This window comes from Populus alba, chromosome 6 (assembly GCF_005239225.2).
Source record: "Populus alba chromosome 6, ASM523922v2, whole genome shotgun sequence".
Taxonomy (NCBI): Eukaryota; Viridiplantae; Streptophyta; class Magnoliopsida; order Malpighiales; family Salicaceae; genus Populus; species Populus alba.
The window spans coordinates 13597172-13669260 of NC_133289.1; the positions used below are offsets into that span (position 1 = coordinate 13597172).

Sequence of the window (72089 nt, forward strand, 5' to 3'; positions counted from 1 at the left end):
CTCATTAGTAATATAATTCAAACTTTGTAGTTTTCTTTCTATTGATTTCAGTGAATAAAACCCATGCTAGATTAAAGGAGATCTTGAGACAAATCACCATGGATCTAGTAATTTGCATTTATATATAATTACCTTGTTTAATTTCTATTTCTAACCTTAACCACCACAAATGTGTTTTTAGGCTAACCGTTCACACATTCTCGGAGTTTCGAGCATAGAACTCATTCAATTAAGAACGCAGGACGTACTGTTATTTGATTTTTCACTTTTATTTTTTCAATATTGTTGCAAAATTATATTTCTTCCTTGGTTTTTGGGGACTTTTCCCCATCTTGTATCAAGAGAACTTGCTGTTTAATTTCAAGTTATAACTCTAAATTAACTTTTGTTTCATATAGAACACCTACCCACTTTTGTAACAACATTATCATATCTAATTCAAAATTTAATTTTAACCAAATATGATTTTTGTAAAACGATTCAAATTGAGCAAAAGGATTTAAAAAACAAATACAAAATAAATGGAGTAATTGAAACAAGTTCATAGCATGTCATTATAAGATGCGAGTATCCAGCTACATCTAGAATGGATGAAAAGACAAATATGCTGGAAGAAAATGACATTAACTGCTCCTTCGACAAATAGGCTCTTAAAATGGTTGAGCAGCCGATGAAACAAGAACAAAATGGTTTAGCCGTCAGGACCCCTTCACAAAATTACTCCTGATAGACTTGCATCTAACATTTCGCTCCCTCTGTTAGTGGTGTGTTCTGAACAACAGGAAAATGGAATGTACCAGGAACAGGTGACAGAACCACAACTAATCATTTAGACGATAAGATCTCCCTCTGAAAGCAGCACTGGTATTGCCGTCAGCCGCTTGAGTAGTTCTGTCAGGCTGTGCACTACTGTACATTGGGGTTGGGGCTCCTATTCTCCACCTTGCAACCAGCTTATTTCTGTTAACAGTTCAGGAAATTGCAGAGGCAGGAAACTATCATGAAAGCAAACTCAGTTAACAATCAATTGCAGATTAATGAAGGAGCTAAACAGTTGGCCGACAATGTATGTCCCAGCTTATGCAATAATGTGATACAAGAGAAGATTGAAAAATGCTGAGCAAGTTAGAAGTCCATGCAAAGAAAAAGCTACGCAATGAATCAGAATTCCAATGTGTAACTGTATGCCTGCAGTGATCTCCTAACAAAACATTAAAAAAAATAATTAGGAAAGTTTATGACATTTGTGTAAAGAGGGTGAGAAATGTATAAGAGAGATGGTCCCGCATTGAGCACATGCTAATTAATAATGCAAACAACTAAATAAACTTCTCTCTTCGAGGAACTAAGCAACATAAGGATACACCCATCTGGGGGTTCTCAATATGATGTTTCCAGTTGCAAGAGGATGCAACACAGTCAAGAAGTAATATAAATGCCCTGCTATAATTCCCAGGAGATCTGGCATAAGAGGTGCACCGAAAATAACATCCAAAGCAAGCATCGCCCATGGCAGATAGAAGGCCTGAAGAAAAAATGAACATTCACATCAGATATGAAAGCACTTGACCACAATTCTCCACACAGCAGATGCAAGAAACCATTTCACCATGAAAATTTGCAACTGAATACCACTTGACGTACCTTAAGAGTTACAAGCCCATATATGTTGATTTGGGCATTTGGAAATTCTCTACTCCAAACATAGAGAAGCATGAACACAAGTGATATCCCCAAGAAAGGGCTCCAAAAAATGGGGATCGCAGAAAGTACCTAGAATCCAAGAGAAAGATCATGCCAAAGTTAGCGGAAGGATTGATCGCATTCTACACATTCAATCAACAGGAGGATGTTTGCAAGAACAAATTCATATAAACAAGTATCATCATCGAAGCAATAGCTCACTATGAGCTTCACATGTTCTCAAAGATGGGCCTGCAACAGAAACTGGAAGTCAAATAAGAACGGGGGAGTACATAGTAAATCTAGATGAAGGTCACTTTTCAAATTTCTCAAGCTCGGATGAGCTTGGCCATGCCATGAATAATCTGACTAGGAATTTCATGTGGAAAATCAGAGACCTAATACAAGGAAAATGAATTAAAAGGTTCTCTAGCTCGGACGAGCTTGGCCATGCCATCAGGGACCTAATCCAAGGAAAATGAATTAAAAGGGAAGATAACCACACACCAATAATGATAGAGCTCCAAAGATCATCATCCACAAGAAATCCGCTGTACGCCTTTCAAACGGCCCTTTCTCCAACTGAACTCCATATCTTGCTCTGTGCAGTTGCAAGAGTTAACAGGGAAGCATTAGTGCTGGGAAGAAAAGTATTCATACGCTTCTCAAACCGAAATTAAAACTTTTAAGAACAAGCAATAAATTAAAAAGTAAATCAACAAGTCTGAAAACTTTATCTTACATCATTAAGAGGCGAATTCCAAAATTGATAGAGAAATTCCCAAGGAAAAAGAAGGTTGTGATCAGCCTCCATACCTACAAACAAACGTTCGAGTTAGAACCATTTCAACAGAAGGAAGAAAAAAGAAGAAAGGACACCCATGAAACAGAATCGGTTAAATTAATACCTGAAAGCTCGAGAACACAGGTTTATACATCAATTCAATATCCGGCAAATAAAAAAGTCCAAATTGAACAGCTGTGGTGAGAAACAGGCACAAGGTTCCATAAGCCTTGCTTATAGGTGGAAGAGACTTGTAGTACCTGATTTAATTAAAATCAAGAAATAAGAAACAAGTGGGATAAGAAGGCTAGATTGACAAACCCTATCTCCACCATTGTTGAAAACAAAAGGGAAAGGAAGCGATACTTAACTCAGCAGGAGAAGACATTGGCAGAAGTCCAGAACTTAGCAGATGCAATTTCAGTCTAGAAGAAGATAGATATATAAAGTAAATAAATAAGTGATGGTGTTTTTGATTTCTACACAAGAAAGAAAAATAAAACAAGTAGAACAAAACAACCCAGAAGGTTCCTCGGACTTCAATGTTAGGTTTTGTTTCCGCCCTCCCACGTGCGAAACGAATGGACTTGGGCTGGGCCAAACACATTTTGAGACCCGGCCTGACCCGGTTCGGGCCAATTAAATGGCCCATTAAACAAGAAATTGAAATCATTCATTCTATGGGATTTTTTGTTCCTCTCTAGGTATCTGCCACCACAAGTTTCTCTTTTCTGGCGCCAGAAGCACAACTTTCAATCCAGCATCTTTTCTTTCTTTCTTTCTCAATTCTCTCCTCCTTTTCAATCTAGCCTTGCTCATTGTAATTTCCTTTGTCTGTTATGTGACAACAATTTCAATAGAAGTTTTCTCCAGTTTTTTTTTAATATATAATTCATCTTCATTTCAATTTACTTTTGTAGAGTTTATTGTTTTAACTTCATGTTTTACCTTATCTTATTTCCATGTCTTTTTAAAGCTTTTGATTTATCTAATAATATCTTATCTATCATAAAATTTAACATTTTGTTTTTAGTTTTGCTAGCTCCCTTTATCGTAACACCCCGTTATATTTAATGCAACTTTATATTTTTCATTAATTATATACATGTAAAAAATGGTATAATATATATATATATATATATATATATTGACAGGGCATCCTATATATAGGAGCCCTATCTAAAATTTTACTCCACATTAATATTTGTAAACACAATAATAATAACTCAAATAACATTCAACTATCACAACTAATATCCAGATAACCTCTGGCATATCATTCAAATAATTTCATCACTTACAATTATTCATTATATTACACATTTTTTTCTACAAAAATTAGCACTTTTAACCAAAATAAAAATACCCTCAAACTCATACTAAGAATCTCAAATAACTTAGCCAAGTTTTAGCTAATAAGCTCAATAAGAAATCAACATTTTTGATAGAGTTGTTCTTCTTCAACATATGTAAGCAATGACACTATTGTGAATGATATTTCTAATAATATATATATATATATATATATATATATATATATATATATAGATGCATTGTGTTGTGTTCGAATTATTTTAAAAATTTGAGTTTATTTTAAATCGTGATTATATTCAGTTTAGGATAACTAGACACTTGACCTAACTTATTGGATTCGAATTTACAAGTGAAAAATGTTAATTTTAAATGTTATTAATTAACATTTGCACACATATGAATCATTCATGAGCATCTTATATAACTATGATAATTAATTAACGCAACATTATATTAGCAATGTGTTAAAAGTAAAGTCAAAATTTAATGGAATAACTTATTTTCTAATATTTTTTTAAAATCACTTCTTGATTTCAAGAAAATAACAACTTCATTATCAGCTAAACAATGTAAACTAACCTTTTAAAGATACCAACTTTTCTTGTACGGAGCAAACATTTGTATATATTTTGTCATCTATATATAAAATTATCTCATAATAAGAGTTAAATGAGAGTTTGACACATAACTTTTCTCATTTTATATAATCTGAAATAATATTGTCAAGGCATAAAGTAGTAATACCATCCTTTTTCTTTGTTAGAGTAAAACCACCTATTTTTAGACAAAATCACCTAAACATACCGAGCAGAAAAAACTAGATCGATTGCTCGCGCTTTATGGAGAATTGGAAAAAAAATTTACAACGCAAAAAAATTACTTGTGTTGTTATTATATTTTAAAGAAAAAAACTCATGACTCGATATCATAAAAAAAAAAACTAATAATAATAATAATTGTTATTCCTCAGGAATTAAAACATAAAATGTTGAAATCATGAAAAAAAATAAATTAAAAAAATATTAAAAAATAAAACACCAGCAAAACCAAGTGAGATTGTCAAAACCAATGAGAAGGATCATGCTAACATGATAACAAAATAGAAGGCAAAACAGAAAATAATAAGTTTAATTAAAAAAAAAAATTAAAGGACAAAATAAAAACATATATAAAAAAAAAGCAACTTCAAAAGAAACCTAGGCTATCTGGATAAACAAAGATCATTTTTTTTAAAACAAATATTTTCAAAAGATATAATCAAGAAAGAAAATGATATTAACTCGTGTAAACTTTTTAAACTCATGACCCCAAACATTGACTAAACTGGAAGCATCCATCTAGAAAAGCAGTTATTTTTAAACTTGGCTTGACCAAACACTTTGACCCATGATCTGGCTAAGCTTCAAAAAAAATTGAGGGAGAATTGATCAAGTGTAAAACTATCAAAAACCTCGATTGGGCTATGATTTGGTTAGCCCGAGGAAAATTGGGTCAAAACCCATTGACTATTTTTCTTTTCAAAATAGTATCATTTTGAATTTTTTTATAAAACAAAAGGATTAGGTTGGATTAGGTTAACTCGAGTCAACCCGCTTGACCCATGACTCGATTATTGTCCGAGATTGACTCTTGGATAGGGCTTATAAAAAATGAAAAAAACTTAGAAGACAAATTTCAATAATTAAAATGTTGAATGATGCAATTAAAAATAAAATAAAAGATAAAGAAATAGCAATTAAAAAAATAAATGACCTCATTAGCAAATTAAAATAAAATTGAGGAGACAAACAAAAATCTTGAATTGAAGTCTAAACATGAAAAACAAAAATTCAAAGTAACAAATGAATCTAGATTTTTTTTAAAAAAATAAAAAATACCAATTTCCAATGCACTCAATGATGATAGATGAATTTTTAAAAAACAATAAAAAATAACTAAAACCAACTTGATCCAACCTTTAAATTTTTTTAATATGGATCATGAGACTGAATTACAATATAAAAGTCAAATTTGAAAAAATAACAATGTAAAACTCATAACCAACCAAAATAATTAGGGATGAACTTGAAAAAACAAGTAAAAAAAAAAGAAGAGATTTAAAAAATATAGATTTGAAAAGAACAATTTAAAAAATGTAGAATTAGAAAGAAAGAGTACTAAATTTGACACAAAAATAAAATAAAATAAAATAAATTTATAAAGAGTGAAATTGAAAAAAAAATCAATTTAGAAAAGGATAAAAACAACTAAAAATAACAATAAAAAAATAATGATCATATTTTATATAAAAATAAAATATTAATGGATAAAATTAAAAAAAAAATCAATTAAATAAAAAATTTAAAATTAATTACATCACAATTAAAAAAAAATTAATAACCAAATTTAATATAAAAATTAAATATGAAAAGGTAAAATTAAAAAAAAATTGATAAAAGATGCAACATCAGATACACTTCAGATCGTTTAGCTTTGGTTGGAGTTGCGTGTATTATTTAGATCAGAGAATATTATAGGAATACTTTAATTTATAGTTTATCTCTCTCTCTCTCTCTCTCTCTCGCCTCTTTCGGGTTCGGGAAAATTGTAAAAGCAAAACGATCTCAGAAGAAGACCTAATGGTGAAATTAAATTAGAATAGATTTAAAATAAAAAAGAAAAGAAAAAGGAAAGCATGGGAAACAAAATCGCGCGGACGACGCAGGCATCGGCATCAGAGTACTACCTGCACGACTTGCCGTCATCGTATAATTTGGTACTGAAGGAGGTGCTAGGTCGAGGCAGGTTCTTCAAGTCTATACTGTGCAAGCACGATGAGGGATTAGTTCTGGTCAAGGTTTATTTCAAGCGTGGTGATAACATTGATCTCACCGACTACCACCGCCGTCTCATCAACATCAAGGATACCTTCCGTGCTCTTGACCATCATCACGTCTGGCCATTCCAGGTCTGCAATTTTGACTACTAAATCGATACGATGATTTGGGTTTTGATGCTGATGTTGTTGATGTTGCAGTTTTTTCAAGAAACAGATAAAGCAGCCTATCTTTTGAGGCAATACTTCTTCAATAATCTTCATGATCGATTGAGTACTCGTCCTTTCCTCAGTCTCGTTGAAAAGAAGTGGTTGGCATTTCAGGTCTTCCTTTGTTTCCTTCACTTTCTTAACAATAAAATAATTAATTAAAATACAGCTGTTCTGGGCTCTTATTTTTATACATATTCCATTGCAGTTGCTTCTTGCGGTGAAACAGTGTCATGACAAGGGCATTTGTCATGGTGAGTGCAGTTAGCTTTTAGTTTCTACCGAGGTTCGCATCTTCTGATACTCTTTGTCAATGGCAGGTGATATCAAATGCGAGAATGTGCTGGTTACTTCCTGGAACTGGCTTTATCTTGCTGACTTCGCCTCATTTAAACCAACTTACATCCCTTATGATGATCCTTCGGATTTCTCGTTCTTCTTTGACACGGGAGGAAGAAGGCTCTGTTATCTTGCACCCGAGGTTTTGTTTTGTCCCAACAGATCTTTGATCCTAATGCTCATCATCTGCATTGGTCTCACTTCTGTTTTCCCCTCTATTCTGTATACTAGCTGCTTGTTTATTGATCATCAAGGCACTCAAGAATCATATGGTTCTAAACTGTTTCCAGTTTTCCTTTATTGTTCAGTGCTGTTATCATGCAATATATTATACTTACTCATCCTCAAATTTCAGAGATTTTATGAGCATGGAGGCGAGGTGCAAGTTGCTCAAGATGCACCCCTGTTGCCGTCCATGGACATATTTGCTGTAGGGTGAGCTTGCTAAGTATATTAGTATCTCTGTCTTCCATGATGCTAGCTTGCGAAGTATATTACTATCTCTATCTTCCATGATGCTTTCACTTCACAATTCTTGCCAAACTTCATTTTCATATCCCCACCATGTGCAAACTTTTTTCTGTAATAGTTAATGCACAATGAAATTGTTAGTTATGCAGGGTAATCTACATGATTTTGTGCTGCGGTTTCTTTTCATTGTTTAGCATAATCCAAATGCAAAATCGCCCTCCCTCCTTTTCTTGACAGTACCAACTGCGTCATTGTTTTGAGGTTGGGGGAAGAGGGTTGCGACTGCCCTATCGCTAACAGCCTCTGGATATAAGAGAAAAAAAGAAAAGAAACAAGGTTTCTTTTTCTCTTATGTTTTGTTTTTGGGATTGGTATACAGGTCAAATTTCTTGTGACCTGATATTTTTAACAATGCAGAATCAAGTAAAGTGACTTCTGGTTGGGGTATCACTTTTGGGTTGCATGGATCTGATATAAAACTGATCAAATTTTGTAGTTGAAGTCCTGGTTTTATATGCTTTATTTCGTGTTGCAACAATTATCTGATTCATCATGTTTCTGTTTAGGTGTGTAATTGCGGAACTTTTTCTTGAGGGTCAGCAACTGTTTGAACTCTCCCAGCTCCTTGCTTATCGTAGAGGACAATATGATCCTAGCCAATATCTTGAAAAGGTCCTTCTCTCTCTGTTTCTTTTCATCTCCCCCTCAGTTTGTCTAGTTCATTACAGTAGTCTCAATATATTTGTGCATAAATCAGTTTTTACCCACCAAGAGAAGAATAAGAGAGGTGGGTTTATCATTTGTGAAGCATTCATTTTTATTTGGGGTTTTTACGCTATTTTGAATACTTAGTCTTCCCATGATATTTCACTCTTTGTCTCTCATATCCTTAAAACTTCATTTTTAACCTCCCATTTCACTCTGCTTTTCTTAAGCCAAAGCCTGTAGTGTTTTAGAACTTTATTAAATCACTATGGTGAAACTTGGATAAAGCTCGACCATCCTTAACTATCGCTCTTATGGTGGATAAATCTATGCTCTGGATGTGCAGATCCCAGATTCTGGAATCCGCAAGATGATACTTCATATGATCCAGTTGGAGCCTGAGGCACGTCTTTCTGCTGAAAGCTACCTACAAGATTATGCAGCTGTTGTGTTTCCAAGCTACTTCTCACCCTTTCTGCATAATTTTTACTGCTGCTGGAATCCACTTCATTCTGACATGAGGGTAGGATATTTTGATATAGCACATAAAACTTGTCCTTGTTGCAGCTCATATATACACACATTGAGGCTCTTTTATCTGTACTGTAGGTTGCAATATGCCAGAGTGTTTTCCATGAGATACTTAAGCAAATGATGGGAAACAGGACAAGTGAGGTGGCTGGCACCAGACGAGACATGTTTGCAAATAGCTTGAATGGAAAACTATCAGAAGAGATGGTTGAAAAACAAAACTTGGACTCGACAAGTCATTGGAGAAACAGAGAGAGAATAGAAAATGGTTTAACTTGTCAACAGTACAATCTTCTTGGAGATATCAATAGCCTGCTTGGGGACGTAAAACAAAGCAGTGGGTATTATAGTGCGAAATTGATGCCTGATAGTGCACCTGGTTCTGAATTTTGCCAGGATCTCAAGCAATGCAGCACCAAATCTCCTGATGAGCTTCTTCAAACTATCTCAAATGCATTTAGGAGAAATGATCATCCATTTCTGAAAAAAATTACAATGGATGATTTGAGTTCATTGATGTCTGAGTATGACAGTCAATCAGATACCTTTGGTGTGCCTTTTTTACCGTTACCTGAAGATAGCATGAAATGTGAAGGCATGGTTCTGATTGCCTCTCTGCTATGCTCTTGCATACGTAATGTCAAGTTGCCACATTTGAGGAGAGGAGCTATACTTTTATTGAAGTCTTGTTCATTATATATTGATGATGAAGATCGCCTACAGCGTGTGCTGCCATATGTTATTGCAATGCTTTCGGATCCAGCAGCAATAGTGCGTTCTGCTGCCTTGGAAACCTTGTGTGACATTCTGCCTTTAGTTCGTGATTTTCCTCCTAGTGATGCAAAGATTTTCCCTGAGTATATTCTTCCAATGCTTTCCATGCTTCCTGATGATCCAGAGGAAAGTGTGAGAATATGTTATGCCAGCAATATAGCGAAGCTGGCTTTAACTGCTTATGGGTTCTTGATTCATTCAATAAGCTTGAGCAAGGCAGGTGTTCTTGATGAAATGAGTTCACCACAGAATTCGATGGCATCATTTATTGAAAGACCTGGGCAGCTGCAGAGAGTAAATAATGATGCGCAGTTGTCACAGCTGAGGAAATCAATTGCTGAGGTTGTTCAGGAACTTGTCATGGGTCCAAAACAAACTCCAAATATCAGGAGAGCACTCCTTCAGGACATTGGCAATCTGTGCTGCTTCTTTGGCCACAGACAAAGCAATGACTTTCTGTTACCAATCCTTCCTGCATTTCTCAATGATCGAGATGAGCAACTAAGGGCATTATTCTATAGCAAGATTGTATATGTCTGCTTCTTTGTGGGCCAAAGAAGTGTGGAAGAATATCTTTTACCTTACATTGATCAAGCTTTAAGTGATCAAACTGAGGTTGTCATTGTAAATGCATTAGACTGCTTGGCAATTTTGTGTAAACGCGGCTTCCTACGGAAGCGGGTACTGCTTGAAATGATAGAGCGCGCCTTTCGATTGTTATGCTATCCTAGTCAATGGGTTAGAAGGTCAGCTGTCTCTTTCATTGCTGCCAGCAGTGAGAGTTTAGGAGCAGTAGATTCATATGTTTTCCTAGCACCAGTTATACGCCCGTTCCTTTGCAGACATCCAGCTTCTCTAGCTTCAGAGAAGTCTCTACTTTTATGTTTGGTTCCTCCGGTTTCAAGACAGGTGTTTTACCACGACTTAGAAAATGCCCGGAGTTCAGACATGTTAGAGAGACAGAGGAAAATATGGTACAATTCATCAGCCCAGTCAAAACAATGGGAACCTGAGGATTTGCTCAAGGGAGATGATAAGGAACCGAATTCAATGAAGAGTTGGCCTGAAAAGGAACGAAGTCCTGAGGATCAAAATCATGATGCTGATAGATTGGAACAGCCAGAGGATGGTGATGCAAAGTTAATAGCTATGGGCTTTATAGCCAATGCTTCCAGCAAAGTTGACATTCGTGATGCCCTGTGCTCAGAGAAGCTGCAATTCTCAGGTTGTATGTCCCCTCAGTTTAGTGGTGTGAATAGCTTTTTACATGATAAATCCTCAGAAGGCATACCCTTATACTCCTTTAGCATGGACAGGCGAGCAGTAAAATTTCCTCCAGCAACGTCTGATTCTTCATTGCAAATGAATTCCCTTGCAATCAGTTCATCATACATGCCCTGGGTGGATCCAGGAATTAAATCATTTAGTCTGGCTAGTTCTGTTCCTGCACCTAAGCTGGTTTCAGGTTCATTTAGCATTACTAATGGTTCTAAACCGTTTTATAGAGTGGTACATGAACCAGAAAGTAGAGAAAATGAGCAAACATCATTCTTTAATGGTAAATATCAAGATATGGGATTATATGGAACTTCAAAAGGAAGTTCTTTTACAGTGGAAGATGCCCCTCCAACAGATCTAACTGGATTGCCGTTATTTGCACGGACTGCTTCAATTCCTGATTCAGGTTGGAAACCTCGTGGGGTGTTGGTTGCGCACTTGCAGGAGCACCGGTCTGCCATCAATGACATTGCAGTTTCAAGTGATCATAGCGTTTTTGTGAGTGCATCTGATGATTCAACTATCAAGGTGTGGGATTCAAGAAAATTGGAGAAGGACATCTCATTTAGATCAAGGTTAACTTATCACCTGGAGGGGAGTCGAGCGCTATGCACTGTTATGCTTCACAACATAGCTCAAGTTGTTGTTGGAGCATGTGATGGCACAATTCATATGTTTTCTGTTGAACACATGTCCAGAGGCCTTGGTAATGTTGTTGAGAAGTATTCAGGGATTGCTGATATAAAAAAGAAGGATATCAAGGAAGGTGCCATTCTTAGTCTTTTGAACTACACCAGTGATAACAGTGATGGCCAGAGTGTTATGTACAGCACCCAAAATTGTGGGATCCATCTCTGGGATATCAGGGCCAATTCAAACGCCTGGACATTAAAAGCAGTTCCTGAGGAAGGCTACATATCGTCTCTGGTTACAGGTCCTTGTGGAAACTGGTTCGTCTCAGGCTCTTCCAGGGGTGTGCTAACACTTTGGGATCTGAGGTTCCTTATCCCTGTAAACTCATGGAAGTATTCTCATGTATGCCCTGTAGAGAAGATGTGCCTCTTTGTTCCTCCTCCAAATGTCACTGTAACCAGCACTGCAAGACCACTCATATATGTTGCTGCAGGGTGTAATGAAGTTTCTCTTTGGAATGCTGAGACTGGGAGCTGCCACCAGGTATGTGCCAATTGTCTTTATTTGTTGCCTTTGATAATCAGATTGGGTGGCATAGAATAGGATAATGCACAATAGCCTTGGCTCTTGTCTAGGTGTTACATTATGAGCTTTAGTTACACAGACTACATGAGCAAAAAAGGGCTTTACAAAAAGCAACATTTCATATATTAACATCTTGTGTTTTGATAGATGAAAAATTTGGTACGGACTGTGTGTTAGTAGAAAACTGAGTTTTGAAGGGTTTGCATATCACTGATATCGTGTACATGCTAATTTGTTAAGGATTTGCTCTGGTCTCACACTTCAATATTTAAATGTCCATTATTTCTGCTCTAATTTGAACACTGGAATGGAATTATTGCCGTGTAATCTAAAACTTGACAATGCATGATGCCTCTTGCTGTGACACTTGCTACAAATTGAAGTTTTTGTGCAGTGGGTGACCCATGGATAATTGAAAAGGCAATCTAATACCATACTCTCGCACACACACAATATGTTAGGCCTATTTTTTGTTTTATATTGGTAATTATTGTAAGAACTTAAATTACATGGGGTATGGCCTGTTGCAGATACACAGCTACATTAAATAATCTTTTTAGTAATAACCACCCAAAGGTTGTACTTAAGATTTTATATTATGAAAGAGATGCAATTGATTATGAATTTCGAGGATGAATATTGTGTTATATCTCCAAATGCTATGTGCTACATTTTGCTCGAAATGATGTTTTCCAAGTGTTAGATGATATAAGAATGTCTTGTACTACTTGTAGCTGCATAAAAATTCTTTTTCGATCGAGTTTCTTTTAATTTTTACTGTTACCCTATCCTTTTCTACATTGTTAATTTTACACGGCATTGTTAAACTTCTCTTCCAGGTCATGAGGGTTGCAAATTATGACAATGAAGAAATGTCTGATATACCATGGGCCTTGGCCAGGCCATCCAGTAAGACAAATCTAAAACTAGATATGAGGCGGAATGTCAAACCAAAGTACAGAGTTGAGGAGCTTAATGAACCACCTCCGCGTTTTCCTGGTATTCGTGCGATGCTTCCCTTACCAGGTGGTGATTTGTTGACTGGGGGAACTGATTTGAAGATACGTAGATGGGACCATTTCAGGTTGTCTTCTGTATTTTTTCTTTGTAGTCTGTCTTCTCCTTTTAAAATCACTTCACATCTCACGACAACAATGGATTTAACTGTCTGATTTTTTGTTATTGTAGCCCTGACCGAAGCTATTGTATTTCTGGGCCAAATTTAAATGGAGCTGGGAATGATAATCCGTATGAAACAAGGTCGAGTTTTGGAGTGCAAATTGTACAGGTATGCATCTTACCTGATTCCTTGAGTTCATAAATGTTAATTTTTATTTTTACTTGAAAGGTATATTCTATGGACTTAAAAGGGTATTTTCCTCAATTCATAATAATTCTATCACGTGTTGCGTGTGCGGCCTTTAATTTTAATAGAAATAATTGCCAGAGAGGTATATTAGAGACTAGGAACCAGCTAAATTTTTATAGAAAAGTATGATTGATAAATGGTGTGCTATATTAGAGTATCTTGATAGGTTTCCCTGTTTTTAATCCTTCTCTGATATTCTGCTGCATTGCTTTCTTTTCTCCTCTTCTGTTGATTTAGTATGATCTTGCCTTTGGACTTGCTGAAATTGGTGGTTATAAAATATTTCTTTCGGAAATAGTTGAAGAATGTTGTCTATAATTAATAGCTGGGAAAATCATACCAGAGCTCTGTTGCTATGTGCTGACAAGAAGTCCATTATTTTGGTAGATACAATTGTGCTGAATTGGAAACTCTTGTTGCTTGCTTTAGTTGTTATCTTTTGTTGCTCAATGCTAATCAAATTTTTATGTGGTCTTCTATACCTTTCTAGTTTCATAGTTTTAATATTCTTTTGACCTTGTATAACTTGCATTGATGGCTTCCTGATTAGGTAATAGCTATAACAGAACTATGATTACTGCAGTCTGTATTGCATGCACGAACACCATGAAACTCACATGAAAGATTGCGAAATCACTGATCATACTAATAAAAATTCAGACTTCCTTTCATGTTTTACTCTTTTCTCCCCCCCCCTCAATTTGTTGCATTTTGAAAGTGGTTTTGTCCAATCCTGAACATAGCATGCAGTACCATTCTATATGAAGTAGCAATTCATAATGTCATATCTCTTTAATGCATAACTCCTCGACTTAGTATTTTAGATTGATACCTCTTATTGTGTTTTATCATTTCTTCTTGATCCATAGATTATATTGCGCATTATTTTTATCTAGATATGCTAATCTCAAATTCATTCTCTCAATCTCGTACAACTTCAATAGAGGTGGTTAAAAACACTATTCTTCTCCATCCATGGATTCTAGTGGACACTATTACTATCAAGATATGATAATCCCAAAATCATTTTGTCAATCACAAACAACATTAATAGTGGTGGTTATAAACACCATTCGATATGGAATGGGTGGAGGGTCCAAAAACTTGAATGATAAGATCATCTTGTATGCCAAGATCCAGCGAGTTTTCATAATCAGTACAATGAACATAACAAAACCAACCTGCATAAAAAATGATTGATTATTGAAAATAAGTACAAGATTCTTTGACGTCCCAATTGGAATACTAATTGCTCCAAAGAGATTATATTAGCTACAAGAGTGAAGACTGAAGAGTGAAAAGATAAATGCCATTTAATTTCTTCAATTCACTTGTTCTGATCATATTATCTAAAAGACTTTGGTTTTACTGTAAATTCATGAAACAACCAGATAACATTTCTTAATGAGTATTAAAGATTCTAAGTATCCTAAATGGGCTTGCTTAAAACAACATAGTTTTGAAGGTTTAATGGGCCTTCTTGTCAATAACACATCCTATTTGTTGATTAAATAACCCAGAAGAGATAATGTGCATATATTGGCTGACACGTGTGTTTAATGAGTCTGAGTTGACGCATCATTTTTTTTGTGTGATTCTAAATAGGTGTAATTTTGGCCCCTGCCAACATGTTTGGTGAATTTTGAGATGTAATGAATGAATTGTTAAGTTTACCTGCGATTTTAAGTTTTAACAGCATGGTCATCAACCAATTGAATTTCTATTTTAATTTACCAGTAAAGGCTGCCCCTTTTGTTCTTAAAACACCATATAGGATTTTATTTGAAAATTATGTACGCAGCAATCTTGGAAGCACTTAAAACAATGATCAAACAAATTGTACAATGAATTTATAAGAATAGCTAAACATTTTTCTTCTGATCACTGCTTTATGTTTTGCAATTTAATAAGCAAGTTTCAGATATTTTGTTCCCATGCTGGCTTTTATTGCATTTTCAATGAATGTAGTAATGCATTCTCTTCCTTTCCTCCACTTGTTTATCCTTTGCAATTTAATATGCCAGTTCTGATGATTTTGGATTTTGTTTCAGTGATATGTGTGTGTGTGTGAGAGAGAGAGGGAGAGAGCCTAGCTATGTATCATTGTTATGTGCGCCAAAGTCTCTGTTTATATAAATATGGAGTGTTGGATTTTTCATCAATAGCAAGTTATTTAACTTGAAGAAAAAAGAATGTAGTTTTGTATTTCATTATGAACCAGAAAATTAGGGTGTCACCCAGTTAATTTGATTGGATCACGGATGATATTTCAAATAATGTTTCCTTCTGGATATCATCTTGGTTAAATGACAGCAATTTGAGGCAAATGATAGTTTTTTCTGTTCACTTTCTTTTGATCTTTTCATTATGCAATCACATAATTTTCAAATTTTCAATGTACAGAATATTGGGTTCTTAATGCTAAAATTGCTTGACTTTCCTTGCAAACAGGAGACAAAAAGACGACATTTAACACCCAAGTTGACAGCGAAGCAAGTTCTTGCAGCTGCAGCTACTGATTCTGCTGGTTGCCACCGAGATTCCATCCTCTCATTGGCTTCTGTCAAGTTGAACCAGAGACTTCTGATTTCAAGTAGCAGAGATGGGGCTATCAAGGTTTGGAAGTAAATAAAGTACGCATACAAGGTTATTTTCGTACATATAATGCTAGTTCAAATTGTACATAGAATATTAAGATAGGAAAAAGAGGTTAAATTATAATCTGGTGTTGAATTTAATGTCCAACCATGGGCATATATTCTCTCTTCTTGCTTGCTCTTTCATTTTTCAAATTGTGCTCTTCTAAGCTTGTAGGAATTCTAGATGATATGTATTGTTAACCTGTTTACTACTCTCGGGTAGTTTAACTCTATACCCATATGTAAGGGGACATAAAATACCCCTATCTATCATCATCCACTTCAAATCAAATTCAATAAACTAGTCTATCAAATGAAAATCTTACTCCTCCAAAGTCCTCTTCCTCTCATCTTACTCTCTGAACGAGATCTTCATCTCCATATTTTCTCTTCATTTCTTTTCTATCTCTTGGTTTTATATAATGCTATTGAAAATTAAGAATTTATGGAACTCATATTTTTTATTTACACCATTCTCGTTCTTTCTTTCTCTGTCTCTCTATTTTGTGTTTGTAAATTTCTCTCTATCAAAATTCAATCTAAAGATTTTCCTTATCCAAATTTCCCTGCATATTCTCCCTTTTGCTTATTTAAATCTTCTAACATACAGTCTATATCTAACCTTTTCACATCTCTGTAACTTGGGCCAAGAATCAAAGTATATCATAAATCCCAATTACATGGGTAGTGAGAATAGTTTTTGTTTCCATGGACAACATGCATAGAAATATCAATGCTAGACATAAAATCAAGGAATTTCTATCTTAATTACATGAGCAATGGAAATGGTGGGATGGGGGCCGGCAACTCATGGTTGCATCAGTTTTCTTGTTCTTATATTGCGAAGACACACACTAAAAATTTGCATAGTAGGCGAGAATTTAGTTCAAACTTGAAAGCCCAATGGTGTTTGTGGAGAAAGTTGGTTGCATCTTATGATTGAGGAAGAAAAATGAAAGAACTCTTGTAATTACTGATTTGCTTCTTTTAAAGGACACAGTGGAACTAAAAGACAAATGTATTTCTATGTCCATTAAAAATGGGCAGAATGTACAGTGTTTTTGCATAATGTCCTGTTCTCTGTAAACCTATGCATGCCCCACGGTGTCTACTGGATATTCCAACCATCAAAATAATCTTCTGCCCTCCCTGTCTCCATGTTGCTCTGAAGGTGTGCTGATAATGACTTTACTATATAATTGAAAAGGCATGCTTCAATCTCGTCATTTACTGGCAGCGTCACCCGTACTATAGAATTAAAATTATGCATTCTGTACTAGCATTTGATTTTACAAGAAATATTTGAGAAGGTAATTTGGTTCCTTTCCATATATCCATTTTTGGGGATACCTGGCATCTTATAAACTACTATTTTTTGAATATCGCATAATATTTCTTATATAATGTGTTTTAGGATGTAAATCTTAAAGTTGGCATTGCGTGTCCTCTTATGTGCTAAAGAGTTTTCCATACTTGGAAGAGTGCTTGGATGGAGAAATTAAACTTGAATGAATCTTGACGATTGTGCAATGAGGTTGGTATTTTCTTTGAGTTTCTTATGTGAGTGGTTCTGTGATGCAAACTTGATAAATCTGAATTCTCAGCAGAGTCTTGCACCACCATTTTTAAAATATTGCATCTTGATGTTTCTTAGTAGTGGTGTTTTAGGTCCCGTTTTACATTGATGTTCAACCTGCTTTTTTTTTAAATTTGATTTTTTTCTGCTTCAAATTAATTTGTTTTAGTGTTTTTGAATTATTTTGATTAAACATAATTTTTAAAAAATATTATTTTAATGTATTTTCAAGCAAAAAAACACTTTGAAAAACAATCTTTACCGCACTTTGAAATACCCTTTTAGTATTTCATTTTATAAGTTGGCACTGCATGTTGAATTACCACAATTTTAGAGTTATTCATACATCGGGATGCTGAATGGCGAAGGTATGGGTGTATAGATAAATGTAGTCAATTTCATTGCACTGCTGTTGGCTGAGTTGCTTGCTCACGGTTCTATGATGCTAAGTTAACAAGGCTTGATGCGAACCCGGCACAAAGAATTTGAATACTCATTCAGTAAAAGCTAAAATCAAATTAAAAAACCACGACACCATGATTTCTTGAACTAATAACTGAAGGTACATGATAAGTTCTGCAAGTTCAATAAATAACCCAAAGAAGAAGTGTATTAACGCTGTTTTATTCTTAATGACAGCATAATAATCTGTCTTTTCAATGTTATTTTGTATAATATAACTTACAAAGTAATAAACCCTAATTAACTAACCAGTCTAACTTAAATCCATATAATTAACTTAAATTTAAAAATGAAAATGAAAAAAAAACCATAATTAGTTATTGGATTTATATTAAACTTGCATATCTAATTTAAATCCAAGGTATTCGTGTACGGGAATCGAAGGGATTAGAACAGAACTAATCCCGTGGTAGACTCCCTGTTTCGCTCATCTCCTTCGTCGGCTTCGGGATACTCTTACCTAGGTTCCTAAACTTGGAATGGATGGCGGAGCGTAGGTGGCAAACAGTTATATGGATACGGTGCTTTACCCGTAGACGCTTCTCCAGCTCTCGAAAGAATTGTATGGGAGTCGTCCTCGGAGGAACTTCCCGAATGGTTGCATAAGAATAAAATAACTATAATTAGATGTTGGGTTTATAATAAACAAATTCAAAATTGAATAAGAATAGATCACAAAGCTCATACTTGTAGTATTTAAATGAGGCTCAATCCAAATATTATAAATCAGCCCAGTACCTCGGTGATTCAATCAGCACATGAAGGGTTGTCCGAAAAACCTAGTTGTTGGATGAGTGGCCATTCTACTGATTTTTGTTAAACTCTTTTGAGTCATTCTTCTATCAAGCTGCCTATAAAACAAGAGTGGTCAAAACGAGGGTGAGGTTGCAAATGAGTGTGTACATGAGAGTTACATAGGCAGCAATATGATGAGATAGTTTGGGCATTGGAACTTGCCATGTAAAGCTTTTTTTTTTTGGTTGATAGAAGCTTTGCTCAGGGTGGATGAAAGTAGTACTGGGTTTGACAAAAAAAAAAAAAAACACGAAGGTCAAATAGCATAATGGCGACAGAAGACTACATGATATCTCTGGATTTATTTAAAAATTAACACCATTTAGAGACAGCTCGTTGAATCCACTGCATGGAAAGCTTATTTATTACATCTTCCAAGCCAAGGTGATTTTGATTTAGACAGAGCACATTTCAAGTCAATTCACCAGCGAGGACTTGCGAGACATGCCTGACAGCTCTCGAGACCCTCCAAACTTGGTGTTGTACCGAGCGCCATGACTCTGGCGTGCTGAGACTCCTCGCCTCTTCAATCGCGTCGTCTATTCCAGGAAAGTAGCTGGATCCATAATCATCATGCTTTGAAGGTGCATATATCTGCACAAGTACAGAGAATCACTTCCATCCATCTGCTCTTGGCAGTCGTAATATCACTCAGGATTAAGAAGAGACATACCAAATGCTTGTACCATGACCTCCCAGAAAGCCCTTCTGCGTCTGTAAATGCTCGTTCCGCCATCATCAGCCTGTCGTTGATCTCTCTCACCTTCTCTTGATCTTTCTTGAACTTCCATGCCCACACTCTGTTTTCTTCAATTGCCTGAATATTCATAATTCTTTGGCATTAATGCTGATACGTCAATCTTACTTGATAGAAAATCTTGCCATACCTTTCTCTCCTGGTTTATTTTTGTGGCAGCGTCTCTTAGTCTCTTAATGGACTCGAACAGGGGAGCGAGTCTTATGCCCTTATCCGATATCTCATCTTCCAAGTCCTTTGCGTTTTTCTATAATGCATGGATTCGATCGTTAGTACTTCTCCTCAATGTTTGGCTCTGAATTATAGATTAGTCTTTCTAATTTTATAAAATAAATTAAATAGTTCTCTTAGTTTTAAAAATCAATTAATTAAATCATGTTTAATTTAACGTTGTTCTATTTTATAAAAGAATACTTCTTTCTCATCAAAAGGAAGAAAACCTGTTTACTCTTCTGTGCATTGATTATTATGTACAGACTACAGTTCAACATTACCTGGAGCTCGTATGCATAGGATAAATAGTCGAAAGGCAGAAATTCTTCATCTGCTAACTGAAGAGCTGTCAAACCCCAGACGCTAGCCACTGTATTACAAATAGGGTAGTGTAGTAGTTGACGTAAGAAAAGAAGAGAAATAACAGAAGAAGGGAAATGCAGCCAGCAGAGTCAGTTGTCAATCCACGTGATGAACTAATAGAAAGTAATTAGTTAGTAAGAACTACTGGTATAATAATTCATGTGTTCTATAATAGTTTCTGTACAACAACAAAAATCTCTCTTTCTCCATGTCTTCTAACTCTAAATCTTATTTTCTCAATTACAATCAATCATCTTTGTTAAGGCAGGCTTTAACATGTTGCTATTAGAATATACTTATCCAGGCTATTGCAAAAGGGAAAACAGAGATAACAAAGCCTTGGAAGAGCATGGTAGACAATTGGATGTGAGGATACATGTTCTTCATCAAGAATTGCAAGATTCGGGCAGGCTAAATGGAATGAACAACTTAATGCACAAATGGAAGAAACAAGCTATTACATGAGGTGTGATTTGTCTACAACAAAATCGTAACCTGTGGGAATCAATGAAGGCCAAAGAGGTATATACAATGTACCATTACCTAAAGTAGAACTACCTACATTTCATAGAGATAATCCAAGGGGGTGGGTTAGGAAATGTAGAAAATTCTTCAAGATACATTTTACAAATAGCTTCACTTTACTTAGAAGACAAAACATAAGTTTGGTTAGAAGGTTTCTTGATTAGAGATCATGACCAGACTAAGTGGGAAGAGTTTGTTTGATCCATTTGTACAAGTTTTGGCAGTAGAGCGGATGTACTGGAAGAATTCAACAAGTTGGTGAAGGATAAAGGAGTAAAGAAGCATGTTTAAGAGGTTTGAGGAGCTCAAATCTTAATGAGCACTTCGAACCCCTCATTACCAGAATCATACTATATATCGAGCTTTATCAGTGGCCTCAAAGACAATACCAGACCAACATTAAAGATACTGAAGCCTTCAACATTGATACTAGCATTTCATCAAGTAAGGTGGCAAGAGAAGTCTAACCATGCTGTGGTAAGGAAGAATAGAATGATGCCCATAATATCACCTCCTTTCAATAATGAAAGACCACCAGGTAATTCATCTTCGAAAACTCCCTACATTAAAAGACCTGATATGACACTAAAAGGAAAACGAATGCATGAAACCTTATATAAACAAAGGAGAAAATTAGGACAATGTTATAAATAAGGTAAAAAATTTGTACCAGGTCATCAATGTGACAAGAACAACTTGAATTTGATGAATGGTGTAGAAGAAGGTAAAGAGTTTTTAGAAGTAGAGGAGGGAGATAATAAAGAAATAATGGCTGAATAGGATCCAATGGATGAGTATGTCTTATCTCTTAATGCATTGACTAAAAGTTATAATCATAATACAATAAAAGTTAAAGGAAATTATCAAAATAAAAAAACTCATAATTTTTATTGAAAATGGTAGTACCCAAAGTTTACCATTGAGAAAACTATTATATTAGCAGTGGCACTATTATGAATTGTAATATATATTGTCCAAGATTCATATGGTTGATATAAAGGCATGAATTTCAAGCAGATTTGAGAGTTTTTAAGTTAGGGAGATGTGACATGGTACTGAGAATGGATTGGTTGAGATTTTATTTTTCCATTCCCTTTGATTTTATCAAGATGAAGTTGTATTTTAGAAAACAAGGATAGATGATTGAGCTTAAGAGGATTATTAAGGAGGCCATTCTATAATTAATCACAACATCTAATGTTAAAAAAAGCTCAAAGAGGTAATATATGGTTTTGTAGGATAATTTTCCTCAATTGAAGCCAAGAAGAACTTAAACAGAAAGAATAGAATCCTAAAATGAAGGCTTTATTAAAAAGAATTTTAATTAATATTTGATGAACCAAATAAAGTGACTCTAGTAAGGACTTTGTATAATAAGATTCCTTTGATTCCAAATGCTTCTTAATGGAATATTTCACCACGATAGCAGCCCATTTATTTCTCCAATATTGTTAAGAGAAAAAAATAAGAAAACAACTAGAGATTCTGTGTTAACTACAGACAATTGAATGAGCTGACTATAAAGAATAAACTTCAATTCCATTAATAGATAACCTGATGCATGAGTTGTATAGATCACAATATCTTTTAAAATTGGATTTGAGGTCTCCTTATCATTAGGTGAGGATGCACGCTACATATATTTGAAAGATGACCTTTATGATTCATCATGAGCATTATGAGTTAAAGGTGATACCCTTAGGATTAACAAATGCACCTGCAACATTCTAGGCACTAATGAATAATATGTTTGAACCTTTTCCGAGAACATTTATATTGGGTTTCTTTGATAATATTTTGGTGTATAACCCTACTTTATGTTAGTCACCTCAGAACAATATTGGAAACACTAAAGAGTCATTAGTTGTTTACAAAACAATTTAAATGCACATTTTATGAATCTCAAGTTGAATATCTTAGGGATATTTTTTCAGCTAAAAGGGTTATTATAGATCTTATGAAGATAAAAGTAGTGAGAGACTGTTCTATTCCTAAAAAAAATCAAAGAGCTTAAAGGAATTATGAGATTAACAGGTTATTACCGGAAATTCATATGGTGATTTGAGATTCTAAGTAGTCCATCGATTGACCTACTTAAGACATCTTTAACTAGTATAAGAATTCATAAAAGGCTTTTGAAAGACTTAAAACAACTTTTTGTGATACACTAGTATTAGCAATATCTAATTCTAGAATGAGTTTTGCACTATATTGAGGTTGTTGTTGTGGTTGTAGTTTTAAAAAAGTTGTTTTATAAAAAGTACTTTTAATTGAGGTTGGTTTGAAAAAATATATGTTTGGTTAAAACTGTGGTTGAAATTGAGGTTGAACAAAAAATAGTTTAATGTGTTTGGTAAAAAAATGCTTTTCAAATTGAGGTTATAAAATAATTAAAAAATATATATATATTAATAATTTTTAATTTAAATATTGTAGATTTAACAACTGTTATTATATCATGAAATAAATAATATTAATATCAAATATTTTTTATTCTTCCATTAAACTATGTGCAATGTCATTACATACAAAATCTATCCAACAAGGACTATATTTTTCATGGTTTCTTAAGCGCACAACAACAAAAACTGAATTTTTTGTTATGTCATTAAGCGATCTCCTTTTAAGTTTTTGAATAAAACACAATTAAAATACAAATAAAAACTGAATTTCTTTTTATGTAGTGTTATTAAATAATATTAAATACTAGTTTTTCAAGTAAAACACAATTTTTTAAAAAAATTTACAGTTTTATTATGTGTAAAATTCATTCGACAAGAACTACAGAAAAAATAATTTTTTGAGCGTGCAATAAAATTAAGTAAAATATTATCAGGAATAAAATTGAGATTTCAATACGAGTAAATTTAATTCACCTTAAACTAATTTTTTAAAAAAATAATATTGTTCATGTTCACGTGAACAATGCGAGTAAAATCAATTAATTGCACTAATTTTTCAAGAAAAAAAAACTAAACTTCTCGCAATGTTTTTCATCAAAAAAAAAAAAAACTAAAACTATTCACTGATCACTGGAGCCATGCTCCACTGTTCTGCTTTTCTACCCTACGAGAAGCACCATTTTGCTGCTTCTCCAAAACATGTGGTGCGACTGAGAATTTGATGGGTCCCACCATCAAAAATCAATTTTTTCTTGTTAACCAAACGACATCTGGCGTGGCTGCAGGTGAACCTCACCCGCAACCATGTTACCAAACGGGCACTATAAATTGATGCTTGTGCTACAAGAATAGACTACTCGCAGCCACGTTACCAAACGGGCACTATAAATTGATGCTTGTGCTACAAGAACAGGGGTAGTCCTTAGTTAGGAAGGGAGACCATTGACTTTCCTAAGTAAAGCTTAGGTACTTGGGATTATCTACACGGGAAGGAATATCTAGTAATTTTATTGGCAATAAACAAATAGAGACATTGTTTGGAGTATGATTAGTTTATTATTAAAATTAATTATCAGAGTTTGAAATACTTACTTGAATAGAATAATCATTCTTCCATACAAAGAAAATGTTTAACAAAACTTTTAGGGTTGAGGTATCAAATTTTTTATTGAAAAGGAAAAAAAATAACGCTACAAAAGTTTTGTCAAGGAGGGTAATTCTTGGTGAAGGACTAAAATCTAAAGATGAAGTCAGAATGAAAAACAGGGCAATTGCAATGATATTTCAATAGTAGTACCATCTTGGTACAATGAGATCATGGAATCTTACAAGCATGATGTTCAACTACAAGAGGTCATCATTAAGAAATCAATAGGTGCAAATAATAATGTGATAACAAACACATTGTTTTTTGTTTTTTTAAATGGGGGGAGAGAAAGATTATGTTGCTTGATTAAAACTTTGAGGCATATGATATATAATGTGATAACTTAAGTTCTCTTTAAATTATTTGTTTATGTTAATTTGTGTTTGATGACATACATACCAGCAATATGTCTTTGAAACATAGGGTCCCCAAACTTTTCCATCCAAACAAAGTCATCATACATTGAATGATATACTGGATATCCTGCATGCAAATAACTATTACCATTAGCAAAGTACTAGTTAAATGTATAATTATAGTGTTATAAAACTTAGTTTGACCATGCGGGTTCACATTGTGACCTGTCAATCTAGTATCTAGTTTAAAATGGATTTTAAATTAAACCAATAACAATTAACTCGATGTAATCTAGTCAACTCGATAAGTGCATCCATGACTAGGTTAAAATCAAGTTTGACTTTAATTTTATATTGTAAAAAAATATTGAAATAATGATATTTTACATTGACCCTATTCAACTCAGGCTAACTTGTCTAATTCATCATCTAGGTCATTGGACTAACTAGATTTAATAATTTTATCTTTTGGAATACATTTTTGTATTTAGTTATACAACAAAAAAAGTAGATAGACATCAAAGAGAACATATAAAATTATGGGTATTTTTAATCAAGATTATCTTTTCAAATTTATATAATTATTTTCTACAAAAAAAACTATTTTTTTTATTTGTAGTATAGTTTATTAAATAAACAAGCAAAAACAATCATACAAATATTAAAAAAATACAACAATTTGAACTAAAATGGAAAAAAACATTTGATAAAAAAATCTAATTCTCTTATTAACAATTTTATTTTTTTATTTTAACAAAACCTTTTTTTTTTACGATAAGCATTGTTTTTTAAGAAAAAAATTATTATGATTATGAAAGCAAGTTTTAAGTAACATCATTTTTTTTTTTTAAAAAATCATTCTTAGGAACCTATATGAAAAAAATTAAGAGAACAATAACTTAAAAAACATTATATATAAAATTTAAATAAATAGATATTTTACTCTTATTCAATGTTAATTAGCAAATTATTTTAATAATATTGTATATAAGGCTAATACATAATTATTCATAAAACAACTGATAATACAATTATAAAAGCCCTAATATTCTTAAAAACAATGACATAATATTTTATTAGCAACATGGTTTTTTGAATAAACGATAGCATTGATTAAATAACGCTTGTAAAAAAAAATTAATCATTTGAAATAAGAAAAACCATTTATCTCTCCAATATATACTTTCTTATCAATGCATCTATTTTTTGTTTCAACAAAGCATGTTTTTCACCTAGAAACACTGTTTCTTAACTAAAAACTTATTATGATCTCGTAACTGATTTTTAATAAAAAAAATTAAAATAATGGCTCAATATTTTTGTATGTAAAAAATATTTTAAGAAAAAAGTCACATATTTTTATCTTCATTGAATATATTGAACAAAATTTTAATTCTAACTTTTGCATATTAGATACATAATAGTTGAGAGTTGTATTGTTAACATTCCCATAAAAAAAAAATCCAAGATATTATTTAAGAATTATGCCAAAATTAATTTCAATAAAAATAAAATAAAATAAAAACCATAGAAAAAGACTAGGCACTTGATCCTTAAAGATTTGGTCCGCAAACGATGAACTAAAAATGATATTATGTTGATACTATGTTATATTTATTGATAAATATACTGACGGTCAAATGAAAACACCGATGACATTATAAATGATTTTTCTATTGGTGATATGTTAAATTTACTAATGGAGATGCCGATGAAATAAAACAGGTAAATGTTTTGAGGCACACTTTGTTTGTTAGTAAATCCATTGATCTATTTATTACTGATTGACTCACAAATAGACCATAAATTACCGACGTGAGTTTTTTCGACGGGCTATTTTCATCTATGAGCCCGTCGGTAATATATGTACCAATAGACTATGAGTGTAAATATTAGCATATGTTGGTTTAGTTTCTAGCTATTTGAGAGGTAGCCATAAAGTCAGCTCATGTCATTATATCCAAAATTTCATTTTTTCAAACCTATTCTTTTATAAAAAAAACATAATAAATACCATAAGAAGTTTGATAAACCAATTTCTAACCCCCCTAAAAAACTATCCTACACCGGTCCAAAAATACAAAATTAAATGAAAAAAATTCTTTGTTATCTTTGATCTACTTTATCAGGTGAGATAATAACTCAAAAACATCTCAATGATACTCTTTTCATTGAGAGGAACCCATTAACACGATTTTTTTTTTTTTATCAATAGAATGTTGTCAATCAATCATTTTTTTTTCTTTCTTCTATTTTCCAATAACTTTCTCACTCCACTCAAAATTCAAAAACTAAAAAATAAAACAAATAAAGTTTAAGATTGAAAGTTAAACCCTTTAAAAACATGAATAAAAAAAAAAGTCAAGGAAGAAATGAACTTTTATGTGCATCATGAACTTTAAAAAAAGAAAAAGAAGGCCGACTCTTTGCTTCTTTGTTAAATTTAGTTCATGGAAAGAAGAAGAAATATATCCTATTACTAAGTTACGAAAAATCAATTTCATTTGCCAAATCTCTATATAAGGTATTCTTAAAAAAGAAAAGAAAAGAAAGAACAAAAGCTGTTTATTACCTTTCCCAAAAGAGACGTCGGCCGATGCAATGCCAATATGTTGCACAAAAGCTGCATAATCTGATCCTCCACCACCTAGTCTCTCAATCTCCATTCACGTACGTAGTAAATAAATTTTAATTATATCTCCTAAAATTATGTGTTGTAGAATCTAGTCCTCCTCATATTAGCAATTATATAACATAAGGAAAACAAATAAAGGTAATTAAAAAAACATTTAATGAAAAATGTATACAATATATGTTTATTGTAAAATACTTTCGTTGTGACCAAATAAAAAAATAATCATATCATAAGATTTCATTTTAGATGCATATTGTATATTTTTTTTATTCAGCATAAAAAAAGATATCTCCAATATCATATCAATTCATTTTAAGATCATTTTTTAAGTTGTTTAAGGATTTATTTTAATATAGAGGTCGAATTATATTTTATTTATACTTTTATTATTATTTCTAAAATCCTTTCTAAATAAAAATATCATATCTTTTTTTTTTTTTGGTAACCCGGGGTGTCCGGGCCAGCTTACGCGCACCACGACTATTCCCCGGGCCCACTGAACATCCTGCAAGCCCAGTAGGCAGGTAAGGCACCGCGGGGGTGACAGACTGGTACTCTTGAGGATCGAACCCAGGACCTTCGCAAAGACAAGCTTTGCTGTTGACCAATGGGCTAGACCCTCAAGTGTAAAATATCATATCTTTTGATCATGTAGGTTATAGTGTTTTTTTCCTAAGAGAAAATCAAGTACATTAAGAGCTTCAAATGAATATGCATTAATTAAGTGTATAAAATATCTTGCATATTCAAAGAATCCAAGATTTTGAAACACCCATTCTTTTAATTCCACATGAAAGAATTAATATTTGGCAAAACTATATATCCATCATTTGTCATTCCAAGTCCTAAACCAGAAAAAGCTAAATCCAATTCTCTTTTTTGCGTAGAAAAATTGAGCTGTGGACTTATTACGAGAAAAACAAACCTTATTATATAGAAAAAGGGATGGTATGAGAGTGTTAAAAAGCAACTGAGCTGATGAATGTCTTAATTAGAACTTCTCATCTAGCAGTCCAACGATCTCTTGTTAATTTTACCATAGGGTTTCTCCGATGACAATAACTCGTGCAATTGCATTAATCAATCGGCAAGGCCAACATTATGCTTACCGTAGGAGAGTTGTCGGGAGCAACCCATGATTCATAGATGGTCTGTGATGAGTTATCTGGGTCACCAACCTTCGAAAGCCAACAAAGAATCTTGCTGAGATGAGCTAAAAACAAAACACACACACACACAGAATATATATATATTCCACATATAAAAAGTAGTGGTTGTGGCGAGAGCTAGGTGGTATAATAAATGGTCAATGGATGATGCTAATGCTAATGGCGAGAGATGGTAGCAGAGGCCATGAGTGTAACAGCGATAAAGATGATGATAATTATTGAATATGATAGTGATGGTGATGGTGATAATGATAAAAAGAAAGTTTTTTTTTTTTTTTTTTTCTTTTTTTTTTTAAGTTTGAGTTATGTTGTTGCTAATATGATAGCAACTAAAAGTTTATATGGTCGTTAATTTTAGGGTCTATAAAATTAATTGAGGTGCTTGTAAGCTGATTTGAATATTCATGTTAATTCAAAAAAAGAAAAAGAAAAGAAATGATGATTTGTTAAGCACTATTATTAACAATATAGAAGGACATGATCATCACTTGTGATGATATCAGTTTGGTTATAGTGGAGTAATGTGGTGATGACAACAATTAGTGGTGGGAGTAAATTATAATTTAGTCTTAATCCTTGTATTATAAAAAACTACTTAAATAGTCATTTAACAAGTGGTGACCATACTTCATCTAAAGGTATTTTATTCCAGAAAATGACTTCTTTTCTCATCATTTTTCTCGCTCATTATCTACTTAATTCTTTTATGTTTTAAAATAAAAAACAAACAAATTGGAAAATAACATGTAATGGATGAAAATAATTAAATTATAAATGAGTTTTAAAACATAGAAATTAAATAAATGATTCTTAGAAACTATGAGCAGTAATTAATTAATTTTGATAAACTACGTTAGCTAAGCTATAATTAACTCTAGTGGTTGTGGTAATACAATAAATTCATCAAAATATGAATAGTATTATAAAAATATTTCCGAGTATGTTGACATGACTTATATATATAAAGTAACTTTAATCTTAAATCATAATTTAAAACTCATATTTCATAAACAATTCATGACCTAAACGAGTTAAAAAAACTGTGTAAATGTTATTAAACATGTTAGGTACCTGCTGAGTAGTCTTCACGAGTAATTTGTCCAGCTGAGGTGTTGCAGAAGCATGAAATCCGGCTCCGGTGACTGCACAATCAACATTCAAGTAGGCAACAGCCCTCGATGCCAAGAGTTCTCTATTGTCTTCTACCCACTCAGTCGATCCTATCTGGAAATAGGATTCAGTTTATGTTACAGTACTTCATTAATTTTGATGACAACACACACACACACACACACACATTGAGTGAGAGAGAGAGAGAGAGAGAGAGAGAGAGAGAGAGAGAGAGAGAGAGAGAGAGAGACCAGGCCATACTCTTCCGCATCCCAATTGCACAAGACAATTGTTCTCCGAGGTTTCCATCCTTTTTCTTGTAGCTTCATCAGTCTTCGGGCAACCTACAACGTGGGTAGGAATCATTTTATATTAATTATATGAATTACCACTAGTAGAAAATGGTGAATTTTCCCATGACATTACATTATTTACGTGATTATGAGTAAAGATCGAAAATATTATCCTTGTGTAAAATTAAGAATATTTATATCTAGTAATTGAAGGTAATGCAAAATAACATGACATTACTTGAGAGTGCACGACTTTATCATTAGTTAAGAAATTAAGGTACTTAATTATTACACTAGGTTAATGATAAATAGGTACGCAATAAATATATTGGAATTAATATTATTGATGAAGTCTACCTCTAACAATGCCGCGGTTCCACTATTGGGATCAACTGCTCCAAATGTCCATGCATCCCGATGATTACCCAGAATCACAAATCTTTATATCATTGCAACAAAAGTACTATTAGTAAGTCTCGAATAATAGCTAATGTTGGATTTTCTTTCTTTGGGATATAGTAAATTACTAGCCTTATATATATATACTCGCACTACATTGCAAGTAGGATTTTAAATAAATTTCTAATGCAACAAAAAAACTTATTTAAATTATAGATGTGTTTTTTGATATCATGAATTTTTTAATAAGAAAACAAAAGAATTTTGTTAATACTTAATAAAATAAACTAAAAGACAAATGAAATGATAAATAAAAAATAGATGTTAATGCTAATTAATGAAAAAAAGCAAGAAACTAATCTTCATAGTAAAAGTAAAAGTTATATAAAAATGCAAATGTTTTACACCTTATATCCATTTTATTTTATATATTTTGATTTATTTTATGTTAGAGGTTAATTGTTTTTCTTGCTAATGACAAACATTTTTTTTTTTATTATAAGCGTGCCATTAAAATACAATTCATTTATATAAAATATATGAGGGGAAAAATTATAATAATCTTTTTGCAGCAATATAAAATAAAAAAAACATTTAGAAAGATGAATCACCTTTTTTTATTTATAAAAAAAGTAAAACTAAACCATTTAAAAATTAAGGGAGAGTGTATTAATTAATATTTAAGTAGAAAAGAGCAATGAAAAAAAAATGCATTGCTAGCTAGACCTGGTAAGTTAGGTCCACACACTTGACCATCCATAAAAGAGTTCAGACATGCTGAGTTGAAAGCTCAACCTCACATGCATGTCTATTATTTTCTTTTAAGGTCCCCCCCTCTTTTAATAGTTGATAGGTTGCTTATTGTACTATTTTTCAATTACTTGAAATAACTGAAAAATCAAGGTTGAAGTTTTTAAACTTAATAAATTTATTTTTCTATTTATTTTTAATTGAAAACACCTGAAAAACAACATTGAGAACTTGATTAACTTATTTTCCGTCCAAAAACAATCTTCAATTACTCCAAAAATAAAATAAACCAAAATAAAAAAAAAAACTAAACAAACCTTAATATACTTTCCGGTATATTTATAGGAAAGCATAACCTCTATTAAATCTCTCGCAAAAAAACAAATCCACCAACATAAAAATTAGACTTTTGATGGTCAAAATATGATTATCTGATCAACATCTTTTCTCTCCTTTAAATTTTAGGATAACTCTCTCTTTTCTTAGTGTCTAGGGAGTAAACGTGAAAAAAATAAAGATTTATGTTGAAACCTAAATTGCTAAAATAAGAAAAAAAATGATAGAAAAACCTATAATTTCAAGGATTGAGCTGAAGTTTTGCATGACAAAATAGTAATGGGATCTTCTTTCTTTCTTTTTTTTTTTGTCAAAGTTGATTCTCCTTTTAATTACAATTTTTAACAATAATTAAAGTTTAATTTTGTTAAATAGATATTCATTTAATCTTTGAACATTGTTTACAACTCTTAGATAATGTAAAATAAAAGAAATGTTGAAAAAAAATCATGTTATTGTAACAATAGAGAATGAAATTGAAAAGGATAAAAAATTGATGGCTTTAAAAAAACTACAATTATTAAAAGAAACGGTGCAGCACATAGTGTAAATGTCCTTTTCTTTTAGTTTTTTTTTTATAATAATATTTTCGTGCACACATTTGTGTATATCGATGTGTGTTTTTGTGTATGTGTGTTTGTGTGTTTGTGTGTGTATTTTTATACATATTTTTCTTACCTATCCGGCTCCTCAACTCCTTCGATTATAGCAATAACATTTTGAATTGTTTCAATAGCTTTCTTTCCCTGAAACCCGATACAAAACCATGTCACACACACACACACACACATATATTGTTCTTTAAAAAATAAGCAAGTAAATAGTAGAATTTAATGATCTTACAGTATAAGTAAGATTTAGAATCCCAGGCCCTGGTCCGAGCCTATATGTTGGACTATCTTTGCTTCCTTGCCAGTCTTCATTTGCCACTTGTCCACCGACAAACCGCATGATTGTTTCACCGTCAGCCGCTGATACAGGCAATGAAGGTATTAAAGGAACATTGCCTTGTTTCTCTACTTCATCATCCGATAGCCTTTCACATCCTTGAATACTCGGCCATCCAGGTGTGCTCGGGTCACCGGCCCCATCATAAACAGATCCCACCTGAACTCCACTTGGTGGCATCCACTTTGCCTGAGGAAACCATCCCTCATCACCTCCTCCTCCTCCGCCTCCACCCCCATAGTCCTTCCTATCTGTATACACAATTGCTCCTATTGCGCCTGCCTCAAATGCATTATTTACGATGTCTCCCCTGTAAATCTTTCCATACCTTGCTAATATAATAGTCCCCGTTATATTCACTCCCATTTCTTTTAATGTCTTGTAATCTTCCACCCGCCCGTCGTTCGCATAAACCACAGCTCCCCGAACCGTACCTGACTTTGCATAGGCATGGAAAGTGGGCAAGACTTCATGGGCCACGTCAGCATATGGATCGCCATCATAAATCTCTTGACGAAGATCAAACGTGATTGGTAATTGCTCTGATGCTGGTTCTGGTTGTGTTAAGATTAAGGATCGTGAAATAGGATAAGTCAATGAAACATCATAGGAGACGATGTGGGAATCGATGTTGTACGACACGAGAGTAGATAGAACATAGGCCGCAGCTTGGGCGTTGGCTTCTGTTCCAGCGACATGGGGTCGGCGGGTGAGCATGTAGAGGTCGTGTGATATCGATGCATTGTCAGAGATGGAGTTGGATATGTAGAGGGAATGATAATATGATTTGGGTGGAGAAGAAGAGATTAAAAAGGAGAAAGAAGTTGCTATGCCTATTGCTAGGAAGCTAACGATGGCTATCTTGATCATGGTGTGCTTCAATTTTGTGTAGTTATGGCTATGGGATATACTCCACTGCTTCTTCATTATTGTTGAGGGGCTGCACTGTATATTCGTAGATGATTGCTTAGACTTTGGATGATTTATCAATTAATCAAAAGCTTGTGACGCAACACCGATGAAAACGAGAGAGATTGAGACGTTTATTTTTTAAATGCAATGTCCTTTTTTTTTTCAATTAATGTGGTGATTTGTCCAGTCCTCAACTAATTTCATAGACCTTCAAATTAATAACCATATAAATTTTCAGTAACTATTATATCAGTAATCATACGACTTGAATTTAAAGTCACAGGGGAACAAATTTTTTCATCACAGGTGTTTACCACTGAATCACTTACTAAATGATTAAATACAACATTCTAAAAAAAAAAAAACCTATTTTGGGAGTTAGCCAATCCATTTCAATGGCAATATAATTTTGTACAAATACCAAATATACCACTAAGTTACTTAGATATCATTCATTTCACACTCCTGCTATTATTTATATCAATTTCACAGCTAAATTATTTAATTTTCTCAATTAAAAACTTATCTCTGTTAGAATCACTTAAAATAAAAGTTTTATAAAATGAATTCATATCTTACAAAAAAAAAGAGAGAGGATAGAAACATGGATGAAAAGCCTCAAAATATATGAAAGTCTTTAATTGAGAAATATTTCTAAAAGTTTAATAATAATATTGATACAATTTTTTTATATGGTAACATTAATTTTTCTCAACCCTTTTTTTTTTCCTTCTCCATTAAATAAATTTATATATATTTTAATATTTTTAGACTTGGTTTTGTAGTTATTTGTTTTTTTATTAATGTTTTGATGGCAGACCAGTTAAGGCTTGCAAAAGCTCCAATTCCATAATTAATCTTTAAGGTTTTTACATGGATATGCAAAAATAAATACCAAGACTTTGAAAGGGGCCTCAAGTTGTACTCTAGCATACTATAAAAACATAAAAATATAAAAGCATCAATTCCATAAACATTATAATTTTCAGACCGGTATGCAAAAACATATATACAGTGGGGCAATGAAAGGTATCTAAAGTTGTTTGCTTGGCTACTTAAGGCATAAAAATTGCAAAAGCTCTCATTTGACTGGTATAAAAACACATATTGTGAGACCCAAAAAGATGTCTGGTAAGCTTGTTAAGGCAAAAACATTGCAAAAACCCTCATTTCACAACCTTATAAAATTCACAATTATATTAAAAAATGTTTGGTGTAGCTTTGAAGGTGCATAAAGTTTCCATATAGGCTAGTTACGGTACAAAAGTCACAAAAGCATCAATTTCACAAATTTTATGGTTTTCGTATGTATATGCAAAAACATATAATGAGGCCATGAATGGTGGCTAAAATTGTCCAACAGGTTAGTTAAGGCATAAAAGTTGAAAAAACACAAATTCCACTAACCTTACGGTTGCCTTATTATTATGATAAATGTTTTATAAGGACTAAACATTGCGTAAAATTGCTTGGTAGGCTAGTTAAGGCACAAAAGTTGCTAAATCTCCATATCCACAAAGCATATTATTTTTCACACTGGTATGTAAAAACATGGTGTAGGGCTAGGAAAGGTGCCTAAAGTTGTCCAGCAGACTAGTTAAGGCACAAAAGTTGTAAAAACCTAAATTCAACAAACCTTATGACTTTTGCATGGGTATGTAAAATCATCGTATGAGACATCAAAACATGTCTAAAGTTGCTTAGCTGGCTAGTTAAGGCGCAAAAGTTAGAAATGCACCAATTTTATAAACCATATGGTTTCACATAGGTATACCAAAACATATTCTGTGACCATAAAAGATACTAAATGTTGCTTGGTATGCTAGTTAAGGCACTAAAAAGAGTTGCAAAAATATTTACTGGAAAAATATTTACTAAAAATGCCACTATCACCGATGTCGATATCGACGACTACCGTTTGTCGGCATTGGACAGAGAGTTACACTGAAAATGCTACAATCACCGACGACTCTATAGACGGATACAGTCCGTTGGTATTTCACTGAGAATTGTGGAAATGCCACAATCACCGATGTTGATACTGACAGGTACAATCCGTCGGTAGTTCACAATTACCAACAAAATCACAGACGGACGGTGCAAATCCCAAAAGGTGGGTATTAATGCATCTTTGACCGCGTGCAGTTGCCGACAGAATTACTGACGGACAGCGAAAAGTATGGAGGGTAATTAAAAAATTCTGGTGTGAAATTCAAAATTTACCGACGAAGTTTCAAAACATCACCGACATAATAAATTAAAATTAATATTATTTAAATGTTCGTCGGTGAGTCCGTCGAGAAAACTACGATATAAATCACTACGACTGCCCCTTTAGTTTATTTTTCCTCTCGTTTGTTTCATAGCTCTCGTTATGTTTTTCCCCCCTCATTTGCTTCAAATCTCTTGTTTTTTTGCTTATAATCTCTAGTTATATCTTCAACAAATTAAAAGGTATGTATTTCCATTTAATATGCTTAATGATTTTTTTTTTTTAATTTTCTTTGTTTTAGCTATTGTTATTTTTGTCATGCTTTTTGTTTTGGTGTATTTTTATAATGTAGATAAAGTCTTGAAATAAACACATTATTAAAGTAAGGATTTTTCATTCCTAAAGTCTATAGTTTTTTTTTTTAAATTTGTTCAATATATTTTATTGTTATTATTTCCATAATAATTGAATACTTTGTTGAATTTTAATTGTTATTGTTGAATTTGCCTTGTAATTAGTAATTGAATATATATTAATAAATTTAATTATTTTATCTCAATTTTATTCTATTCTTGCATGATATGTGTTTAATTATTTCCATTAATTTTAATTGTTATTTGTGTTTAATTTGCCTTTTATTGGAACCATAAGGATCCCAACTATTGGTTTATTAGACTATTAGATTTTTACAACTCAAGGTTGCCTAAGTTGGCTACTTTGGGGCGACACCAAGGCTGTTATGATGTTAATTAGCAATAAAGAATTATATCAGGGTATGGTCAAGTGTAGGCTATTATTTTCGTGCAAGTTTTGTCAAATTTAGTGGATAGATGAAACATTAAATACCCCTAAAATTTAGTTCTCTTAGTAGTCATTTTGGGCCTAAATGAAGAAAATGAACAATAACTAAATGACAAGTTGTCTGGTTGGTCTTCTCTTTTTTTTTTCCATTACTGTTTGGGTAAAAAATGACACCATTTTGGTCAAAACATGCCATTTTATTTAAATGAAGTGATGTTGTTTTGGCTTTTAATGTTTTAATTTAGGGATTTGGTCAAAGTTCAATTTGGTCTTCTAACTTTTAATTTCTTTCAATTACACCTCTAATTGACCTTAAACTTCCAATTGTATGCAATTTTGACCTTGCCATAACGCCTTTTTCACATTAGTCCTTGGTCTTGAATTCTTGCAATTTGATCTTCAATTGACCATTAAAATTTTAAGTTTTTTCAATTTAATCCCTGATTTCAATCAATTGAGTCCTTATAGTTCGATGACTTTTGCAAAACGATCATTGTCTTTGAATTCTTCAATTTAACCTCTAATTGACCCCAAAACTTTGATTTTCTTGCGATTTTACCCTTGATTTGAACCAATTGACTTTGTAAAAATTAAGTTTTTTCTCCTAATATTTCAATATTCTCAATCAAACCCAAATTAGACTCTCAAACTTAATTTTTCACTAATTAAGCCCCTAATAAAATTAATTTGACTTATTTAAATTATAATTAAGTCCTTGCACCTAATTAAACCCTTCAATCGAACCCAAATTAATTCTTAAACATAATTAAACTTTAATTTGGTCCATGATTAAAATCAAAATTGGCCTATTAAAAATCTAATTATGTTCTTAGACTAAATTTTTATGCAAATTTTTTCAATAATGATTTAATTTGACCTTAAATCTGTATTATCTCTTCAGTTTTAGGTATAATAGGGTACAATTATACTTCTGATTCCATCTAAAAATTGCAGCTTAATTTGAAATCCTTCCTCAACCAACTTTTTCTACTTCGCCAATTGCCTTGCTATTATTATTATTTTATTTTTTATTTTTATTTTGAAAAGAAAAAAACTAAAAATTTTTAAGGAATAACAAAAAAATAGGTTACGACAATCCACATGAGTTGTTTCTTAATTCTTTGATGTGTGATAACTATATATATCTTATTTTTTTAATAAACCCAAAAAATATATAAAAGTAACTTATGAATACTTTGCCCTATATATCTTTTTTTTATTGCTCACATCCACATAAAATATTTTTAATTTTTTTTTTTGTTATGGGATAACTATATATAGCCTACATTTATTTTTAATAAACCAAAAAAATATAAAATTAAGGGATAATTATAGTATACTTCATACCTTATATTTTTTTATAACCTATTTTTTATATGGATTATTTTTTAATTTTTTATGTAAAATAACTATATTATATTTTATACCTCCTATTTTTTTATATAATTTATATTTATATGTATTTTTTTTTAATATTTTTATATAAAATATTAAAATTTCAAATACATTTTGTTTTTTTATTTTACCATGTTGACAAGGGACCAGCTCCCCTTTCCCGGACCCGGATCAACGCCAATGCCAAGTTTAATAACTATGCTAGGAACCCAAGTCAATAATATACCGAAGAAGCTCCGACTTCAAAAGGAAGTCTCTAAACCCTGAACTATGAATTCCAACAATACCTTCTTAACGACTTAGCTGTTAATTTTAGCACCATCGTAGTCAAGTGCTCTATCATCTTGTTCTTCGTGGTCAATAAGCTCCTTCTCGTGAGTATCGTTGTGTCTATCTCACCTATTATTTCTACAAAAAACAAACAAACACAGATATGTGAAAGTAAAATGAAAAGGTGGATTTAGGAGTTTAGGGTTAGTGTTTGTTGCTGTCGGTTTTTTTGGAGGAATCAGGGTTGCGGGTTGAGATGAAGGTGATGAAGGCTGCGGGTTTGTGATGGTAATTTGAGAGAGTTATTGGTTGTGACTGAAATCCTATTGAAGGTGGTTTGGTGGTAGCTATATGGTTAAGGTTTGTTGGTGGTGATGAGGGACTGGTGGTCACGGGTAGAGACTGATTTGGTGGTTTGTAAGGGAGAAGGATGGGTTTTGGGCATGAAAGAGATTGAATGTGAGAGTGGTTTCATTTTTTAGAGTGATTGATGCTGAGGGTGAGGGCTGGTACTAGAAGAGATGGAGGACATGTTTTGGATATAGCAAGAGGGTTATGGAGATGGCATGATGGCTGGTTGGTAAGGGACATGATAGGTAATTGGGTCTATTATAATGGTTATAGCAGTGAGAAAGGGTTCTGCGTGGACATGGTGGTCAATGGTCGAACCTGTCAAGGGTGCTGTGTGGTGGTTTCCATGGTCGGGGAAGATAGTTCTATGAAATGGTGGGCTTACAATGGGTGTATTTATTGAAATGGTTTGTTACAATCCCAGAATGTCTGCATTCTCGTTTGCCCCTTGTGTTTGTTGGATATCTCCCCTGTGATTTGAGTTGAAGGAAGGAGACAATTCCAAGAAACAAGGACGATGAGTTGTCGTGGGAATGACAATTTGGGGAGAAGGGACAATGGATGACGATTGAATCTGTTGTTGTGGGAATGACAATTTTTTGTTTCTGTGATTATCACAGGTTGAGGAGGATTGCCCCCCTAGTGTTGCTGTTGTGTTTTTAGACTTTGAAGTCCTTGCCTTTCAATAGGGAGAAAGGCTGGAATCTGGTTGGTTTTTGATCTTGATTGCTAACAATTTGGGATTGATTTGCTAAGAATAAATCAAGGCTGAGAAAATCTTCCCCTTTCGGGAGTGAGAAATCTGCCTTTTCAATGAGAAAAATGACTGGAGTGAATTATGGTCTGTAGTTCAGAAAACTGTACATCTGGGTTGGAAAAGAATCATATATTTATGAACTACCATTCCTGGCTGTATTTTAGGGCTAAATGTCTAGATTCTTGGACTGAAAAAATGAAAAATGTAGTATGAAAACTCAGTTAGACCCTGAAATGTTTGCACCTTTTTATTGTAGTCCCTAGCTCTTGGAATTTTCAATAGTCATTCAATTAAGGTTTTAATTTTAGATTTTATCTTCAATTTAATCCCTAAATTGAATTTAATTGATACTTTTAACATGGTCAATATTCAAATTTAGTTCTTTATTTTTAAAATTATGCAATGCTGACTAATTTTGCCCTTAATTGAATCACATTATTTGAAATTCCTAGATTTTTAAAACTTCCCAACTAAAACATGGGCTTGTTAAACTCAATTATTTGTTCAATTTTGTTTCTAATTCTATTTTCATCCTACCTTTTTAATATATATTTTTTTATATTTTAATAATTCTTTAAACTTAATTTGACTCACAAAATTGAACAAATAAAATAATTAAAATTAACTGAGTTTATTGAAAATAATTTTTTTTTTAATTTTTTGTATATTTTGAAAAATAGAAGCTAAAATCTAGGTTAATAAATCACTTCTTATGGAGACTTAATTTAGTTAAATTTTGGGTAGTTTTCAAAGAATAAATTTAACCCATATTTACTCTATAAAGTTATAAAATATTCGGAAAATATAGCATACATAGGTTGATAACCCCAAATCAATAGGGGATTAACGGATATTTGGAGATATATAGTATTAATTATTTATTAAAAATATTTTTATTTAGAAATATATTAAAATAATATTTTTTTTATTTTAAAAAAATTATTTTTAATATTAATATATAAACAAATCTTAAAATATAAAAACTTTATTTTTAAAAAAATTAAATTTTAATGAAATGCTTCATGAATCACGTACTTTACCCAAAACATACAATTATTTTGATAACATCCACGGATGGAAAACTCTCAGTCTATGGAAATAGGCAAGGCAAGAATTGTTGGTGGATACAGTTCAAAATTAGCAATCCTCTTGAAGAATTCCCTAACAGGTTTCGTTATAGATTTTTCTACCAAGGAATAAATTCTATCAGCACACCAAGTATTTATGCAAGAAACATTTCAGGCAATCCTATCCAGATCTTAATATCTCATCTCGAAGGCATTATTGATGTTCGTATCTAAATTTCAGATCCCTTGATCCTAAAATGGGATTCCCAGCTCCTAATAGGGAGATTGATAGTTCAAGAGGTATCCCTCACAAAACCTTCTTCGTTAACACACAGGATCCTCTGCAAACGGTGGAATAAGTTTCCTCTGCTAGCTAACTCTGTAAAAGAAGGCTTTGAAGAATCTCTTCTCTTGAAGCTCTCTTAGAGAACAGGGAGAAGATGATGATGATGATGATGATGATGATGATGATGATGATGATGATGATGATGATGATGATGAGATGCTAACATATCCTCTTCTTTTTTTCAAGATAGCCGGCGACTTCCTATTTCCTTGGTGACTTTCTAAGCATCTCTAGTCATATCCAGGATATGCATGGGAGCCCGTAACATTACTTTCATTATTATTTTTTTGTTTCATATGGAAATTATTATACCCTTACTTTTTCAAAAGCTAAAGTGATTTGTATGCTTGTAATGATGATGCATCAGCTTTGAGAAAATAAGATTTTTTCTCTTTTGTTTTTTGGCTTGTAATAATGAGTTTTTAATTGTAACGAGATATATAACCCGTGCGACGCTAAGATGATTTTTTTGCATAAAAAATATTAAAATATATAAAAATTTAAAAATCTTAGATTTTTTTGCAAAGTTATACCAAAAAATCTTGGGTTTGACTATAACGTTTGATCTAAGAGTAATATTTATAATAATAATAATAAAATTAAACTTGCATGATCCAAGTTTAAGTGAGTCTGTCTGCAACAACGGACTTAAGAATATTAGATGTGGATCTAGCTATAAGGTCGTGTTATAAAAGTATGATAATTAAATAGATTAATTAAAAAAAAACAAAGAAAAAAAATCAACAAGAAGAAAAAAAACTAATGAAGAAAAATAAAAAAAAAATTGAATTAATTGGGTTAACACTTTAAACCCGGTTATCCTGTAAAACCTGAGATTCACGTCATGAAAGTTTGATAACTAAATAGAAAAAAAAATGACGGGTTTACCCAGAATTAACCGGATTAACCCATCAAACTAAGTTACCCGTTAAGCCTAGGATTCATATCATGAAAATCTGATAACTAAATAAATTTTTTTTTAACATTAATAAACTAAATCAAAACAAAAAAATTCATTAAAAAAAATTAAAAAGAAAAAAAAAAAACAGTTATATATAATATAATACAATACAATACAATATAATAATAATTATTATAATTATAATTATAATTATAATTATAATTATAATGAAAAAACATGGGGAAAATAAAAAAAAACGTGAGGAAAGCTAAATTCTCAACGAACTCAATATTGAAAAAATAAATTCGACAAAGATAATTTTAAAAAAAATATGGGGGAAACACTGCAGCCAAACAAAAACCATGTAAGGGAAATACTGTAGTAATCCATAGTATTTGTTTTTTTTTTTTAAAAAGCTACAAAACTAAGTTCTCAACTAGTTTAATATATAAAAAAAAACCTAAAAAGGCTATTTTTTTTTAAAAAAGTCAATTTTGGGTAAAAGAAATGAAAAAAAAAAACATGTAAAAAAAAGGAAACAAAAGCAAAAAAAAAAAAAAAACACGTGGAGAAAACTACAGTGTTTTAAAGAAAAAAACAAAATTTTCAACTAGCTCAATAGTAAAAAAAAAAAATAAAAAAAATCTAAAAAAAACAAAAAAAGAAAATATGTAAGAAAAGAAAATTTTGGAAAAAAAAAAAAACAAATAAAAAAAATACAAAAAAACATGTGGGGAAAGCTAAAGCTAGATTATCAGCCAGCTCAATATTGAAAAAATAAATTCGATAAAGATAATTTTTTAAAAAAAAAATATGTGGGGAAACACTGCAACAAAACAAAAACTATATAGAGGAAACATTGTAGCAATCCATATTGTTTTTGTTTTTTTTTTTTAAAATACAAAGCTAAATTCTCAACCAACCTAATATAAAAAAAAAAAAAACAAAATCTACAAAGACCATTTTGAAAAAAAATAAAAATAAAGAAATCATAAAAAGAAAAAAGAAAACAATGTATGAGAATATTATAGTAATCCACAATGTTTTAAAGAAAAAAAAACTACATAGTTAAATTTTCAACCAGCTCAATATTTAAAAAAATTAGCAAAGATAATTTTGAAACAAAAAAAAGAAGAAATCAATTTTGGGTAAAAAAAAAATAGAAAAAAAAACATGTAAAAAAAAAACCTGTTGCTACAGTGAAAAACCCACGCGTTTTAGAGTGTTCTACTAGATATATGACCCATGCGATGCCGCGGGCCATGTTTTTTTGTATAAAAAATATTAAAAAAAACAAAAATTTAAAAATATTGGGTTTTTCTGCAAAGTTATACCCAAGAATCTTGGGTTTGGCTGCAACACCTGACCTAGAGTAATATTTATAATATTAATAATAAAATTAAACTTGCATAACCCAAGTTTAAGTGAGCCTGACTGCAGCACCGGACCCAAGAATATTTGATGTGGGTCTGGTTATAAGGTCGTGCCATAAAAGTGTGATAATTAAATAGATTAATTAAAAAAAATCCATAGGAAGGAAAAAACTAATAAAAAAAAGAAAAAAATAGAATTAATTGGGTTAATCCTTTAAACCAGGTTATCCCGTAAAATCTGGGATTCGCGCTATGAAAGTTTGATAACTAAATAGAAAAAAATGATAGGTTTCCCAAAATTAACTGGGTTAACCCATCAAACCAAGTTAACCCGTCATGCTCAAGACACGTGTCATTAAAAAATGAAAGTCTGATAATCAAATAGATAGAAAATTAACTTTAAAAAACTAAACTAAATGAAAACAATAACTTCTCAAATCAGGTTAACCCATCAAACCTGAGATTCGTATCATGAAAATCTGATAACTAAATAAAAAAAATTTAACACTAACAAATTAAATAAAAAAAATCATTAAAAAAAAATTTAAAAGAAAAAAAATTTAAGACTATAGTGATCCATAGTGTTTTTTTTTTTTTTGAAAAAAGCTACAAAGCTAAGTTTTCAACCAGCTCAATATATATAAAAAAAAATTGAGAAAGACTATTTAAAAAAAAGAGTCAATTTTTGGGTAAAATAAATAAAAATACATGTAAAAAAAAGGAAAAAAAAAGGGAAATAAAAACTCATGGGGCAAGCTACAGTGTTTTAAAGAAAAAAAACTAAATTTTCAACCAGCTCAATAGTAAAAAAGTAAAATCAACAAAAATAATTCTGAAAAAAAAACAAAACAACAAAAAAAGAAAATATGTAAAAAATGACAATTTTGAAAAAAAAAAACAAATAAAAAAAAACATGCGGGGAAAGCTAAAACTAGATTATCAGCTAGCTTAATATTAAAAAAAAAAATTTGATAAAGATAATTTTTTTAAAAAAAATATGTGGGGAAACACTGCAGCAAAACAAAAACTATGTAGGTTCATATTGTTTTTTTTTTAAAAAAAAAAACTATAAAGCTAAATTCTCAACCAACTTAATATAAAAAAATAAAATAAAATCTACAAATACCATTTTGAAAAAAAAAAAAATAAATCATAAAAAAAATAATGTATGAGAATATTATAGCAATCCACAATGTCTTAAAGAAAAAAACTACATAGTTAAATTTTCAACAATCTCAATATTTAAAAAAATTAGTAAAGATAATTTTGAAAAAAAAAAAGAAGAAGAAGAAGTCAATTTTGGGTAAAAAAAAGGTGGTGAAAACAAAAAAAAACAAAAGTTACTACAGTGAAAAACCCACGCGTTTTAGAGTATTCTATAATAATATATAAATTTTCTAATACAGTAAAACCTTCTCTCTAGAAGGCTATCTCGTATACTCTCTCTTTCTTATATTTTAACTATCCTTGATTGTCGACTTACAATTACCATTACATATATTACACTCAAATTGTTCAACCTAGCGTAAATATAGAATAAAAGAAAATAAAATCTCGATGTGAAATGAACACTTGGAATAAAAAAAAGATAAATGATATAAATATTAAAATGTGATATGTGTAATGGAGAGGAAGACATCTAAGAATAAGTTTAAATGTATTGACTAAATGAAAAGAAAATTATGTATTTTGGGTTTAAAATTTATAATGCTTGTAAAATAGATAACAGGTTTTAATGGATAAAGTAATAAAAAAAATAATCCAAAGAACTAGTGTGATAATAAAATATAAGCTATAAAAAAGGATAATAAAAAGAAAAGGTAAAATTGATAGTACAAGCACTATTCAAAATTAGTAATGTTATCGTGAAATAATAATAAATCTAATAATAAATAAATAAATATATTTTAAAATAAAAAATTGATCTTGAGTTGAATAATTGATAAGATTTATATACAAGGATTAAGTTAAAAAAATTCAGATTTTTAATAAAAAAATCACAAATCAACTATTTTTAAATTAACATGTAGAATTCTCAATTAAATTGACGGATTAAACTATAATATTGCAGGGAGTTTCTTGATATGATGTGCTACCTTGTTTTAAAATTTTAGATTGAAAAATTATTAATTAGCATAAAACCAGCCTATAAATAGGCTGTTTCTAATAGCCATGAACTATTAGAGAAGAAAAGCTTCTATCCATCATTTTTCCCCGAGTTTTCTTTGAAATTTACCTAATAAAGGTTGATAAAGGTCTCATAACAAAATTTTGACCTATTTTATTTTTAATTTATTTTAAAGGGCTAAAATTTGGAATCTAAAGATTGAGGACTGATTTTTTTTTTTGATGGAGTGTGATTTGATAATGTATAAAAGAATCAAGGACAAATCATTAGGATATTCTGCTAATCATTTTCAATTTTTAAATTTGAATCAAATTTAAATTTGAGAAAAAGAGAGGATGAGTTTGCGAGACTTTGAAACTTCTGTACAACTAGTTCTCCACAGGACATAAAACCATACCCATATGAACCCTCACCGTGAACCAGCACCACACAATTTCCCCATTAAAAAAATAATAATAAATAAGATTAGTTCCTCTTACATGCTTCCCTCACGCCATTATTCTATTTTCATTGAAGGCCAATAGCAATAGCTCTCTCTCATCTCGCAGTGTCCAAGACCCAACAATAACTACCATTAGTTGGTTCTTTAGCATACATAACCTCACATTATTTCCTTCTCCTTCAGACACTGGCCCACACATGCCAACCATAGGTAACAATCTCCCCATCCAAAAACCAGCAACGTAATCTCGTAGCTCCATAACTATCACCGATCAACGCCTTCTCCTAAACCATAATGCAAGGCACTCTTCAGCATGGCAGATCCACGACAACCCAACAATAACAATCAGAAAAGAAAAAAAGAAATTACAGTAGAGAAAGAGAGAGGCAAATCTAAAAAAAAAAAATACAAATAAATAAAAACTACTATCTTGTGTTGATTTCTTTGTCTTGCAGGTAGTGGTGATACTCACCGTTAGTAGAGAAAGGAAGAGGTGAAAGAATCGCTTCAAATTCACCAATTTTTGCTCTTCAATCAATGACGACATGTTGTTACATGCACCCCGACAGTAACAATGGTGTGAGGAATCCACATGCCGCCACTACTCCCTCATGTCCAGTGCATTCCTCAACTTCTGACCTTTTTTGACTCAGAAGGTGTTTTGCAAATTTTGAATGGCTCTATGTGTTTTGATTACATGTAATATGTGTAATTCTAAGTGTGTGAGAGTGAATTAGTGAAAGGTATGAGGTTTGTATGATGTATGGTGTCACACATAGATGTGCGGTATTGGGGGTCGTTTGAAGTCGTCACCTAGTTATTTGGTTCAGGGTTGCTAGATAACCTAGGAATACTGATCTTGTCAGATATTCGAGGATAAGAGACTAGTTGTGGCTAGAAAATTTATTAACACCTAGTGCACCCTAACTAAGGTAAAATGCTTTGTGGTTTAGAGGTTTTGATGGTTTTCTGGTCTTTTTGTAGTTTAGGATTGAGATTTACTCATATGAATAAATCTAGTGTTTAAGAATTTATTATGGACTCGTGTGCCTAAATAAATTCTTAGAAAACAATTCTTCGTAATTTGAGTACTACGGTGAAAAATACTCAATTAAAATTGGTGAATATTTAGAATAACTCTAAGAATTTTCTATTCGACTCCGATATTTCAAATACCAGCCTTACTTATAGGTCCAACATTCTATACCAACATTTTTAACCATTAATTCTCATGAATTAAAAAATAGTGATTTATTGAAATATTAGCTAAATTCTCATGAATTTAATAAACTGGTTATTAAATCCTAAAATGCATGCAAATACGTATTTTGAATTTTTATATGGAAATATTACGCAATATGATTTTCTTTGTATTTTTGAGACACTTGGCCATATGCAATACAAAAAAATATTTATTTTTATTTTTTACTTGTAATTTTCTTGAGAATAAAAAAACTGAGGTTTAAGAGGAATTTTCGTAAAAAAGCAAAATCCTAAAAGGAAACTAAAACAAAGTTGTTTTTTTTTTTTCTATTTTTTAGTGTGGGTGTGTGTATATATATATTCTCTTTTTTCTTTGGGGTCTGGTCATCTCGAAAAGGTTGACCCAGCTAGGGTTGACTCAATTAGGGTTGACCTGGTTGGGTTGACCCGACAGAGTCAACTCAAAAACAAACCAAAGGAAAGAAAATAGTGACGAAATAGATCAAAGGGGTGAAAAACACAAGAACTCGAAAATTTTCAAACAAAAATAGATCAAAATAGAAAAAACATGGTTCTCAATCCAAAGTGGATTTCGAACAAAGAAGGGGATGTTTCTGTTCATAATCTCCTCCCTAGATCAAGAATTAAGGGTTTAAAACTCATAATAATTGATAAAATCACATGATTTTCCCTAAAAAAGGGTTTTGGTTTCGGTTTTGGACCGAAACGCTATGATTAAATCCATTAAAACCTGTTATTAATGCTAAAAACTCCCATATTACTTATCGAAGATGATGGACAGGCCTATCTGAAACAAAAAGTAAACCAAACAAGGTTTGAAACTAGCAGTTAAGGCAAGGTTCAATAGATAAATCTGCCTTAAGTGCAGAAAATTTGGCTAGAAAATTGGTAGACCAAATACGATTAGAAAGGCCATTTCTGGCCTTTAAAGTGTGCATTTTCTATCCCTACATCACTATTGATAAGGAACATGATTATGGCTAAAGAAACAATAAAACAACACAAATACTTAAAAAAATGCATTGATCCCAAACCCAAATAACTATCAAATCAAGACAACAAATGAATTTTGACAAAAAGAGATTTAAAATCTAACCATTTTCACTTCAAATGGTTAGATTAACTACTTAGAAGCAAGGGCCATCCTTTCGTTAACAAAAAGTGCCCCTGTTTTTTTGCTACCACCTTTGTTAAATTATTTCCTACCCTTGGATCCCGAGAGAAAGGTTTTAAACCCTTGATATAATTCTTCTGGAGGCTTCTAAGTGGAAACAAATGAAAAGGCTGGGCTTTCTTCTGCAACTGAATGTTCATATCAAATCTGATTGGGTTGACCATTTTCAGGACCTTGTCAGAGAATCTCTGATGTTAACATTGCTTAAGACCATCTGGACTTGGTAGGTGCATCTCTTTCGATCGAACCCAATCTTGCTTGATTTGGAGGTCTATAGCTTCAAATTCAAATGTTTGAAAGTGCCCACCCAAACAACATAATTTCTGAAACTGTGGTTTTGGATAACTAGGGAGAAGATGTTGTGGAGATTCATGGAGAAAATGAGATATAAATTTTTGATATTACAAACATATAGTTGTAGAGGGGTGTTTCTTGGTTGAATGGTGGTGGTTTTAACTCTTAAAGTGGTAATTCAGTTGTCTGAAAGTGCCTTATCGATCAATCAAAAACTAAAAAAGAAGAAGCACAATACCTTGAATAACGTCATTTTAACTTCTAATTTTTCAATTTAACCCCTGATTTCTCATTGATTTCAGTCTTTGAAATCACAAGCATTTTACAAGTTAATCCTTGGCTCATAGAAAGTTCAATTAAGCCCATATTAACATTCTGGTTTTCCATAATTAGGCTCGGGCATTTGTTTTCAGTTTTGCTTCATATATATATATATATATATATATATATATATATATATATAGAATGCCCCCTCTTTACAATGCTTACAAAGCAAAAATAAAGTTTTTGTGTAGTGAGCTTATATAGAAAAGGTGATCCACTCATCCAAAGATTTCACTTTTAAAAAGAAAATGATCTCATTATTATGGGTGATTTGTCATTTTTTAAGTTTTTTTTTTAAACTAGTCTATTTTCATAGGTGACCTACCCCTTTAAATTCTAAAAGAATTTTAACAAGCGTTCATGCTTGATTTGAATTTGATCTTATTATCTTGGGTGACCTATCCATTTGAAATTCAAATACTGGTCTATTTTCACAGGCAACATGCCCCGTTAAATTCTAAAAGAATTTCAGCATGTGTTTATGCTTCCCTGAAATTGATCTCATTATCTTGGGTAAGCTACCCATTTTGAAATCTAAACACTAATCTATTTTCACAAGTAAACTGCCCCTTTAAATTCCAAAAGAATTTCAATAAGCATTCATGCTTCTTTGAAATTGGTCTTATTATCTCAGGTGACCTGCTCATTTTGAAATTCAAACACTAGTTTATTTTCTCGAGTGACCTGCTCCTATTTAGAAAAATAGTTTATTTTTACAGGTGACCTACCCTTTTTGAGTTTCCAAAACTAATATATCTTCTCGGGCGACCTACTTGTTTTTAGAAAATGGTCTATTTTTTTCAAGTGACCTCCCTTTTCCAAATTTCAAAAACTGGTCTATTTTCATGAGTAACCTACCCTTTCTAAGATTCAAAAACTTGGTGGATTTCATCGAGGATTTTTCTAAAAGATTCAAAAATATTTATGCAATGCTTTGGGGTTACATGACATGCATGCATCCTTACCTAGTTTGAAATATAACCCCCCCTCTTTGATGCTTCATTGTCATAAGGTGTCTTTGTTTGCTATCTAAAGCCTTCTTAGTTTTTTTTTCTAATTCACTAGCTTATCCAAGTCTATTATATCCCAGTCCTCTACTTAAATGCAATCACAGTGCCCATTATAGGTTATCCACGATGATTACTGCTCTCATTATTCATCAAACCTGACTATGCCCCTAATTGTAGTGTTGCTTGAGCATCGAGTTTGTCTTGTGTAGCCTTGTTTTGTGCTTACAATGAATATCATCCCAAATTAGGAACAACTTGGAAACTCTGTCCTATGACAATGTTGTGTGCTTTTAACATTTCTAACACATGCTTTGAGGGGTTTAAGGTGATTTTCCTAACAAAGCTTTTTTGCAAGATTTACCTTATCTTTTTAAAAATCTAAGATTCATTAATGTTATGTCAAATTTTTTTTATCATGGTGTTTGGTGTAAGAGATGACCTACTTTGAGAAGGGTTAAAACTCATTTGAAATCTTGTGTTTGGATTCTCTCAACATGAATAAAAGACAAAAAGCTTTTTATCTCATCATTATTTTCACAACTAATTTCTTATGTGCACCATTTATCAGTCCATCTTGCTTGCTTGATTAGGAGGGTATTTTTATGTGTGTAATAAAGCTTGGGTTGCATGTTTATCAAAGAAAGGAATTTACAGGCTTAAATAGTGTTTAAGGGGTTTTAAACCTAGGATCACCATCAACCACTCATTTGGCTTAAAAGAAAAAGGAATTTACTGCTCTTGTTGTTCATCAATCCTCTTTACTACCATTTATATTGTGGTCTTCACCTTTTGACCAACAAAAACATTTCTCGATTTCCTCTTGTGTGGGGTGTGACCCAGGTTAGGGTTTCTTTTTGGAAGAATGATTTTATTAGGCTTAAAAGAGGATTGTAATGGATATATTTACTTTATGGATATCAAAGATGACCTTTTCTCATTTCAAGCAAAACTTGTTAGGATTGATAAATTTTGACTTTACCACCATAACAGTCTTTTGAACTATTTTTTGTGATTTGTTTTATAAATTATATATATAAAAAATCTTGATTGTCTTTTGTTCCGCGTAGTTTTCTCATAACAAGAACCTAATGGTTGGGTAATCAGTTTTGGTTTCTAGGCATTTAGCCACCTTCTAGGGGGTTGTCCTTTTGACATATCATTAATTTCCTTGAAATCATTTAGACAAAAACCAAACAAAAAAAACTTTGTTTAGGAGAAATTTAAGATCATTTTTTTTTTTGTAGACAGAACACAAGATGTATTGAGAATGAGTGAATAAATTTTATTAATTCAAAGTAGAACGAGTACATTATGCATAGTAATTTTTTACAAAGTCAGAATTCATCGGCCTAAGCAAGTCATCCCTATCCATCCCTGTTAATATGAGGGCACCCCTAAAAAAGCTTTCTTGACCACATAGGGGCCTTTGTAGTTGGGTGCCCTTTTACTCTGGTATTTGTTAGGCAAAGTTAGACCTTTCTTTAGTACCAAATCTCCTTCTCAAAATACTTAAGGCATGACTTTCTTATTGTAGGCTTTCACCATTTTCTTCTAGTAGAGTTGGTGGTGACAAATTGTGGCTATCTTCTTCTCACTGACCAGGTTTAGTTGCTTATACCTCACTTTTTCCCATTCGGCCTCTTCTAGCTTAGAATCTATCAATATTCTTAACAATGGAATTTCCATGTCTAAAGGTGATATCGTTTTCATTCCATATACTAAAGAATACGGGGTTGTTCCGATTGATTTCCTAGCTGTAGTGTGATATGCATAAAGAGCAAAGGGCAACATCTTATACCAGTCTTTGTAAGTAATCACCATTTTTTGAATGATCTTATTTATGTTTTTGTTGGTGGCTTTTATGGAACCGTTCATCTTTGATCGGTATGAGGATGAATTTGAGTGTTTGATTTTCTAAGTGTTATCAGTCACTATCTTTTCAAGAGCTTCGTACTGACAAGCTAAATCATGTTCCCTTCTTAGCGTCTTCTAGGCCACATGGGTATATGAGATGGCTTCTACTCATTTCGTGAAGTAGTCAATGACCATTAGGATAAACCAATACATGTTACTAGCTTTTGGATTAACAAGCCTAATTACATCGATTCCCCACATCATAAAAAGCCATAAGATGTCAAGTTGAAAAGGGGAATCGAGGGTGAGTTTATGTTATCACTATATATCTGATATTTATGGCATTTCCTGACATATTACATGGAATCTCTTTCCAAGGTCAACCAAAAGTACCTTGATCTTTGTATTTTTCTGGTCATCATATGTTCGCTATCATAGGTTACGTAAACCCATTTATGAACCTCTTAGAGTGCCTTTTTTTCTTCTATCCCATCTAGACATCTCAATAATGTTCCATCTGATGATCTTTTGTACAAGATCTCTCCATCGAGGTAATATTCTAGGGCTAACCTTCGCACGGTTTTCATGTTTGTATTAGATGCCTTTTAGGAATACTCCTGTTGTTGGATAAACAATATGATATCATAATACCATAAATTTCCATTAGTTTCTTCTTCGCCTGAGTAGCAGTAAGCTAAAGATTTTTTGACATTAATATCTAAAGGTTATATTTTGTTCCCATTATCGATTTTGGCAAGGAAAGCTAGGGTAGCCAAAGCATCGACAAACCAATTTTTATCTCTCCCCATATGAGTGAATTTTATCATGTTAAACTCCTCTATTAGCTTGGATAGATATTCCTAATATGGCCTCATCTTCTCATCTTTTATCTGTCATTCCCTTTTTACTTGGAAGATTATCAGCATCGAGTCTCCATAGACATCAAGTTTCTTGGTTTTCAATTCTAACACAGCTTCTAACCTGAGGATGCAAGTTTCATATTCTACAATATTATTAGTGCATTCAAACTGTAGTTTTATCAAGACATGATACTGCTTTTTACAATGGGAAATTATCATTACTCCTACCATACATATTTACTGCTTCGTTAAAGTACATTGTCCACCAATCTGGTTCTTTTTCCCCTTCTATTATCAACACATCTTCATCTAGGAATCAGAGTTCAAAGGTTTATAGTCTTTGATTGTACTATCTACTAAATGGTTAGTAATGACACTTCCTTTTATGACTTTTCTTATCGTGTATACTATGTCATATTCAGCCAACAATACTTGTTATATTGATATTTTGCTTGACAAGTAAGGCTTTTCAAATATATAAGGATCTAGCTTTGAAATCAACCACTAGGTGTAACACAACATGTACTACCAAAGTCGTTTGGTGGCTCACACAAGTACGCAACAAAGCTTCTCTATTGATGTTCTAGATTCATAATTTATAATTTTTTTACTCATATAGTATACTGCCTTTTTCTTTATACCAGATTCATCAAGTTGCCCAAGTACACATCCCATTGCTCTTTCAGTTGTTGTTAGATACAAAATCAATGGTCTACCAGGTACCAAAGGAACCAATAAAGGTGGATTTTACAAATATCTTTTGATCTTATCAAAGGCCTCTTAGCATTCTTCTTCCCATACTTCAGGGTCTTTTTTCGAAGGAGTTGGAAGATCGGTTTATAAGTCGCTATCATTTGAGAGATAAACCGAGAAATATAATTCAGACGACCCAAGAATCCTCTAACTTCTATTTCAGTTTTAGGAGCTGGCATGTCCTGATTACATTCACTTTGTTAGGGTCTATTTCAATACCTTGACTATTTACCACAAATCTGAGCAAATTTCCAGGTTTCACCCATAATGAGCACTTTATGAGGTTTAGCTTCATCTTCAACTGATACTTTCTTAACCTTTAAAATAACTTGTTCAGATTCTGACAATGGTCTTCTTTCTCTCTAGATTTGGCATTATATCATCCACATACACTTCAATCTCTTTATGCATCATATGGTAGAATAAAATCACCATTGCCCTTTGATAAGTGGCCCCAACATTCTTCATCCTGGATGGCATTACTTTATAACAAAGGTTCCTTATAGTGTAACAAAGGTCATTTTGTCTTTATCTTCTTTGGCCATCTTGATTTAGTTATACCCGAAGAAGACATCCATGAAGGAGTATGTCGAGCTTTATATGGCATTGTTGACTAGGATATCAATATGAGGAAATGAAAGGTCATCCTTCAGGCTTGCTTTATTTAAATCCTTGTAATCTACATATACTCTAATCTTCCTACCTTTATTAGGAACTATTACTATATTAGACACCCATTGTGGGTATATAAATACTTAAAAAAACCAGCGTCTCATTGCTATATTATCTCAATTTTTATCTTTAGCACCATATCTGGGCGAGTTCTTCGTGGTTTTTGCTTTACAAGTGCACTCCCTTCTTTCAATGGTACCTTGTGTATTATGATGTCGGTATCTAGACCAGACATATCTATGTAGGACCAGGAAAACATGTTGACATACTCACGTGGTAATGAGATCAAATCCTCTTTTTCACTGGAAGTGATCAGAGTCCATATCTTTTAACTCTTTTTTATCCTCCCTTGTGTTGATGTCGACTGTTTTTAGCTTTTTTCTTGCCAGCTCTTGAATTTGCTCTGACTATTCCACTAATCCAGTGAATTCTTCCACAACATCCTTTTCCTGTTCATTTTCTTCCATTGTAATTATATACTCATCAAACTTTGATCATTCATTCTCTGGGTAATGTGCTAGTGATTCCGTGAATGGTCCACTTTTAGATTTCTTAAAAGCGAAAGGTGTAAGTGCATATTGGTTTTAAAAAAGACAAGACAAATAAATAAATAAAAATATGAAAAAGTATGATCTCATTGGTAAAAAAAAAGGCTCAAACACATTGAAACCAATTTGTTAGCATCTCGAGCTTAGATTGCCAACTTGGTATGAAAACAACAAAACAAATAAAGATGTAGAAAGCACAAAGCAAAACACAAAACATTACCATTTACTTTTTAAAGACTATATGAGCTTTCTAAGTCACCTAATTCTAGAATCTTTTGCCATTTTCCAGCTTTTATATGAAGGCTATTGTAGGCATCTTGTCTACAGCATGGATAATCAGTTGGGTTAGCAAATCTTCCTCTTCTGCCATTTTGTTATGGCTTTTGACCTCACCATCGTCTCACTTCAACGTGTTGATGCCTATAGTAGCCAAGCCTTAGAAAGGGACATTCATTGTGTCTTCCGAGTGGGCCATATAGGCAGCTTTAGAGAATGTTATATGGATTGGGGGAATGATAATCTTTTCTTCTTTTGGTTCTCTATTTTCCAGCCTAGCTAGTCTTCTTTCTCACCTGATATTAGTGGTTCTTTTGTAATCTTTGTTCTTGGGCTTAAAGCCAAACCTAAATCTTTGATTTGCAACTTTTCATCTTATCGGGCTTATCCTTTTTAGATTTTTGGTTATAAGGTCATACTGGAAAGGAAGTCTATGTTTAAAGAAATAACTAGCTGCCATCCTTGCAACTTTAGAAATGGTTGGCTTTCTTAGCACCAAATTTTTTAGAACCTAGTCTTTGTTAATAATTTTAAAAGAATGAAGATTCTCATCCTTGCTCTCTTCAGCCCCTATGTAAGGTACTAGCCATATTCTGTACCATTGCTAGATTGTTTTCAGCTTTAACTATCACCAATGTTCTATTAACTATGTATTTTAGACATTGGTGTAAGAAAAGTTATGGTGCCAGCAACATATATCAAAGGCCTTCCCAGTAATATGTTGTGTGATGGGTGGATATCCATTACTTGTATGATTACTAAGAGTGTGTTTGGTATTGCGGTAGCTTTTGTGGTTGTGGTTTAAAAAAAGTTGTTTTATAAAAAGTACTTTTAGTTGAGGTTGGTTTGAAAAAATAGGTGTTTGGTTAAAACTGTGGTTGAAATTGAGGTTGAAGAAAAAGTAGTTTAATGTGTTTGGTTAATAAAAATGCTTTTCAAATTGAGGTTATAAAAATAATTAAAAAATATATATATATATTTATAATAATGATTTTTAATTTAAATATTGTAAATTTAACTACTGTTATTACATCATGAAATAAATAATATTGATATCAAATATTTTTTATTATTCCATTACACTATGTGCAATGTCATCACATGTGAAATCTATCCAACAAGGACTATATTTTTCATGGTTTCTTAAGCGTGCAACAACAAAAACTGAATCTTTTGTTACGTCATCAAGCGATCTCCTTTTAATTTTTTAAATAGAACACAATTAAAATAAAAATAAAAACTGAATTTTTTTTTAACTGGGCCGGACCCAGCAATAACATAATTGGAATTGCGATCAAATTTCATAAATGGTATGTTATTATAATTTTTAAACTAATTTTTAAAAAAACAAAAAAAAAATAAAACTCATTTTCATGGTTTTTCAAAAAAAAAAAAAAAATTGTTCACGTGAACAGTGCGCAGTGGAGCATGGCTCCACTGTTGACGTTATTCTCAACATGAGAAGCAGCAAAATGCTGCTTCTCAAAACCTGCATTCCAACCTTAAATATTAGTGGGTCCTACTAGCAAAACACATATTTTTTTCCTTTAACCAAACACCTGGTAGTGTGGTTGCGGGTGAACCTCACCCGCAACCACACTACCAAATGGCCACTAAGAATTTTTACAGGCCAATGAACAAATATTGGATGTTTGCAACATCTATTTTGATGGTCTCTACCACCTATTTTGGAGACCTGTCATAATATAGGTTGGATCATCTGGCATTTCATCCAACACTAGTCGATCTGCCACTATAGAGATTTGTTTGTGGATATGCTAGTGGGGAATGTAATAAGGGATGTAGTAGTTTTATATGCTATAAAACTTTCTCTCACCAGTGGCACCACCAAAACACTGTAGTAGGTTGAAGAGCGAAACCTGATATGAAAAACAAGAGCAAGCATAGAACTTCAACGTAGCAAAACTATCCCCATAAAAATTTGTTTGTGGCTCTGTAAGTGGAGAATGCAAGAAGGGATGCAGTAGTTTCATATTTTATACAACTCTCTCTCATCAATAGGAGCACCAAAACACGGTGGTAAACAAAAGAGCTAAACCTGATCTAAAAAACATAAGTATACCTTGAACTTCAACATAGCAGAGCTCTTTCTACATATATCTGTTTGTGGCTCTATAAGTGGGGAATACAAAAGGGGAAGTAGTAGTTTCAAATGATATGAAAATTTACCCCACCAATTTCAGCACTGAAACAATGTAATAGGCAAAAGAGTCAGACTTGGTCTGAAAATATGAGCAAATGTTGAACTTTAATAAGGCAGAGCTCTCTCTACAAAAATCTGTTTGTGGCTCCGCAAGTGGGGAATACAAGAGAAGATGTAGTAGTTTTATATTCTATAAACCTTCTCCTAACAGTTTCATTACCAAAACACAGTAGTAGGGAGAAGAGATAGACTTGATAAGTAGAATAAGAGTAGCATCAAACTTCAATAGAGCAGAACTCTTTATGTATAGATCTATTTATGAATATGCCAATGAGGAATCAAATAAGAGGTGTAGTAATGTTAAATCATCTATGATTGTTTCCCACTAGTGTCAGCATGAAAACACAAAAGTAAGGAGAATAGACAGATCTGAGTTGAAAAATAGGAAGAAGACTGGAACTTCAACATAGCAGAACTCCCTCTACAAGTGTCTGTTTGTTGCACTGTAAGTGATGAATTGAAATTAAGACAAAGGAGTTTTTCAGGTTCTTTTCTAGTTGAGACGACATGTGATTCCATACGTTGGCGGTGGCAGTGCTACATGTTTTCATGCGCTGCCAAGATTACCTAGTTGTTGGAAAGTTTCCAACAATCCTCAAATAACCACAACAATATTGGAAAGATTGAACATGTTATATAGATGGGAAAGATTGAAGGTTCTGCCAAGGATTTCAGAATAATGATAATAGATGAATCAGGAGATGACTCTGAAGGTGGGAAACCATGGTTATGTGGTCTAGTCAAGTCTCACTCAAGCATCAACTACTTAAATGTCTTTGTCAAAGATTGACATACCTCTGCCACTCAAGTTTGCCTAACAACATCTGCTATATTCCAACCTTGTTGCATCGAGTCTGTTAAATCCCATACAACCATTATTTTCTAGGTGGTATAATACAAACAAGAGATTTGAATATCATGGGGGGGTTTCAAGCCATTCAGTTGAATAGTTGCAAGAATTTCAAGAATCAAGTTTAGAAGATATTGAATAAAAGGCAAATTGAATTTTTGAAAAATAAGGTCATTGGCCATATTATCACCACAACATCCTCATAACAACAAACAATCAAAATTACTTGGCAAAACACAGCTATTGCAAGAAAAGCTAATCCAAGAACGGTGCTGAATTGTCAATCATTTTGTTGTGAAGTTGTCATTCTGCATTTTCTTTTGGGATCACATCTTATTTTTTAATCAAACATGTCTTTTTCTTTGTCTCATTATTGATATAAAGTCAGGAGATGTTTAACATTTCATTTTTGACAATTGTTTTTTTATCAAACTCCAACATATAAAATTAAAGCTAATCAATCTTGAAACATTTTTAAGTGTTTTGATTACAGAAATGACTCGATGTTTGTTAGAATGACATGAGGTGACTAAACAAATTTTAAACTCACATATGAAGCTGAACCATAAATCATGTAGCTAAGTTTTAGCAGTATGCATAATGACATGTAATGGATTCAGTAATTATGGACTCGTGAATCATGGTTCTTATAAATTCAAATCATTACACTGGATGAGGTCAAAATTTATCGGTCCAACCGACCTTGCTTGAAATGAGAAAAGGCCATCTTTGATATCCTCTCACTTTCTAAAGATATTTATCTTTTGCAAACCCATTTTGAGCTTGATATAATATTTCTTTTCAAAAGAAATCCTGACCATGATCACACCCCATACTAGGGGCAAATAAGAGATTTATGTTAGCAAAAATGAGGACAATGCTAGAGTTAATTGATAAGGGGGAGGCTTAGAACAAAAGTCCAACGTTTGAGAGAGAGCTAAAAGAATGAAGACATAAACTGGGGGCATGTTAGAAAACTTTGAGGAAGGCTATGTGAAAGCCATATAAACAAAATATTGAGCTACAAACAAGACTTTTGGTATCCATGATGAAGCCTTTGATGTTATCGGATGATTGAGATTGGTTATTCATCAAAGAAAGTTGGATGTGCATGATGGCCTATGTTAAGAAATTCTGATCTTTAAGGTTAACATGGTTATATATAATTTGATGAATAGTTGATGTTGATCTGAGGTCTTTGAAACCATTAAACACCTTTTAAACCTGTAAAATTCCTCTTCTTTCATAGCCACGAACCATAGCCTGCATTACGTGATTTTAAAAGCCCTATTTAATCAAGTAAGCAATTGGAATCGATAAATGGCGTTCTCAAAACTTGAAGAGCTTTAACATAAGAGTTATGACTTCATGAACTAAGCTATTAGTTATTATGCATGTTGATAAAATAAGTGCTAAAAAAATAAGAAGAAGAAACAATTTTTCTCGATAAAGCATCAAGTTTTCACTTGGGCATCTTGTTTCTTGAAATTCACAGAAGGTCATCTCATCACAGACCATCAAATGATATACCCAACATCAAAGATTAAAACTGACATAAAGAACAATAGGAAAGGCCATTTTATTCTTGCAACAGTTCAATTTTTGTTTTTTCAAAATACAAGACAATCAAAGAATTACATTGAATAACATGTGTTGGATCTTTGATCGAATAAGCTTGATAAAAAAAAAAAAAAGGCATCTCTGATTTCATTTCAACAATTAGACTTTGAATATACATGGTCTTTGAAATATGAGAGTTAATTCCTGAACAAGAAAGATTGTCAAACAAGAAGAGCATCGATCGAGTTTGCAAAATCCTTAATAGAAGTGACATCAATACTTCTTGAAAAATTGAGCAGCCGGGGGCAATTCAATGGACCCTGAGAAGGAAAAACAAGCAGTATTCAGATCAGATAGGAACAATAAAAAATTTGATTAAATGATGAATCAGTGAAACTGAGGACAATGGTGTTCGAAGAAATATAATCATATAAGCAAGCACATTCAGATCATACTAGAGATAAGTCGATGAATGATTAGCAATCTAAGATAAGGACAACATCAAAAAACCTCTTGATGAGTGTTGGTAGGATGCACATAGTTAATCAAAGAATGATTCTTGAGAGAATCTAGGAGATGAATGATTTGTTAAGCTCCTTCATGATGAGTCAAGCAACACCACACTTGGAGGCACGGTCATGCTTGATAAACAGCAAAAATAGTAATAATCAAAGACAATCTAGAATAGGCACTGCATTTACAATTGAGTGGATGGCTAGCACATGAATGAGCCAGTACATCGAAAGAGCAAATAAGGCTTTGGATAGCAAACAAAGGCACCCTATAACGATGGAACATCAAAGAGAGGGAACCTATATTTCAAATCAGGTAAGGATGCATGTAAGTCATCTAACCTCAAAGCATTGTACATATATTTTTTACAGGAAAATCCTCAAAGAAGTCTAGAAGATTGAAAAAAAGAAAAGAATAATTGAGCTGATAATAACAGAGAATCATGGTTGTGACCCTGGAACGGGAAGAAGATGAGATAAACCCTATTGTTAGGAAAATCTCAAAGAAATGAGAAGATCAACCTTGTCATCATAAGGAATTTTCAGGTCAACCCTGCAATCAGGAAGCACCAAGTTTTCCAACCTTGTCATCGAGAAAAATCCAGTTAATTTCAGTTATCAAGAAAGACAGATGTCAACCCTATAATCAGGAAGGACCGAAGTCAGTCCTGCAAAATCACAAAAAAAAGGTCAAGTTAAAAGTTTGATCAAATCTTATCATCAAGAAGAAAAATGAGAAGAACCTTACCATTAGGAAATTCTCAAAACAAAAAAAGAAAGTTCAAACCCTGTCATCAGGAAGAACACACAAATTTTAATTGTGGTTAAAGGGGATTGCCAGATGGGATCTCAGTTTAGCCCAAACACACAGAGTTTGGTTCTGGTTAAAGGGATCGCCAGATAAGATCTCAGTTTAGCCCAACCACACAAGTTTTGGTTTTGGTTAAAGGGGATCGCCAGAAAGGATCTCAGTTTAGCCCAACCACATAGATTTTGGTTCTAGTTAAAGAGGATCGCCAGTTGGGATCTTAGTTTAGTCTAACACACAGATTTTGGTTTTAGTTAAAGAGGATCCCTAGATGGGATTTCAGTTTAGCCCAACCACATAGAGGATTTTAGCTTTGGTTAAAATATAATTTTGAAAAAAAAGAAAATAACACAGAGAGAGAAAAGGAGATAGAAGTTAGAAAGGCGCTAAGATCTAGTTTTCAAGATAATCAAGTTCCTAATTTAAAGGAGATTGTGGTAAAGATAGACTTTCAGATCAACCAAGTTTTGAGAAAATTAAGATTGGAAGTTCAATTTTGTTTATCTTTACAAAACTTACTACACAAAGTCTTTGCTCCGTAAGTATTATAAAGAGTGGCATCTGTTGTTACCCTTTTTTGCGTTCTCACACAAAAAATGAAAAAAAAATTAAAATATATATATATATAATTAAAAAATAAAAAATAATATTTAGAATGAATCCAAAAAATAATATGAATGAGAAAAGGACTCTGGAATGCCCACAAAATTGCTTGAAATTGGTTAAGGAGGATTAGATATACAATAATTGAAATTTGACAGTATATTTTTTTACTGATGTGAGCCCTGTTGACAAAGAAAATTTAAGTTGATGAAGAAAAGTCCAAAATCATAAGTTTTTGGACTCAATTAAATTTTATCAAGGGTTTAATTGAGATTATATAGGGTTTGATTGAAAAAAAATTGATTTTTAAGTCAAGTTAAGCTTTTATTAGAAGAAATTAAAGTTCTAAGGTTAAATTATAATTTTTAAGAGTTGATTTAGTCAAATCATAGGCTAAATTGAAGAAATTGAAAGTTTATTGATGAATTGAGGGTTAAATTGCATAAATAAAGAAAAAAAACAAAGATTATCTTGTAAATGGCACCAAAATCAATGGATCCAATTATAATTTGTTCAGGGGTTTGATTACAAAATTGTGAAACTACAAGGACCAAATCAAAATGTCCATTTAAATTGGAGAAACAGAGATTTTTCATGAACAATTGTTCATCATCTTCTCCTGCAACGGTTTCAGTAATAAAATGTTGGAGACGTTTCACCATTAAAAGCATTGAAATCTGTCATTACCAATGCAAGGTTGTCTCTACCTTACAAAAGCAGAAGAAAAGAGCAGCAAGAGGAGGGAAGAGGAGGGCAAAAACATAAAGTACAGGAGGAAGAAAAAAAAACAAAACAAAAAAATGAGGGGAACAAATGTGAGAGAGGGTGAATAATTGTTTGATATACAGAGAAGGTGAAGAAAAAAAAAATAGAAAGGGGGGGTTTAGGGGAAATAAACTATAGATTTGAGAGGAAACAAAAACGAAAAAGAAAGAAGAAAAAAGCAGAGAGCAAAAGAAAGGAAGCACAAAAGAGAAGGGAAAGCCGAAAAACAGAAGATAGACAGAGAATAAGATAAGCACTGTAACATCTCTCTGGTCTCTTTCTCTCCATCGCTGGAAATGCCACTAGCATCATGAGCTACCAGCAGCACCGCCACAACAACAAAAAAACAAAACAAAAAAACAGAGAGCAAAAGAAAGGAAACACGCAAAGAAGAGGAAAAAGAACCATCGACCGACCAAAATCAGCTCCCCAGGCCACCTCCACCAGCACCTCCACGAAATCACTACAGAGAGGGAAGAACATTGTTGACAAAGGTAACAAAAAAAGAGGAAGAAAATAGCACAGCGAAGCAGAGGACAGAAGAAAAACCATCGTTTTCCACCATTGCGGTCCACCGCGACAACAACACCACCTCCACCAGCGCTACTCGGTCAGTTTCCTTCTTCTACTTCTTCTCCAGTCATCCTCCACTGTTCACGTTGCATGTGAACAATGGAGAGTGCTCTACTGTTCCTAGCGAAATCAAAATTCTAAAAAATATTTTTAAAAAAAATTGTGATTTTATCGCGTATTTTTTATCCATTTTGATTAATATCGGTTTGTATTTTTATATTGTTAAGATACGAATCCAATATTAAAATACATGCTTTTTGTCAAAACATTGCAAAAAAAAATTATATATATAAAAAAAAAAACCTTGTTTTCATGCATACGGCTAAGTATCCAAAAAATATATATTATATTTTCATACAACAAAAATTCAAAAAATAGGTATTAGCATGCATTTTAACTTTAATAACTAGTTTATTAAAGCCATGAGAACTAGGCCAATATTTCAAAAATTCCAAATAAAAAAATCATTTATTTTCTTTTAATATTAAGGATTACGAGCTTATACGTAAGACATATTCTCAAAAAATATATAATTTTCTTTAGTTGACATAGAATGGTTAGGTTTTACCTAATGAAATAAGAATCTTCTTACTAGGGAGAATTTTTCTTAAAACCGTAAACAAACCAACAATTAGAAACCACAACAACACCTTAGAATATATCAAATAATTAAACAATGTAGCCTATCTTAGATCATATTTGGGGTGTTAATGCCTTTTCTTTACACAACCAATCTTCGTACTCGATCTCTGAGACCAGTTAGGGTTTCTAATGATCAAAATACTAGGTGGCGACTCTCATTCTATTTTTCCACTAATAAGAGACAAGAATTCCTTGTCTCCCTATTTTTCCTGATTTTTTCAGGATACCAACATCTAGGATATAAGAGTGGATGTTTTTTCACCGCAACGCCACACACATGGGACAACATTACCAAAAAATTTCTCGCAGCATATTGTAAACAACTAATTAATTTTATTCTAGAAAATTATAATAAAAGCTAAATGGTGTGAGAAAATCATTATAAATCAAGAGACATTTCACTGAAAACTAAGAGCATTGGGTCTAGAGGCATGCCTGACCCAAAAACCTTGGGTTTGGAGACCATGCCAAACCCGAGCAACTTTGGGTCTGATGGCCATTCCAGACCCAAGCAAATTTGGTCTAAATAGGTGATAATTAAAATGTTAAAATTTATTATTCTTTTTTTAAAAAAAAACTTTTAAATTATCCTTGAAGTATCCTAAACATAAATCCAAGTTCAAAAATTATTTATAAACAACAAATCATCATAAAAATATAATTTAATGTTTTAGATATAAAAAATTCAAATCATATTTTTCTATTGAAATAGTTCATTTTTCATGTTTATGAATTTGTTATTCCTTCATTAAAAATTCTATCTTCTCTCTTTTTCTTCTCTTTTTTAACCATTTATTTTAACTCAATGTCTGGGCCTGACAACCATGCTGAATCAAGATGACTTGGGTCTAAGCAGATAATAATTAAAATGTTGAGACTTATAATTTTTTTATTTTTTATTAAAAAAATATTTGAACTATCCTTGAAATATCCTAAACAGATATCTAAGTTCAAAAATCATTTATCAACAAAAAATCATTACAAAAATCTAATTTAATGTTTTAGATCTAAAAATTCAAATCATATCTTCCTATTGAAATAGTTTATTTTTTATGATTATGAATTTGTTATTCCTTCAATAAAAATTATATATTCTCTCTTTTTCACTTTTTTTTTTTCTCTTTTTTAACTATATTTTTTAACTTAATATCTGGGCCTGGCATGACCCTAACACCTGAGCCTTACAACCATGTCAGACCTAGGTCGCTTGGATCTAGCATGGCTACTAGACCTAAGTCGCTGGGTCTGGCAAATAAGTAAGATCCAAATTACTTGGGTGCTATATCTAAGGTGTTTAAAATATTCGTTATACTCTTAATATTTTTTTATATTAAAAAAATTGATATTAACCTACTACGGGGTGTGAAGCAATATACTAGTAAGGAGTATAAACATATGATTTTACAATTGTAATGGTACAAAATAATCCTAAATCAAGACATGGTTATTCTCTTTTTCTATTATTTTGTTAAGAAATATTAAATTTAGTTTAGCATTTAAAATGGGTCCGTATCTCTAATTTTAATTAATATTTTATCCTGTTTTTTTTTAAATTTGTAGTATTGTCTTTCTTTTTTTTGTTTACACTATTAATTTATTTTCTTGATTTAAATTTTAAAAAAAAATTCAAGCCACTTTTTTGACATATAATATGAGATAACGAACATGCCATCATTATTTTTTTGATGAATGCAAAGAAGAATTATACTTTCTATATTAAACAATTTGGGGTGCCTTTACGAACAGTGAAGGTTGTTTTTTTTTTTCATTTTCCCTTTTGTTTGGCATTTTCCCTCTCTTTTTTCTTTTTATATTTGTCATTCTTTTATAATTTTATTCTTTAATATTTATTTAATTTTAAATTTTTCTTCATAAATTATTTGGGTTTGCTTTCTATCAAGTTATTGCAATATCAAACAAACATCCCAACATTTAATTTATAATTGACTTTACAAGCGTTTAATTTTATTATCATATAATTATGTGAAAAGTACTTTTAAAAAAACAAATTTCTTAAACTTAGTGCAGTTTATCACCCAGATCATGGATTTAACAAGTTTAGCTGTGAAATTCAAGTCAATTTAATATGTTATTGTCTCGATATTAGAGAAAATATCATCTCAAAGTTTTTTCTTAAAGTCAAGCTATATTTTTTAGTAGTTATTTGGGTTGTTTTTGGATTCTTCAAGTTAACTGAGTCACATTGGAGTAACGACGAATCAATTTAATTTTAAATTTGTATTAGACAAGAAATCGGGTCATAAAATTTTAAAATTAATCTTTTGGGTTAAATTAATAACAATAACAAATAATTTCTTATTTTTTAAAAAAAAATTATGTTAATTTTTTTTTTTCAAGTCTCAGGCTGTCCATACTCACTAATAACATACTAAAAAGAAACAAGAAATTCAATAAATAGAAATGAAGCTAAAGGTAAACAAATGAAAATTTAATATAAATGATTTGGTCCTAACTATTTATGTGATGTTTGGCATTGCAAACCAACCATATTTTTTAAAACAATTGAATTTTTTTAGTTACAAGTTAATGTTTTTGTGTTTTTTTATCTTTTTTAATATGATAATGTCAAAAATAAATTATTTTGATGCATTTCTAAGCCAAAAAACACTTTGAAAAATAAATCCTACCATAATATCAAACAAACACTTAAACTTGTAATTTTAACCTCTCTTAGGCCTCATTTGTTTGCTATAAAGTACTTTTATTTTGGAAAGAGGATTTTGAAAAAGTTAATTATTTTTCAATGTTTTGTAGTGTTATGAAAAATAAATTGGAAAATATTTTTAGTATTTGGCTATGTCATGAAAAATAAGTTGGAAACTAATTTATTAATGTTTTATTTTTTTTTCAAGTTGAAGGATAATGAAATTGAAAACAAATCTAATTTCATAAATTATTGCTTATAAAATAAATAGCAATCAAAATAATGAAGAACAAATCTAATAGATAAAAAAGTTGGAAGATGATGAAATTAAAAAAAAAAAAAAAACACTCAAGTTCATAAATTATTTTAAATAAAATAAATATCAATTAAAAAAATAATAAGAGAAAAACAATTACAATTAAAAGAATGAGAACAAAAATTGATATAAAAAAAAATTTTAAAGAATAAAATAAAAATAAAAATAAATAAATATATATATATATCAATTACAAAATTGAGGACTAAATTTGATAAAATTAACAAATAATAAAAATATTTTTATATTTTTATAACTTCTAAAAAGTATCGCTTAAAATAAAATGAAAATATTTTTTTTTAAATCAACTTAAATTTTTTAAAAAAAAATTAAGATGAAAAAAATTAATTTTTTATTGATAAAGTATTTTAAAAATAAACAAACATAAAAAAAAAAAAAAAAAAATTAAAGTGGTTTCAATAAATCACTATCCATGAAACAAATTAAAGGCTCTCAGACCACCCTCAGAACCTCACCTTTTTTTCCAAGCCCGTCTGTTCCCCCCATGCCCCGTAACAGTACCCCCACCAAACTCAATATTCATTTGATGGGTTTGTGCTAGGAAGGAAAGGTCAAGGAAGCAACAGAGTCCATGGGTGGTGATCAAAATGTATCTGCTGATTATGGGCGTTTTGTTGCTCTTTTGGATTCCTCGGCGAATTTGAAGTCGCTCGAACTGGGTATAGAGGCACTTGAATTGTTGAAACGGTCGCCTTTCGCTTTTGATGTTCAATTAAATAATCAACTGGTTGAAATGCATGCGAATGCGGAGATGGACGCCGTATGTTTGATAGAATGCGTGAAAGAAACATGAGGTCTTGGTACTCCTTGATAAATGCATATGCCGCAAGTGGGCAGGGAGTTGATGGTCTATTGTTTGTTGAGGAAATGAAAAAAGGTTACGGTCACAGCCCAAGTCGTAGACTTTCGTTGGCTGTCTTCATGACATGTGCTTGCGCTGGAACTGTGTAAGAAGGTTTGCTACACTTTCGGTCAATGAGGATTGAATACGGTGTTGCTCCTGGGATCGAACACCATCTTGGGGTTCTTGATGTTCTTGGGAAGGCTGGTTTTTCATAGGAATCTGAGGAGTTTGTTGAGAGGATGCCATTTGAGTCCACGGTTGAGGGTAAATAGGCATTTTGCACGAATTCACGGGGATCATGAACTTGAGAATCGAGTAGAGGAGTTGTTAGTTGCTCCTGATCCTTCTGAAGGCAACGATAATAAAGGCCCATTGCCCCCAAGAAAGAAGTACAATGCTAGTGATATGCTGGCGGAGAAGAGTAGGGTCCCAAAACCTTACGAGGGAGAGGGTTATGAGATGTTGAAAGGTTTGAACCCGACGAGGAAGCTAGTTATGTTCCAGATATGTGATTCATAGCATTGATGAAGCGAAGACCTTGTTGTACAACAGCGAACGTTTGGTAATTGCATATGGTTTGATTAGCACCCAGTCAAGGCGAACTGTTGGGATGGAGCTTATTGTTAGGGATAATAAGATTATTGGTTACAACTGTGTTTAAGATTTCGATGATGAAGCCACCAATTTATTGGCATAATTTCATTTGCCGCCCTTGAAATGCCGCAAGCAGTCCCTTGTAGACATCATGTTACAAATACAAAATCTGTATCAAATCAATGTTACACATTCTTTTACATAAAATGATGAATGCGGATCCTGTCTTCAGTTCTGTGGATGCACATGCTCAAATCTTTGAATGCCTTTTGCAACCTTTGTTCAGGAGGGGGATGAAACCTACGGGTGACATTTTATAGCATGGAATAATTGAAAGTAAACAAAAATGATTATTTGTGCAAGGAGTTAAGAATTTATATCAAGAATGAAGGGACGGTTGACTATTTCTTTTGTCAGTCACCGCTTCTATCACGTCTCGTGATGGAACTCTAAGACTCGCTTTCATCATATCATAAACTGTAAAACCAATCGCCACGGAAGGGACAACCTGAAAGGCTTGTAAAAAAAGCAGTAAGAAAAAGGCAATCGCACAGGAATTATAGCACCAAGAATAACGAGGGGCAGGGTTTCTCCACCTTCAAGTAGTTGATGCTCAGCCCTGAAAATAATTGCTTCCACCCCTGCTTCTGCATTATCATAATAAGGGTTTCCATTGTTCCCTTTAACTCTGCGTTATTTGACACCGATAGCCTTTGAACCTATTAAGATGATTTTCACTAATTACTATCTATTCTCACAACCAAGCCTCATCCAACGCCAGAAGCAAAATTACCTGCATTTGCCTTCTAACAACATCAAGAGGGTATGTGAAGGTCTGGCCCAGTAAACCAGCAACAGAGCCGCATACCATTTTCACCACGATATCTTTCTTGTGCTCCTCAGGGACATGTCGTTTCATCTCCTCATAGAAGTAAAACTTCAAACCAGCATAAGGGAAGATTCCATAAAGAGATGGAGCTGACAATGATGTTCACTTAATAATTGGAAAAGCCTCCCAAGAATGGGAACACAAAATTAGAAGAGAAGTTTACACAAGCTAAGTGCTACATACCCACACCACGATAGAGACCTCTTAGCCCAGATTCCTTAAGAGTCTTTGAGAAACAGTCACGGATTCCTTTATAAACTAGTTCCGTACCAATTACCCCATTAATATTCGCTTTTGGTGAACTGACAATCTGCACTATCAAAATCAAATTGGGAATGTGAAAATCAACTAAATCTGAGACTTTATATAAATCTTGAGCTTCAGAGGAAGGGAGGATGAACACATTCTAACTAGATGCTCAAGATCACCAGGAGCAGCCAAACCCAGTGGACAGCAATGCAGTCCTGCCTCAGCATTGCTGCATAAAGAGTTTGGCACATCTCCAGGCCCCTCTAGTCAGTTAGGTGAGCTGAATAAATGTGTGTGGAAGAAAGAGTTACTTTTTGTAAAAAAAAAAAAAAAGGTTAAATATTTACCTGGTAAGCCAATTTTGTTCTAACCAAATCAAGAGGATATGTAAGAAGCACAGCTGTTCCTCCAGCGAATGATCCTGCCACGAGATCAAGTACAGGACCCCTCCCAATATCAGGAAAATTGAGGATTATCCATCTACGATATTGCTCATAAGTCATGTAATGCAGGGCAGCATAAGGTACAATTCGCGCAACACTAGCACCATTTCCTCTGCCAATAACCCAAAATATATGGTTAAAAAAACAAAGAAAATGGGAGCCTTCACATGACAGAAAATGAATAACTGGTGGATCCACCTGTAGAAACCCATAATCCCCTCTGTATGTGAAATCTTTTTAAAGGATCCAAACAGCCCAACAGACTTGAATTCATCTCTTCTGGTCTGGAAAGTACAACACAAATCGACTCCTTTTCATCCAAACAAGGTTAAAATTTACAGATTATATTACACCACATAATTAATTACTTGTATTTAGAGCCAACATGAAGTCTAGAAGTATTTAGAACTATAATCACAGAAAGGGTATGAACTATAAGAACATGACCTAATAAGATGGAAGAAAAAGTTTAGATTTGCAGCCCTAGCCCCTATGTTATCCCAGACAGGCATAAGCTTCACGAACACCCAGAAAACAGTCGGACTTTCTGATAAACCATTATAAGATTGGTGGCATCTGGGGAAATTTCACGAACAAATATACTAACCTGACTAGTCTTCTAAAAGCACATTCTTATTTATGCAAAAGTTCTACCAGAAAGAATTATTATGACATTCTGCTCAGGACAAGTTATACCAACAAAGAAGTGAAAAAACAAGAAAGAAATAAGAGCATCTGAAACAGAGTATTACATTTTAAATCCATTACCATTCCCATTTAATGAATACAAGTACATGTATCGCATCACACCACTGTGTATTACAGAGAAGAAAATATCGACTGATTTTGCTGATGACTCTGCATAGGGACACCACCAATCCAACTTAAGGAATGCCTCTGGCCAGGGATACAATCAGATATAATGCTTTTTTTTTTTCAAAATATAAAAATAATTTAAGGTTGAGGTTCAATGATGTCGAACTTTAGCACGGTATTTTTTAAAAAAAACCTACAGAATAGTCCTTCTGGATAAATAGGAGAAGAACAGGGAGTATTGGAATTGAAAACACCTGCCCACTTGATTTCATTAACTTTTCCCCAACGTTGTTGGCTAATAAATGCTTCTTCTACATGTAGTATATCTAAAATGAAGCAAACTAGTGACAAAAGGAAGACTGGTGGAAGAAGATGAATCGCTCGCAGGAACCACCGGCTGGAGTGTTTTTTTTTTTTTAATTAAAAAAAAGAGGAAGAAGCTTGAATCAAGAAAGGCCAGAATCCATCTACTGTATATATTAATTTATGAGCTCATAAATCATAATCCAAGTTCAACAGTAGTCAAAACAAGTCCAAGAATTCCAATATCTCAATGAAAAAAAAAAAAGCGAAAAACCCATCAAGAAAGAAGGAAATAGAGTCTCGGTCAATCATGTATAGCCAAGAAAACAGAAAAATCATCTTTTAGCCAAACAAAATCTTGAGAACTTCACCATAGAAGAAAGAAACCAATAATACCTGAAACAAAATCTTGACACGTTCAAGGGGAGCTACAACAGTCTTTGCAAAACCACCAGCAACACCCCCAGCAACTAACTCTTTAGCAAACACAGGCATGGCCTCTATTATCTCATCTAACAGCATACCCATCTCTCTTTCCTCTCTCTTCTTTTCCGTTTTCTTATATATATTCAGAGACTAGAGAGAGAGAGAGAGAGAGAGAGCTTTCAAGTTTACATCTAACGGCAAGCAAGCATCTTTCTTTCTGTTAAAGGAAGAGAGAAAGAAGGTTAGAAAGAAGAATCGAAACGTTTCTGTTACTTGGAGGGCGTGTCGCCTCCTTGTGGTTTTTATATGTTTTGGACAAACTGAGCTGACTAGTCAGAAAAGGCCAGCGCTTGGTCAGAAACGTTTCCTTTCCTTTTCTTTTGTAAGAGAGAGAAAGCAAAATTATTGACGACGGCTTCACGTGGTTTACTACATGTGTTTAGTAATACAAAATTATTATTTTTTTAGTTTTTTCAATAAACAATTAAAAAGTATATTATTTTAAAAACAAATTCATATAAATTACAAATTTTTTTGTAAAAAAATCAAAACTTTAATTTATAATAGTCATTTTAACATTTCATATTCTTGATAATCTAATTGAACAATATTAATTTTACTTCTTTCAAATTAAAAATCATCATGAAGATTTTATATTGTTAACTAAAAAAAATCTTCATAATAATAATAAAAGTTAAATTTATGACACTAAATAAATATAAATAATAATAATAATAATAATAATAAATTTTATCTTTCATTTTATATTCATGCTTTTATATAAAAGAAAAAAAAATTGTATTATTCAAGTTTTTTTATTAGAAAAATAGTGAAAAATGTACAAAAAAAATTGTGATAAACCTCTAAAATATACTGAGAAAACTCAGTGGATAAATATTGTATTTGAAGATGAAGTTTTAATTTTCTTTTTTATAACTCTAGCTTTTCAGAAAATTAGATCATTACTTTATTTCTTAACAACTTTTAAAAATTGTTTAGTAATAAAAAAAAATAGTTATGCATTTTCTTTTTCAATTTTATTTTACTTTACCATTTTTTTATTATTCATATTCAAGGGGTAATTAGAAAATATTTATATTAGATTTATAATAAAAAATTAAATTTATGATAATAACTAAATATGAAAATATAAAAAAATATTTTTTATCTTTTATATTACTAAGAAATGCTTTTATATAAATATATATATATATATATATATATATATATATATATATTGTTTATGTTTTTCCTTTATTAGAAAAACAGTAGAAATTTTATATTGAAAAATTGTTGAGAATCTCTAAAATAGATTTTCCAAACTCAATACAAATCTAAAAAACTGGTAAATTAGTTTACTAGTTTAAATGGAGAAATATTGTATTTGAATAGAAAGTTTTAATTTTTTATTTTTTTAACTCTAGTTTTCTTAAAAATTAGAGTATCGTGTGCTCTGTATTATCCATCGTTTTCTTAAAAATTAGAGTATCGTGTGCTCTGTATTATCCATCCATCAACACTTTTTTGAAGAAAAACAAATCTTATACACTTTCATGTATATTCATATTTCGCTTATATGTCTCTTTGCTAATTTTTAAATGAAAATTCCTTTAAACACCATAAAAAAAAATTAAAACGGAAAAAACTCTTATATTTACCATTGTGTTTGTGTCAAT

At 32.2% G+C, this 72089-nt stretch overlaps 5 protein-coding genes across 6 annotated transcripts; 2 read left to right on the forward strand and 3 right to left on the reverse strand.

Moving 5' to 3' along the window:
• Positions 1-527: 527 nt before the first annotated feature.
• On the reverse strand, positions 528-2997 carry LOC118048006 (derlin-1). The gene is made up of 7 exons (XM_035057507.2): positions 2839-2997; positions 2592-2727; positions 2426-2499; positions 2191-2284; positions 1645-1773; positions 1365-1525; positions 528-960 (listed from the first exon to the last, which is right to left on the reverse strand). Exons 1-7 carry the CDS (start codon positions 2853-2855, stop codon positions 822-824), a joined length of 750 nt encoding a protein of 249 aa, XP_034913398.1. The 5' UTR covers positions 2856-2997; the 3' UTR covers positions 528-821.
• Positions 2998-6246: 3249 nt separating this feature from the next.
• LOC118047928 (serine/threonine-protein kinase VPS15) lies at positions 6247-16283 on the forward strand. Its single transcript, XM_035057375.2, has 11 exons — positions 6247-6728; positions 6798-6920; positions 7015-7060; positions 7127-7287; positions 7501-7580; positions 8183-8288; positions 8668-8844; positions 8931-12080; positions 12962-13206; positions 13311-13410; positions 15943-16283. Exons 1-11 carry the CDS (start codon positions 6456-6458, stop codon positions 16117-16119), a joined length of 4638 nt encoding a protein of 1545 aa, XP_034913266.1. The 5' UTR covers positions 6247-6455; the 3' UTR covers positions 16120-16283.
• A 2917-nt stretch (positions 16284-19200) lies between these two features.
• Positions 19201-33362, reverse strand: LOC118047981 (probable glutamate carboxypeptidase LAMP1). Its single transcript, XM_035057466.2, has 12 exons — positions 32262-33362; positions 32097-32164; positions 30291-30372; positions 29892-29984; positions 29602-29754; positions 28471-28539; positions 27299-27386; positions 24770-24853; positions 20215-20303; positions 19851-19967; positions 19637-19780; positions 19201-19557 (listed from the first exon to the last, which is right to left on the reverse strand). Exons 1-12 carry the CDS (start codon positions 33291-33293, stop codon positions 19375-19377), a joined length of 2202 nt encoding a protein of 733 aa, XP_034913357.1. The 5' UTR covers positions 33294-33362; the 3' UTR covers positions 19201-19374.
• A 33058-nt stretch (positions 33363-66420) lies between these two features.
• Positions 66421-67354, forward strand: LOC118048003 (pentatricopeptide repeat-containing protein At2g15690, mitochondrial). The gene is made up of 4 exons (XM_035057503.1): positions 66421-66609; positions 66687-66796; positions 66909-67162; positions 67224-67354. Exons 1-4 carry the CDS (start codon positions 66421-66423, stop codon positions 67352-67354), a joined length of 684 nt encoding a protein of 227 aa, XP_034913394.1.
• Positions 67355-67362: 8 nt separating this feature from the next.
• On the reverse strand, positions 67363-70680 carry LOC118047995 (mitochondrial carrier protein CoAc2). Of its 2 annotated transcripts, none has more exons than XM_035057499.2 (7): positions 70384-70680; positions 69067-69152; positions 68773-68980; positions 68360-68486; positions 68081-68265; positions 67884-68006; positions 67363-67795 (listed from the first exon to the last, which is right to left on the reverse strand). In XM_035057499.2, exons 1-7 carry the CDS (start codon positions 70513-70515, stop codon positions 67667-67669), a joined length of 990 nt encoding a protein of 329 aa, XP_034913390.1. In that variant the 5' UTR covers positions 70516-70680; the 3' UTR covers positions 67363-67666. The 2 variants fall into 2 exon arrangements, with proteins under 2 accessions (XP_034913390.1, XP_034913392.1); XM_035057501.2 differs by having other exon boundaries at positions 69067-69178; positions 70384-70523.
• Between the last annotated feature and the right edge of the window lie 1409 nt (positions 70681-72089).

Bases quoted from the DNA above. Each gene is read 5' to 3' on its own strand.
- LOC118048006 (XM_035057507.2), bottom strand. The intron at 1,774-2,190 runs GTGTGTGGTTAT...CTTGGATTCTAG, and splicing joins TTGGAGCTCTATCATTATTG to GTACTTTCTGCGATCCCCAT. The intron at 1,526-1,644 runs GTACGTCAAGTG...TTTTTTCTTCAG, and splicing joins ATGGGCTTGTAACTCTTAAG to GCCTTCTATCTGCCATGGGC.
- LOC118047928 (XM_035057375.2), top strand. From the start codon at position 6,456: ATGGGAAACAAAATCGCGCGGACGACGCAGGCATCGGCATCAGAGTAC. The intron at 7,581-8,182 runs GTGAGCTTGCTA...GTTTCTGTTTAG, and splicing joins ATGGACATATTTGCTGTAGG to GTGTGTAATTGCGGAACTTT. The intron at 13,207-13,310 runs GTTGTCTTCTGT...TTGTTATTGTAG, and splicing joins CGTAGATGGGACCATTTCAG to CCCTGACCGAAGCTATTGTA.
- LOC118047981 (XM_035057466.2), bottom strand. From the start codon at position 33,293: ATGAAGAAGCAGTGGAGTATATCCCATAGCCATAACTACACAAAATTG. The intron at 30,373-32,096 runs GTAAGAAAAATA...AATGATATAAAG, and splicing joins GGAGTTGAGGAGCCGGATAG to ATTTGTGATTCTGGGTAATC. The intron at 29,755-29,891 runs GTCTCTCTCTCT...TCCTATTTCCAG, and splicing joins ATGCGGAAGAGTATGGCCTG to ATAGGATCGACTGAGTGGGT.
- LOC118048003 (XM_035057503.1), top strand. From the start codon at position 66,421: ATGGGTGGTGATCAAAATGTATCTGCTGATTATGGGCGTTTTGTTGCT. The intron at 66,797-66,908 runs GTAAGAAGGTTT...GGTTTTTCATAG, and splicing joins TGTGCTTGCGCTGGAACTGT to GAATCTGAGGAGTTTGTTGA. The intron at 67,163-67,223 runs GTTTGAACCCGA...GCATTGATGAAG, and splicing joins GGGTTATGAGATGTTGAAAG to CGAAGACCTTGTTGTACAAC.
- LOC118047995 (XM_035057499.2), bottom strand. From the start codon at position 70,515: ATGGGTATGCTGTTAGATGAGATAATAGAGGCCATGCCTGTGTTTGCT. The intron at 68,487-68,772 runs GTAAATATTTAA...TTGATAGTGCAG, and splicing joins GAACAAAATTGGCTTACCAG to ATTGTCAGTTCACCAAAAGC. The intron at 68,007-68,080 runs GTAATTTTGCTT...TCATCTTAATAG, and splicing joins TTGTTAGAAGGCAAATGCAG to GTTCAAAGGCTATCGGTGTC.